General features: G+C 41.0%; 2 protein-coding genes, 1 non-coding gene and 1 pseudogene across 3 annotated transcripts; 1 reads left to right on the forward strand and 3 right to left on the reverse strand.

Annotated features, from left to right (window-relative positions):
- Positions 1-9,860: 9,860 nt before the first annotated feature.
- LOC131251942 (probable NOT transcription complex subunit VIP2) lies at positions 9,861-10,812 on the reverse strand (annotated as a pseudogene).
- LOC131252451 (small nucleolar RNA snoR35) lies at positions 10,686-10,763 on the forward strand. The gene has a single exon (XR_009174471.1). It is a non-coding gene; the product is annotated as a small nucleolar RNA snoR35 (small nucleolar RNA).
- Positions 10,813-27,415: 16,603 nt separating the features above from the next.
- Positions 27,416-33,755, reverse strand: LOC131250946 (cytochrome P450 CYP94D108-like). The gene is made up of 2 exons (XM_058251369.1): positions 33,336-33,755; positions 27,416-28,573 (listed from the first exon to the last, which is right to left on the reverse strand). Exons 1-2 carry the CDS (start codon positions 33,717-33,719, stop codon positions 27,431-27,433), a joined length of 1,527 nt encoding a protein of 508 aa, XP_058107352.1. The 5' UTR covers positions 33,720-33,755; the 3' UTR covers positions 27,416-27,430.
- A 13,280-nt stretch (positions 33,756-47,035) lies between these two features.
- Positions 47,036-51,757, reverse strand: LOC131250947 (cytochrome P450 CYP94D108-like). Its single transcript, XM_058251370.1, has 2 exons — positions 51,320-51,757; positions 47,036-48,217 (listed from the first exon to the last, which is right to left on the reverse strand). Exons 1-2 carry the CDS (start codon positions 51,701-51,703, stop codon positions 47,093-47,095), a joined length of 1,509 nt encoding a protein of 502 aa, XP_058107353.1. The 5' UTR covers positions 51,704-51,757; the 3' UTR covers positions 47,036-47,092.
- Positions 51,758-72,089: the final 20,332 nt, after the last annotated feature.

Consider the following 72,089-nt stretch of genomic DNA (forward strand, 5'->3'; position numbering starts at 1 on the left):
CATTCTTACAAATACAAAATTGACATAATATTACATGTGAAACAAGGTAAACTGCAACAATCTTGAACTGTAAAATCATGTAGCAACCCTTAGCAAATAGAATCATGCACCCTTGTCAACCATAGCCTGCTCCTCACCAATATACGGGGCCACCTGCACTACCTGTACGGTTGTATATTTGATGGATGAGTGGCCAGCTCAGTGTGAATTCCCCTCAAGATTACACACCGCCGCATTAGGTAAGCATAGTTATAAAACAACAAGGCAATCAAAACAATACATGATGCAATCTTTTTAAATGCATGGATGCATGAATGCACATCGGCCTGGGGATGCACATCCAGCCGGACTTGGGCTCGTCACCCATGCAAATCATCGACCTGGGAAAATCATCCAGTCGGACAAGGGTCGATAGTCGGTGGTCTGGGAGCTAGCGAAACGATATCCCGAAGATCCTAAGGGCACGTGCTACAGCATCCAAATTAGCCACCCATCATCGCCAACATGCTATGGATGCATGATTAGCCAAACCGTTATTAGTCCAGTTACAATCAGCCAATTTAGGTAAGCTCAAGGTCACTACGGGGAGCTCAGAGCCCAGCGTAGGCCGACAGCTCGGGCATAGTGTCCCATTACCACCATCCCCGGCTCATGAGGCTACCACCTTAGGATGTTTAATGAAAAACCGTCGACTAGTGGTCAATCATATTATAACATATGGGGCTTGCCATCGCATGGTTGCACAGTATAAAAACATCGAGCCCATATAGGGAAAATACCAGGACAAGGACACATACAGCGATATCAAAGCAAGACAAATATCAAAATAAGCTACATAGGGCGAGTATCAAAATTATGCGATAAAAGACCATCCTTGAAAACCATTGGACACAACAACCTTGGATGGTAGGCCCACATCACTGGTTAATTTAAACCACCATTCAATAACCACTAAGCCGAAGGTCCATTACTATCACAACCTGTCGAGTTACATCCCAAGTATGGGTGTACACATATAGGTGGGGGTTTTCCACTGGTGTACCAATTCAAGTTCCATAAGTAATCCACAAATAATCCATGAACAATCATACAAGATGAACATTAAGCAGGCAATATAGCAATTCAATTTCCACCAGCTAACACATGTGATTGTAAGAGAGAGATATCAAATATAAATTTAAATAAAAAACTATAACTTAAGCTAATGAGAAGATGGAAAGCTCAAGGGGAAGAATCATCACCTTACACTTTGAATCGCCTTCTAGTGTCGCTAAGTAATTGCACCCTTAGAATCGTATCCTATCAAAAATCATGAACTTGTACAATTAGATCCAAGTTCTACGTACTACTAGGTTAAGATCATGGCCTAGGGTTTTGAATTTACTTATCTTAGGGTTTTGACGTAAAATTAGGATTTTCATCCTAGAGTTTTAGTTCTAAGCTCATATTTCTGGGATTTGAACGCTAATTAATGTAAAATTTATTTACCATGCTAACCTAGTAACTATAAGCTAATTATTAATATTAATGACAGTATTAATATTAGCTAACATGCTACTAAAAATCATTGTGATGATAATTATCATTATAATCCACTATTTATAATAATATTTAAGAGTGACAAAACAAGACACTAGTATTTAGCAATGATATTATATTATTTTATTTTATTCTTGACTACCATAACTAATATTAGTATAGATCATTTACTAATGGCTAATCTTTACTAATATTAACAATTCTAACAGTAATAATGGCAATAATACAAAAATAATAGCCTAGTGTGGGTCTGAAGGGCTCATTAATATGGGAAATTGGGCCACTAGTTTGGCCTTGCCTAAGGCCCGAACTGGACTTAATCTTGGGCCTGATTTTAGGCCTGGACTGGGGCTGATTTCAACCCAAATCCAGGACTGTTCTCAGCCCAAAATGTGGCTCATGATAGGGGCTGCCCATGGCCCACATTACAGCCCAACTAAGGTTGATCTCAGTCCACAGATTTGGACCAGAGTTCGGCCCACTGCATTGTATAGTGAGGCCCATTGGAATTTGAAGTCAGCTGCGGCCCAACTTGAGATGGAGCAAGGCTGAAGTCAGGCCCAGATTGCAGCCCAAACTTTACTGACCACGGCCCAGTCCCTTTTGACTGGAATTAGGTCAAATCTCAGCCCAGTTTTGAGGCTAGTCTAGGCCCAGAACGTGGGCTAGTTTCAGCCCACCTCACGCACCAGCTGAAGGCTGGTATCATGGCCCAGCTGAGGCCTGTTTTCAGCTCAGTTTTGGGCTAGCATTCAGCCCAGATAATAGCCCAACTGGAGAGCCATTTTCAGTCTGTTGTAGGGGCCAGAAAGGCCTGATTTTGGCTCCTCTCAAAGCCTGTTTTCAGCTTGATACAAGGGTCAATTTCAGCTTGATACAAGACCTGATGAAGTCCTTGTTTAGCTTAGTTTGGAGTCTCAAGAGGAGATGGAGAGAAGGTTTACCTGACTCGGTTTGGCCTGGAGTTGGAACATGCACACTCACACTCCCTTCTTTCTCTTTCTTTTCTTCTTCTATTTCTCTTTGCTCCCTGGTTCTTCTTTTTTTTTTTTTTTTTTCTTTCTCTTTTGCTGGAAACCCAGCGAGACACAAAGTGGCCCAACTCGGACCGCGGCTCGGTGTAGTTTGAACGAGGAAGATGATCGGGCTAAAATGGTGGATTCAGATATGGAGCTTCTTCCTCCAATCCGCTCCTTCTAGACGATTCGTGTGGGTCTTAGGAAGCTTCCAGACAAGCCCTTTTGAAGCTTGAGGAAGGTTTAGGTGATGGGTTCAAGGGTGGAAGGTGACGGTCGTTTTCTCTCGAACGGCTGCAAGAATAGAGAATGAGCTTCTGTTGCTCAATCCTCCCATGTTTATAACATAGCCTAGCCTTCTCCTGGTCCGTCGGATTGACAACAAACGCTCCAGATTGGATTTGGTGGAAACCATTTTTGCACATGGCTGGTATTGCAAATACCGGTCGTGGTTTTGCTTCTCTGTGGGCGGGAATTCTCTCCCACGTGGAGAGCCATTGGATGGCTGAGATGGCTTCCTTTAGGACGACTAGGTTGGGCGGAGAGGAGATCATGCGGATCGTGCCAGCTGGAGTTGACAGTTCCATTTTCGGTATTTTTGTGTTTTTGGGCTGTTTTGCGCTGGTTCTCGTGTGCCCACACATGCCTAAAATTCAGTTCTGTTAGTTGGGTTTTGGTCAGCTCTACCTCCTTGATCAAATGGACGGTTTGGATCATTGATATGGCCCCTCACGGTGGGCCATTTCTTGATCAAACGGGGGAGGGAAAAACACAACGAGCCGTGTTTTAAATGGCAGCGCAGCGGGAGGATTCCCATTTTCGGGAAATGGCGGGTCAGAGTCTGGTCTGACCACGCATGCCATTCGGTGTGCTGCTGGTGCACACGTGCTGTGTGCACACTCTAAATCTAGAGGTAGGGTCCACCAACTCCTTGCCAAATCTACTTCATCCATTGAGTTCTAGAAGCTCCACTAACGGACCTTGGCCGTTGATCAGACTGATCTAAGGTCTAGGTGGGCCATACAGGTCGATTCCTAGCTTTAACGGTGGATTCTCGTTGATCTAATGGTCAGATTGTTCTGAAATTGAACGTCAATGGCTAAAATAGTCCCTGGAATTTACCAGATGATTGGGTTCATATGTTGTAGGGACATGGGGTGAAAATCATTGTCATTTCAGTTTCATCATACACTGTTACCGCGTGCAGACAAGTTCTTTTCTATCTTGTTGTTCAAAATAGATGGGGTTCACTTGTGATGATCTTCTAGAAGATCCACTCCATTCACCGTCTTTGGCACGCCGTGTTAATCCATGGTCTAAAATTTGAAGTAGATCCAAACTTTAGGTGGGCCGCACGATCTGATAATGCATTAAATGACATTTACCGTGAAATCCCATGCACGTAGAAATTTGAGTGAATTGAGATATTTTTCGAGAAGTCCACTTTACTACTTGTAGTTGTACGATCCACTCTGTTCATTATGTTTAACATGCCATGTTAGGAGTAAGGTCCAAAAATGGGGCAGATTTGTTGATCGGGTGGGCCGCACGGTATATTTTAGCTTCAACGGTAGTATGTAATGACATTCATGAATATTTACGATATTGCCATTCATTTCTCAACCAGCTTCCGACGTCCATTACGTCGAAGTGTGCCGCCCGAATTTCTTGAATTTTGGCGGGCATTCTTTATTTTTCGTGCTCTTTTTCTTGGTCCAGTTTAGGCCCCGATCTCCCTAGGATGTCTACGATGCTTCTTTAGTGGCCTACACATTCCGTAATTCAAAATAACATTTATATACCTCCGATTGACAAGTTACCAGGTAGCTGGGACTTAAACCCGAAGATCTCCACAATGACCGATTCATCCTGATATTCGGATGGTCCATTTAGCGGATCCAAACCTGATGGACGGTCAGGTGACTTGTTAAAAATAAGGAAGCTTTATGGTTAGCACTCTAACCATGCATATGGGTGGATGTATGGTTAGTTTTGTGAATAGGTAAACATAAAGTGGGTTTCCGGAGTGATTAGGGGTAAGACTTATATAACGTTAGATTCGAGTGACTTTCTTATACATGAAAGTTTCTCAGATTCTGATTCTAATGGTGGGTTAAGCATTTTCATATGGTATGAATAAGATGGACGGATCAGAATCTTGATCTGATAAGTGTACGAACGGATGTAGAGGTCAAGTAGTTGATTTACTGTGATCTAAGGCCTGAAATTCGACGTGTACGGTTAATTTTTGGTAATTTGGCATGGTATAAAATTTTGCATTAAACGGATAGTGAAAACCACGTGATCTAGAATCAAGTGGCCTAGGCAATGGCGTTTTCGTAATTATTACTGATATGAGAGTTTTGTGAAATCTAATGGCTCCACATGGTTTTAGGCGTGCTTCTAAGCAATTCTTAGAAAAGAATGTATATCTAAATTGTTATGGATAGGGCGTTATTTGTCAATTCCTTTAAGGGAAGACACATACGTTAGATCTCATGATAGAGAGTCTAACCTTGAAGTCTACGGTCAGACGGCTTGACCTATGAAAGAAGATCATTCCCAATGGTTCAACTTTTTGTTGGGGAATGGATGTAGGGTTAGGATAGCTAAGTTGGTGTCGTACACATGTACGTATCAAGTTAAACTTCATGGTAACACTCGAGGACTTTCAATACTCGGGTATTGAAAAGATCGGGTTGTTACATACACACAGACAAGTGGGCAAGCTGAGATTTCTAATAAGGAAATTAAACACATTTTGGAGAAAACGGTTAACCCTGATCGTAAGGATTGGTCAATCCGATTGACCGATGCCTTATGAGCATACCGTACTGCCTTTAAAACCCCTATTGGAATGTCTCCCTTTAGACTTGTTTATGGAAAAGCTTGTCACTTGCCTGTGGAGCTGGAACATAAAGCGTACTGGGCGATCAAAAATCTTAATTTCAATCTGGACAATGCTAGCTCGCTACACAAACTTCAATTGAATGAACTTGAGGAAATCCGGAATGATGCGTACGATAATTTGAGAATTTACAAGGACAAGATGAAAGCATTTCATGACCAACACATTTTGCGAAAATTATTCACGCCTGGTCAGAAGGTCCTTTTGTACAATTCTCGATTATATCTCTTTCCGGGTAAGCTTCGATCTCGTTGGACCGGCCCTTACATTGTTGTTACTGTTTTTCCTCATGGGGCCGTTGAGATAAGAGATCCCGACAATGACAATGAGTTTAAAGTCAATGGACATCAATTGAAACTATTTGTCGAGAAATTTAATTCAGAGGACATGTCCATGCCCCTGAATGCTCCTGTTTACCAGGATTGATCTCCTAGTCTGATGGAGGTATAGGTAGGTTTATCGCTTTCATAGGACTAGGGTAGTTGCTTTATTTGTCTGGCTGAAGACGGTAAACTTAGCGCTCTTGGGAGGCAACCCAGCTCTTCATTTCATTTTGTTTTTATCATTAGTTAGTTCAATATTTGTGGGTAACATTACTGCAAACCCTCACGAGACTACAACTCGTCCACTAGGGGCAACCTAGGGGTTTAAAGGCTTGTTGCATATGCTAAATGCAATCGAGAGCACCTACAAAAGTGGTATAGGTAAGATTTTATTTTTGTAAAGATTTTATTTTTGTTATTTTTGTGTTGCCTTCTCTCTCGTGCTGACCGACGCCCATGCTGCGATCTCTTGGAAAGTGTCTCTCGATTCATCATCCAGATACTATCTTCCCATCACTTCATATTTACTTTTCGTTGTCCCAAGTGCATTGCATGCTCATATCTTTTACATTGAGGACAATGTAGATTTTAGGTTGGGGGTGGGAGATTAGGTGACCTAATCAGCATTTTTTTTGGTCTTGAGCAAAAATTGTGGAAAATTAATTTTTTTTATAGGATTTCTGATGAATTCAAAGTGATTTTGACGGCCATCTAGGGCACTTAGAATTTCAAGATGCGTGATGTTGGTACTTTATGACTCTTGGATTCAGTTATCTATTAGATTTCACAGTTAAATTTAAATTGTTAGTCCATGGTTAGAGATTTTAAATATTGATTGAGTCATGATTTCACATGTCACATTTCGCTTACACATTAAGATTTCAGTTTGATACTGAAGGGTTAATTTGGTGATCAGTAAGCATGGAAGGAACCATCTTGAAAAATTGCCCTTCATGATCAATTGAAAGGAAAAGATACCGTTGAAAGAGGTTAGGCAAGGACTCTTCACTATAGGTTTGCTCCCTATACGTGTGGATTTCATTCCCTACGGATAATATGTAAAAGGGTTTGAGTACGCAGTCTTCACCATAGGTTTGCTCTCTATAGGTGAGGATTTGTTTTGGTATTACTTTTAATGAAAAAAAATAAAATCAAAAGCTGAAGGAATGAAAAGATGATCTTCGAGGCAAGTTTTGGTTATCATGGACTCTCTTGCTGGTTACCAATGATATCTTGAAACAGAGAGTTGCGTATTAATGTTGAAAGCCGAGATTACACTATATACCTGTGGAACTCAGTGTTTAGGATTGTTCTAATTGAGGGACTAATACTTTGAAATTGATTATGAAATTTACTGTGTGTTTGAGTCTAGGAGAGAGTAAGGCCCAACATTCATACAACGTAACAGTCTCGTATCTGAATTATTTTGCAAAAGTCACTTGGGTTTATAGGAATTGTCCTTTATTTCTGAAATTATTTTTCGCATACCTTGCTCGAGACTAGCAGGATGCTGGTTGGGGGTTATGTTGTGGGTCAAATATTGCATATTAGACCCCAGTTATTGCTTGGATTTACGAACATGATACCGTTTAATGGCCCGCTTTAATCATGTTTGTGATGCAGAGTGTATTTACAAGTGTTGACTGAAAAGGAAGCTTAAAGCATGGATTTAACACTCTGATGACACTAAAGGCAAGGGACGGACTCCAGAGGACCAAGATCGACGGAATTACACGCCAGGGATCCGCGAAAATCGAGAAACTAAAGCTCAAGCGGCCTGAAAGTTAGCTAGAATGCAAGATCACTGGGTTTCCATCATCTGTTTGCCTCGAAACTTTATACATGGATCGAGTACCAAAAACTAACCGTACACATCAAATTTCAGCCATTGAATCCCTTTGGAAGTGGCCCAACGGACAGATCTGCCCATAAATCAGTGATTTGGGGCCCACCTGCTATCTGGATAGGCTTCAAAATTGGTATCAATGCGTTAAATGAGATGAGAATACAGATGGTCGGAGCGGATTTCTTACAAACATCTTCTAGGGACCTCATGTACATCATGTGTGCACAGTAGACAAGTGCACTAGCCGTGCACCAAAATTCCCAAAGTCGGTCAGCACACGCTGACCGACTCCATCTTCCTCAAACAAAAAAAAAGGTATACAGCGTCCTGCCTTGTCCGTCGATTTTCACCAGTGGACCCCACTCATCATTCGTTTACAAGATCTGGACCGTCCATCGCATCCAGAGGGGAGGCTGGACCCCCGCCTAGGTGTCCTTCTATTCCCATGCGTGCACACACGTGTAAATAGCGATCAAGCGTAGGATAGATGGTGGAAGTATTTGATACGGTGGGCCGCACTAAAATTAAGAAAAAGTATACATTTCTTATTGATTTTTCGCCATGAGTCGAATGAACGGAGTGGATTTACTTTTTGACATTGTTTATGGGCCCCACCGACTCTCATTCAAAAACGAAAACTTTCATTTTCTCTGGCGTGAAACAGGGGCGCTGTTTGATTTGCGGTGGGCCACCATCATGGCTCACGGGGGCGATCCGAACCATCCATATTTTCGAGGAACTCGAGAAGGTCAAAACCACGGGGATCTCGTACACCCAGGCACACACACGTACCTGCTATAGTGGTCAGAAGAAGTTCATTTTGCAACGTCCAAAGCAATTACAGCCTGATTACTTCAGTGGGCCGCATCAAAGCATAGCTAAAACCAACCATCCCGCACCGAATTCTCGCCATGAGTGTAATAGAGGGAGTGGATCTCTCTGTTGAAGCTGATCATGGGCCCACCGAATGTCTCAGCGCAGGTGAGTGCGAACCTATACACGGACGCCGCCCGGCCCGCTGTGGGCGATTATGTGAGCAAGATCACAGTCGAATCTATGATCTAGACCGTCCAAATTGAGGAGAAGACAATTTTAACCGTGCCTATGACGTCCGATCTCAGGGAATGGAAGAAATACGTCATGGATTCAATTCAAACGCAACAGGTTGGATGTGTTTTTGCTGCGTAAAACAGAGTTATACAACTCCGGGTTTCAGTGCTGCGTAAAGAGGAGTGCGTAACTCCCTCTCACGGCGCAGGCCATCTGCCGGACCTTCCTACCTCTATAAAAGAAAGAAAAGAGAAGGGAGAATGAGAAAAGAAGGGGGAGCTCGGCTTGGGTGCTTGAATTGGTGGACGTCCGATAGAGAGTTTGTTTTTTTTCTTTTCCTACTATCTTTATTTTGTTTATTTTTTAAGAGATCTAGCCATCCATGTCTGGCTGAACCTCTTAGCTAGGGCTAAGAGGTGAAGCTTGTAGTCTGATGGGAGAGACTTTGCTTGTGCCTCTTATTTAGATTGACTGATGTTGATTTTAGTTCAAATTAAAAGGAATACTTTCAGTTTTTTTAATGGTTTGTTGTGACTGAAATTACAATAGATCTGCGATGGCTTTGAGTATTTCTTCCTCCTTTTGATGTTTATGACGTCGGGAAGCCCTTTTGTTCACCATCTTCTCATGGCCATGGTCGGATGACGGTACCCTTCCTAACCTTCATGCATTGTTGATTGGTTGGTAATTAGTTTAATTCTGTTGTTTGCTTTGTCTCTTGGGCATGGTTTTGTAATGGAATCCATTCTAATTCATATACCTCTCATCTCGTGAAAACTAGATCAAAGTAAGTTCAGTTTAATTTCCATGATTCTTGATGCAGGCATAAGATTTCTCTGATCTCTACAAGTGGATCCTCTGAATCCCTAGTTTCTTATTTCTGATTCTCTTAAGTTTTATATTAATATTTCGTCATTACTCCTCAAATTATAATCAATTTAAAATCCGTTGTAGTCTAGTTCTAATTCTACCTAGTTTCAGACAACGTACAGGTTTCAGTCCCTTGGGATTCGACCTCGGTCTCACCGAGTTTATTACTACATCACAACCCTATACTTGGGGAGTGAACACTAACATCTCTCTTTCAGAAGATATCCATATTGCAAAGACCAAAGAGAGCCACTAAGAAATGCAATTTGACAAAAATAACTGCAATTGTATTTTTATTTTGTAAACACCTAATGAGATGATTCTCTCATGAAATTGAAGCCACTACCTTGTTGAAGCACACCACTCATCAGTCTGCTGGGTCCTTGTACATCGAGACCTCCCGATCCACTGTTAGCAGTTAAATTTACATGTGATGCAAGACCAGGCACAGTTAATCCTCCAACAGAGCCTATGCTCCTTCCAATGTTGCCCCCACAACCATGTTCCCCATGGAGCTTGTAATTCGAGGACCTGCATTTCCCAAAATTGGAGATACTCCCAATCCAGGAACAACACTCCTGTTACCAACAGCTGTTGAGGTTGGGGGAATCCCAGGAATAGAACCACCAATTCCGTTCATGCTACTACTATATGCAGGGCTTCCTACAACACTTATATCACCTTTGTTTGGGACCCCTGAATGTTCGTGAGAACTTCCATGAGACATATGCATGTCAAAAGGAAGATGTGCATGAATCAAACATTCGCAGATTATAAAACCCAACAGAGAAAAGAAGCTGAAAAATGACAAATTGAGTTGCCACTATAGATGAATTTATTGTATGCTGTATATAACACGCAAAATTATAGAGGCACCTGAGAGAGAGCCACAGGCAGATTGTTTGACGCAAATCGTCCACTAAAAAGGCTTCCTGTGGGTTGTTGTACCCTACTTGAAGGGACACCACCTATTGCTGAGTTTCGTGATGTGAGCGAGCCAGGCATGTTTGAGACATTGAAGCTTCCATGAATGTTATGAAGCGGTTCCTAACAACAATCATTACATTCACCCATGATACTCCCATACACCAATGGGTAAAATAAAGTGGAAAATTCCAGCACAATCTATCCACTTGAATGATGAAAAACGGGTGCTGTTGCAGATTGAGCAGAAAACAACGTTGCATAAGGTTGGCCTGTGGAGTCTGGAAGATTTGAAGTTGATCTATTGAGGGTTGACTGTAACCAGAAGTTCGATAAATTTTACAAGAACGAAAAACAATTGCAGCATAAAGATGTGTTTAGACATCGTAATCATCAGTGTTTGTAATAAATGACACTATGATATGTTTTTGAGGTGGGGCATCCTCCCTCATTGTTCCCTGTGTTGTAGCTCACTTGAGTTTGTGTTTGGCCTGATTTTTTATTTTTATTTTTTGAAAGTCAGTTTCTTTGTATTGAAATCCATAAGTGAAACACAAGAAAGTGAATGGGCCATGACCAAATATATTTGGGTTTAGAAGATCCTAACCTCCAATCAAAGTCTAATTCTAATAAGAAGATTTGAAGACATGGTATATTGTTTGTAGGGCTGAAAAGATGGACCACTGATAGTTACATTATACCATATTGACATTTTATAAAATGCTTTTTTTTTTTGGAAACATTGACATCCAAATAACATTAGGAGGTCATTTGGATTGGGGACATACAAATAATTTAGGCATTTCAATAACCATGCATTGCAAGTTGTTGAGAATTATCCTTACAATGTTTGGTTGGTCCCAACCCTCAATATGGGCAATCCATCAAATGGGTCCATCCTTGATTGCCCCTCTCTCTCAAGCATAGAAGAAGAGAGCACCTGGATATATAACCAGCTAACTGTCTCTGATAGTTCCCCATTTTTTGGCAACATGCTTCTTGTGGATGAAATTAACAAGGAAGACATTGGAAATGTATTAGGGATGCTACATGTCTAGAAGTTTGATGTAAGGCTTCATTGTTTTACATTTTGGAAGATTCTTGACATTAACATATGGTTTGAGAGTGATATTGGCAATTTCGAATCCAATATTGTAGATTCCTTTTATTGCTACTTATCGGAAGGAGCTTTGCCTTCGCCTACTGAAAGACCCTGAGCAAGATTTGGCAGATGGTGAAGATAGAGCTGAGAGAATGCCTAAGTTGAAGTGGCACAAGGTAATTCTCTTGCTCATGCATAGAGTGTGACTATTGCATTATGAGCTCATGGAGTGCTGAAGAGATAACTGCTACTTCTTTCCTTTTCCAGAAACTTTGGGCTGTCCAGAACCTTGATAAAAAGTGGTTGCTGCTTCAAAAGCGGAAGAATGCTCTTCAGTTGTACTACAATAAGCGCTTTCAGGAAGAAGCTCGAAGGATTGACGATGAGATGAGGCTTGCATTGAATCAGCAACTTTTCGACTCTAATTCTTGAGTCTCTTAAGGTTGTTGAATCCGAAAGAGAGGTTGATGATGTTGATGCCAAATTTAATTTGCATTTCCCTCCAGGTGAAGTGGAAGTGGAAGACGGGCAGTTTAAGAGGCCAAAACGAAAATCTCTGTATATTATTTGTAGTAAGGCTGGTCTATGGGAGGTAGCAAACAAGTTTGGGTTTAGTTCAGAACAATTTGGGTTGCTCCTAAACCTGGAAAAGATGGTACGTATATTCTTATCACAACCTTGCATTGGCTTTGAACATAAAGTGTAACCATGCCCCACTTCACTTGATTCCAGCGGGTGGATGAATTGGAAAATGCCAAGGAAACTCCTGATGAAATAGCTGCGAACTTTACTTGCACGATGTTTGAGACTCCTCAAGATGTGCTCAAAGGTGCCAGGCACATGGTATGAATTCTACTTTATTGTTGCCCTAAATTTTAAGTTTCAATATCCATGTGGAATTTACAGCATATTGTGCTTGACATTTTTAGCATTTTCATCTCTTTTTTTTTGCATGCTCTAGGCGGCAGTAGAGATCAGCTGTGAGCCATCTGCCAGGAAACATGTTCGCAGTATATTCATGGAGCAAGCTGTGGTCTCAACTAGTCCTACACCTGATGGGAAAACTGCAATAGATTATTTTCATCAGTTTCCAACTGTCAAGTGGTTGGATGAGAAGCCATTCTATCGATTAAAAGATGCACAGTGGCTTCTTATCCAAAAAGCGGAAGAAGAGAAACTCCTTCAGGTTACCATAAAATTGCCAGAAAATATTCAAACTAAGTTAATAAGTGATTCAAATAATTATTACATTAGTGATGGAGTTAGTAAGTCTGCTCAGCTTTGGAACGAGCAGCGGAAGTTGATATTGAAGGATGATTTCTTTAGTTTTCTTCTTCCTTCAATGGAAAAGGAAGCCCGATCCCTCTTGACTGCAAGAGCCAAGAACTTGCTGCTTATGGAATATGGGAAACAGTTGTGGAATAGAGTATCTATTGTGCCATATCAGCGGAAAGACACTGATGTTGGCTCTGAGGATGATCCTGCACCAAGGGTCATGGCCTGTTTTTGGGGCCCTAGAAAGCCAGCAACTACTTTGTGATGTTGGATTCATCTGGAGAAATGCAGGATGTGTTGTATACAGGGTCCCTCAGTCTTTACTCTCCAAGTGCTAATGAGCAGCAGTGCAAGAAAAATGACCAACAACGTCTATTGAAGTTTATGATAGACCACCAGCCTCATGCTGTCATTTTGGGAGCAGTGAATTTGAATTGTAAACGTCTGAAGGATGACATCTATGAGGTATGTAGTCCAAAATGTAAGCCCCGTGTCCTACATCGTACCGTTCCATGAACTTCCGCGGTCTTTTCGGTCAAATTCCGGCAACCTTCGACCCTTAACCGGTATTTGCGCGCGACCCTTAGTCACACGCCGTCAACTTGAATTGACTCAACCTGAGACTTGTACCCTTGCGACCGCGCCGTCGCCGCGACTCCCGCGCCGATCCGATACCCTGGTCAGGAGATGTGGGTCCGCGTTCGGTGTGAGGAAAACGCCGTGCATTTGCAATCCCAAGAGAATCTTTATAACATGTCCCATCAATCAAGTACACATCAATCACTTCATATGTCAAGTACATATCCCATCACTCCCTTACCAAAGCAACTCTAAAGTCAAAGTAACCCATACCCTTCTTACACAAATTACCTCAAAAGTCAATAAAGCTCTTACACACCCATCACTTACCTCACCCATCACTCCATCATCCATCCCTCCCTCTCTCCTTACAACTTTCTTTCTCTCATTTCTCAAACTCATTCCCAAGCAAAACAAGCTCCAACATATGAGCTTCTCAAGCTCTCATGGAGAAGCTTTAAGGTGGCCCACTTCCTACCTCTCATCTCCCATCTCAACCATCCAATAGTAATCTCCACCGTTGAAATGCATCCCTCGGAATTCTAGGATACGTTGATGGAAGAAGAGGTCCAAGAAGATTAAAGGTGGGTGTTCACAAGTACTTGATTTTGTGATTTGAGGGCCCACATATGGTGGGACCCATCTTAATGTACGATTTGTATCAAAGAGGGACCCATAGTGGCGGGGTCGCTCCGCTACTTCGATCTCTCTCTCTCTCTCTTTGATTGTTTGATGGCCCACCTAATGCGTGCATTCATTGCCATCTGTTGGGGTCCACCTTGATGGGTGTATTATACCCACTCCACCCACCTGTAATGGTGCATGATCCAGAGCTTTGGCGGGCTGCACCAAAGCAACAGCTAGACGTGGTTGCTGAGCAATGTCACCATGCTCTGTGGGAGCCCCCCATTAATGCATGTGGTGTATCCACTCTGTCCTCCTGCGTGGCCACCCCACATGTGTGGGTGGGACTCCACTTGATGCTTGGAGCCATGCCGTCCATCCATCTTACTGCAGCGGACGGCTGCTGCTCTGGCGTCACCAAATTCAGTGGACCCTGCATGAGGTATATGTTTTACCTATACCGCCCACTTACCACGTGGGCCCCCTCCGTGATGTGTGTTCGCCATCTGCACCGTCCATTTGGACGACGGTGCTGTGCAGGCCCTTATGTCATGTATGTATGCGCACCATCCATTTGGACGGTGGATGTGGGTGCTGATCCTGAAGTATGTGTTGTATCCACTGTCCAGCAACGCTGGACGGTGGTGCACACCATTGATGCATGTGGTAGATATCCACGCCACCATCTGCTTTGAGGTGTGGGCCCACCCCACACGTGTGGGCAGGTGGGACCCACCTTGATTAATGTGTTTTATATTCACGCCGTCTAATCATATGGACGGTGCGACCCACCTTGATGGGGTGTTGACCACACCGTCCGTAGAAGGCTAGGACAGTGGGCCCTTGCAGCGAACGCTGCTTTCTGGATTGATAAATCCACTTCGTTCGTCCATCTTGATGGACTGGTGGGCCACACGTGTGGACCCACCAGATGTAGGTGTTTTGCATCACTCCGTCCAATCGTCCAGCTCAGGACGTGGACCCCACCGCTGTATTCATCAGATCCTCACATCAGATCCTCACCATCCAGTCCTTGGACGGTGGGAGCAGCCCTGATGTATGTGTTAAATCCCAACCGTTCATCTGCTGCTGCCAGCAGCTGGAGCTGCTCTGACGTCAGCTGGTGTGGGTCCTGATCACGAGGTACGGGTTTTATCTAAACCGTCCATCCTTTTTGCTGGGGGTGGGCAGGAGCTTGGAGTAGCCACCTTGATGTATGGTATAAATCCTCACCGTACATTTTAGGCATTCCAAGCCTCTGGACGTTGTTTTATATATATATATATATATATATATATATATATATATATATGCATTTGGTGGGCCCCACGTGGGACCCACCTGCTGGACAATGGATTAGCTGGTGTATCTCACACCAGCTATACAGCTGATGTGATTTGGGACGTCAGCAAATGCTGTGGGCCCCACCATTTCCTATGTTATATCTGGGCCGTCCATTTACTGGATAGCCAGTAGCCTCACCATGATGGGCGTGTTTCATCCAAACCGTCCATTCATTTGGTGAGCTCGTTTCAAGGCTTGAGACAAAAAAATTGAGGCAGATCCTGGTATCAGGTGGACCACACTATAGTAAGCAGTGGGGGTTGAACGGCTACCCTTGAAACTCTCTTGGGCGCATAGAAGCTTTGGGACAATATGATATTTCTTTCCACTTAATTTAGGTATTTGTGACCTTATGATCAGTGAAAAATAATGTTATGGTAGGCCCTACCTTTGATAATGTATTGTATTCACACCATCCACCTGGGTAGGTGTGGGACGCCACCATGATATTTGTGTTTCATTCATGCTGTCCAGCTATGGGCCCATGTGATGTACTTGTGGGACCCACGAGATGTATGTATCCCCACCATCCAGTCCTTGGACGATGGGACTTACCTTGATGTACATATGGGAAACGGATTGGTTGTTCCACCGCACACCAACTATATAGCTGCCATGTGCAGCGTGTGGGATTGATCCACACCGCCTATTTGTGCGGTCCACCTTAATGATGTATGTATTATACCTACACCGTCCAGCTGGGACGGTGTTGACTCACCTGATGTATGACTTCCATCCACGTCATTCCGTCCAGGGGACCCACCTTGGTCATGAGGTATGCGTTATATCTAAACCGTCCTTCCACTAAATGAGGCAGATCTATCAGGTGGACCACACTGAAGAAAATAGTGGAGAGTTGAACGCCTACCATTGAAACCCCTTAGGGATTTCAGAAGTTCTGGATCAATATGATATTTGTTATTCCTCTTGATCCAGGTCTTTGTGATCGTATGATCAGATTAGATGGAAAATAAACGTCATGGTAGGCCTGTGAACTGTTTAAACGGCGAAATCATTATCTCCACTATTATTTGTGGTGGGGTCTAGATGATATTTCGATGGGTCCATCTTGATGTATATGAGGCCCGTTGTCCCGACCCCTCTTGATGTGTATTAGGCCCATTTGAGTGGCCCATAGTGATGTGTAGTAAGCCCATTTGAGCAGCCCATAGTGATGTATATTAGGCTCGTGCGAAGTGGCTCATAGTGATGTGTGTTAGGCCTTTGTGTGAGGTCATGGGCCCACTATATGTTTAACCCTATGTGGGCCACTCCTTGGGAGCAATGTTGGTTGAATGTCCACATTGATGGGTAATGGTGGTTGGATGTCCACATTGTGACCTTCCCTTAGACCTTATTAGGCCCATTCCGATTTCGATTGTTGTGACCGATTTGCCAATTTTGATTATCGATCGATCCGATTGTCATGACCGATTTGCCAACTTTGATTATCGATCGATCCCGATTGTCGAGATCGATTATCGACTCCGATTGTCGTGACCGATTTGCCGATTCTGATTATCGATCGATCCGATTATCGTGACCGATTTGCCGACTCTGATTATCGATCGATCTCGATTATCGAGACCGATTACTGACTCCGATTGCTGTGACCGATTTGCCGATTCTGATTATCGATTGATCCGATTGTCGTGACCGATTTTCCGACTCTGATTGTCGATCGACCTTGATTATTGTGGCCGATTGCCGATTCCGATTGATGTGACCGATTTGTCGACTTTAATTATCGATCGATTTCGATTGACCGATTGCCGATCTCGATTGACAAGACCGATTTACCGATTCTGATTATCGATCAATTCCGATTGTCGTGACCGATTACCGATTCCGATTGACGAGACCGATTTGTCGATTCTAACTATCGATCGATTCTGATTATCGTGGCCGATTACTGATTCCGATTGACTTGGCCGATTTGCTGATTCTGATTTGTCGAGGCTGATTCCGATTATCGAGGCCGAGTATCGAGGCCGATTCTGAGTGTCAATTCTGATTGTTGAGGCCGACCTCGATTATCGAGGCCGATTTTGATTGCCGGTTATTGATACCGATTATGAGTATGTAATAGCATAGTATTATAATACATGCCCATACACATCATCTGCATGTTTGTTATGAGATGTGATTGACCATTGCATATGCCATAGGGCAGGTTGTTTATGGGGCTTCTTGATAGGCGGAGTTGCCCCACATGAGAGCATGACATGTGCAGGATTGATGCATGATTGGACTGTGTGACTCATGTATCTCGCATTTGTGTGACATGACCACCGTACGCCCTAGCGACATCAGGGCCGTAGCCTCCATAGGCATATCGTGGATGGCCAGATGGGACACCAGAAATCTGTTCTACATGGGGTGCTATAGATATCCCTGGGTGAAAGTCCCTAAACCCTCTTGGTTCTAGAGGTTACTCCAACGTCTAGACCGAGTGGATGCATGAGTGCATGAGGGCCATATATCGTTAGGCCGCGTCTCCCACTGTGTCCTGGTCGGTTGGAAGGGGGTACGGCCTTACCCGCCCGAGAGGAGGGGGCAATGCTAGGTTGAGTCTGACCAGCTCGTGGAATGGGTCCGCTATCGACGAGCCGAGCCCGATATTGACAAGCGGATAGTGAGGTCTCTTCCACTCATCTTATTGCGCGCGATGGGGTGACAATCTGGTTTGGAGTGTAATAGACCCCGGTGATTTTTCAGAGAGGAACCGTACTGATATGTGGACTTATTGGGTAAGAGTTGCATACTCATGCATTTGTTTCATTCACTATCCACTCAGGCTGGTGGTGCGTAACTAATTGTTGTGTACCTTCGCATGGCCAGGATTCGGTTGGGCGCGCGACTAACCTGAGATCAGGAGTTTACCACATTGAGTCTGACTATTCAAATTTAGGTATGTGACTGGTTTGGATAGAAGTCACTTGTGATAGACCTCATAGCCTGCGATACTACGTACTATCATCCCGACTTTACTCCAGCTTGGTCATTTCATTCGCACCACATATTATATTGCATCTGCAGTACTTAGCATTTTGGGTTGCTATGTTTCTGCATTGATATGGCCATTAGTACTCATGCCTTGCATCGTATAGCCTTGGTACGGCTAATGACACTCATAGACTTGTCAGTATATTTTCGCTTATTGCGATATTGTATGATTTGTGGCATTGTATCCTCGGCATCTAATATTTGGCTAGCTTTGACTCCTCATTTGCATAACTGACTTGCATTGTGTACCCTGATATTGTATGACTCATAGACTTATCAGTACTTCCGCTTACTCTGATCACTTTGATATTGCGTACTTGGCATTTACCTTGTGCACACACTTTCACCACCCACTAAGCTTTTTATAAGCTTATGCACGATAGATGCGTATAGGTGGCGTTAGGTTGTAGTAGCATTGAGCTTAGAGCGTGCAGCGGGCTTGTAGATCTTTGATTTTTGACATATGTATTTCCCTTTCAACACTGTATTCAACTGTTTATATTAGTGGCTATGTGATGATAATGTTGCCTTTGTGATTTGGGTAAACTTGTGGTTATGCTTATTACGAGTTAAATGTACATTTGAAAATCTTCCTTGTAGGATCTCAGGATCGAAATCTGGTGTATGGATGCTGGGAGCCGAGAATGGGGTACTACGGAGGCTGTCGGCACCAGATTCGGCGATCGGGAATTTTGTGAGCTCTGTTTCCGAGTTTGGGGCATGACAGAAAATCTTGATTTTTGCTGAATTTATCTAAAGTGATGATGATGACTGACTTGGCTTTATTACTAATGTGCGCGCACGCACTCGATCTGTCTCTGTGCATCCGCACACGTCTAAAATTATTAAAGACAAGTTCTAACATATATTATATGAAAGGCTTTTATCTTTATTTGGAACCATGGTTTTTGTTAATCCACCTAGTTGTGTGCAAGGTCCATCGTGGTTTTTGTATGACATCTAACCTGCCTAGCAAGCTAGTCCCACCCATGAAAATGGGAAGTTCCAAAATCTGGTCGATCTGACAACCAGGTAGGTCATCATACTATGAAAAATAATAAAGAACCACCTAAAAACTTCCATATATATTCATATTGGGTCGTATCAACTTTGATTTTTGAGGCAAGTCATTTTCATTGTAGGATTGAGATGGCATACAAACATCATAATTGAGTCACAACAATTTTCAATTATGTTTATTATATATTGAAAAACCATGCTTTTACTGACCTAAATCTGGTTGTAGACTCAAACATGAGCCTGCAACCTGATATTCTAGACCCCTCCAAAACCCATTCCAATTCCTATTGGTGTATGAAACCAGCAGCAAAGGACCCAAGGGCATGTAATCAAATAATATTTAGATGGGTACTTCATATTGGGTCCTAATCATGGTTGGAAATGATTTTTAGCACATAGTATCAGAATCAAGAACCACACCGGTTAGAGACATGGGTTGGTACGAGTAGAGGAGTATAAAAGTGCCAGGGGTAAGCCCAAAAGGCCGTGGATGGATATAATCTTCCACTTTGCCATATAGTCTGTCTTGCCATTTATAAGTTGGTATGTTTGCACACGGCTACAATGCTATTGGATGAGGTTGAAGCTTCTAACATTTGTCGTGTTTTTGTCCAGTTTCCATGTTCTAGGAACATAAGGTTTTTTTTTTTTTTTTTTTTAATGACTGTTTGATAATGGTGATTTCGGTATATGACAATGCAACAACAAAACAAAACAATCCTTTGTTAAGGATTTAGTAAGCAACAAAATATGCATTTTATTTATTTATTTATTTATTATTATTTTTTTTAACGTTGTGTTCTTGGATCGATTTTTCACATCAGTGAAGACCAATACACCATACATTTCTTATAGGCTGATATTTTAAACCCTGAAACCAAACTGCATGTTTTTCAATTGGAACCGCAATCAATCCTAATTTCAATTTTGGGGGATTGTTTTGGACCTTAACCAAACTCATTTCCATTCATGTATTGGTTACTGCACATCAAGTTAATATCAGTTGGAAAGAGCAAACTCCTGGGCTTGCAAAATAATGATGGAGATTATACATTCATGATTTTGTTTACGATGCATCATCTGCAGGAGTTGTACTTTTTTTTTTAGGTTTCATGATTTTTTAATTATTATAGGTTTTTAGGTTTCTTGATCACCATCTATGACCAATATCTTTCTTTCACAGATTGTTGATGTCGGAGAAACTCTTGCGCTGTTTATGGAACTTCAAGTCCTAGGGGACAGAGCTTTAAGGAAGCTGGCCTTTTCACATGTTGTGCACAGTATTCGGCGTATGAACCAGAGACATAGAAATGAAGCTAAAGAATTGCGCACTTCAGAATATCTTATTTGCAATGCTGCAGGTTGGCTTGTTAGATTCGCTTCTCCTTTTATGTCTTAACTTGACATGTTGCCATACATATATGTATCTTTTTGTGCTCATCTTTTCAGTCTTACTGTTGCTTGTCCTTCAAATAAAATTATTTGGTCATGCTACTTTATCATTTATCCCTGCAATGCATGCTGCTTTAGGAAGAGGATGAATTGAGAGCGAAAAGGCTTTTATATATTATAGCGGGCTCACCCACATAATTGGGCATTTATGGCTAGAGCCGGGCGGGGTAGTGGCAATCCTCGTCCCTTCTGTTTCTCGTAAATAGAAATAATACCTTCTGCATTAGTAATATTTTTGCACACAGCTACAATGTTTTTTGCCCGTTGATATTTTATGACTATCTTTCAGGTGCACATGAGTGGAAACTAAAGAATAATTTATTTTTGTGAGAAATAATTGGCGATTTCCTCACAAATTTTTCAATCTGTTTTGTAGATGGACTTGATTTGGGAGGAACTTGGTCAAAAAATAAAGGAACTTCTAGAGATTGGATAGTCAGGAGTTGTTGCTTCTGTCTTAGTTGCCTGTGAATGGCTTCATTCACATGGACACGAGGTTTTCACCCCATCTCTGTATTTGTGCGCGCACTCGTGCATGTGTTGATAATTTAATGCTTCATAGATTGTAACTCTGTACATATATGATGAAAGCTATGTTTTTGAGGTTGCAGGAGTAAGTAATGGCAGATGATCAATTTTAAACTACTTTGATTGCTATTTTTCTATAATTTTTCCAAAGAATGTGAATTTGGGATGCATTGTATGATTTGATTGCTATTTGTAATAAATGCATTGTTTTTTTTTTTTTTTCTGATTGCATTTTATGTACTATTCATAACAGCATTAAGGAGGTTCTTGCAATGGAAACTGGCGCCATTATCATATTTTTGTTTTTAATTTTTTTTTTTTTTTACATTAGCTACGGATTTCACCCGTAGCAAATGCTAAAATAGTATATTGCTACAGATTTCAACCCACTTTTAGCTACTGATATTATCTGTAGCCATAGGTACATTTCGCTACAGAAATTCTAGCTACTGCTTCTTTCCGTAGCTGATGATATCTATTGCTACGGATGTTATCTATAGCCGTAGGTATATATCGCTACAGAAATTATCGCTACGGCCTTTATTCGTATCTATTGATATCTATTGCTACGGATTTAATCTATAGGCATAGGTACATTTGGTTACAGAAATTATAGCTATGACTTTTGTGCGTAGCTACTGATCTATATTGCTATGGATATAATCTGTAGCTATTGATTTTTTGACCTTTAGCTACCCCACCAATAGCTACGGACTATATCCGTAGCAAAAGCCCTTTAGCTACGGTTTTTAGCCGTAGCCTTTGCCCCTTTTTTGGTAGTGAGAAGGTTTTGATCCAAGCGGTGTGTGCTATGTGATCGGTTGTAACATTCTACTTCATAGTGGATTGTTGATCTGGACTAGATCTCGTGGTTTTTACCTCTTTGAGGGTTTTCCATGTAAAAATATCTTGTGTTGTGTGGTTTATGCTTTGATTTATTTCATTACTTTATTATCCCATAATTCTAGTATTTTTAGGAGGCTATTTCCTAATTAAGGTTTTGTGTAACGACATCCATCAAAGTGATATCAGAGAGTTCAGGTTGGTTGAATGGAGTGAGATCGGTTTTAAATTATGGAAAGTGGCTCACAAAGGATTATCAGTCTCAATGGTTCTAACTGGACCATATGGAAGGATAAGATGAAAGACTTGCTTTATTGCAAGGACTTACATGCTCCAATCTTAGGCATATCAGCAAAGATAAAGGATATGATAAATAATGATTAGAAGAAGTTGGATCGGAAGGCGGTGGGGTTTATTAGACAATGGCTGGACGATTCTGTATTCCACCATGTGTTTATGGAGACCTCAGCCGCTAGCCTATGACTGAAATTGCAAGGACTGTATAAGAAAAAGACAGTCGGCAATAAGATTTTTCTGATAAGATGATTTGTGAATCTCAAGTTCACAGATGGTGGTTCTGTGGCTGAGCACATGAATGAAGTTAGTAATATATTGAACCAGCTCTCCGTTATGAAGATGGTCCTGGACGATGAATTATAGGCTTTGCTATTGCTTAGCTCATTGCCTGATAGTTGGGAGACATTGGTGGTGTCTCTGAGTAACTTTGCGCTAGACGAAAAGGTGTCCATGAAACAGGTAACTAGTTGTCTCTTTAATGAGGAGACAAGGAGGAAGTCTCAGGGGTTTACTCAACAAGAGGCCCTTGTGATACAAGATCGAGGGAGAGGAAAGAATAGAAAGAGTGGGAAGGCCCGAGATAAATCAAGACGCAACTAGGAAGGATGTTGAACACTGAAATTGTGGCAAGAAGGGCCACTAGAAGCATGAATGTCGCAAGAAGAACGACAAGAAAGGAAAAGAAAATGTGAAGGAAGATTAATCAGATTCCAGTGGTTGCTTTAGATGGCGACATTGTAGTTATTCTTTCATCAAATGACCATGTTTGTCTTACGGCTACGAGTCAGGACACCGACTGGGTGATAAACTTGGGAGCTTCATTTCATGCGACTACACGTAGGGACTTATTCACAAGCTACAAGTCAAGCGACTTTGGGACTGTGAAGATGGAAAATTCTGGCGTATCGAAAATCGTAGGGGTCGATGATATTTATGTGAAGATCGATGTGGGCTGCACATTGGTTCTCAGGGATATGAGGCATATCCCAGACCTTCGCTTCAACTTGATGTCGATGGGAAGACTGGATGATGATGGTTATGAAAGCCGATTTGTTGGTGGGCATTGAAAGCTCATCAAGGGTTCGTTGATCGCAGATAGAGGAAAGAAGTGTTGCACTTTTTACAAGGTAGTGTCAGTATGTGTAAGGGTGAGTTGAACGTAACGGAAGATTTAACTATTGACATGTGACACATGCATCTAGGCCACATGAGTGAAAAAGAGCTTTACCTACTAGCAGGAAGCGACTTCTTCCAAACATGACAGATATACCTCTCAAAACCTGTATTGATTGTTTATCAGGGAAACAATATAGAGTTTCATTTGTTAAATCCGCTTCTCATGTTAATAAATTGCATGCATTAGATTTGGTTTATTCTGATGTTTGTGGTCCTATGAGGACAAAAACCTTGGGTGGGGCATTGCATTTTGTCACTTTTATAGATGACGCATCTAGGAGGGTTTGAGTTTATGCTTTGAAATCCAAGGATGAGGTCTTTGGGTGTTTAAATTGTTTCATGCTATGGTCGAGAGAGAGACAGGTAAATCATTAAAGTGCATCCGCATGATAATAGTGGTGAATACATTGGTGACTTCTATGAGTATTGTAAGTCCTTGAGTATACGGCATGAACAGACAGTTCCCAAGACCCCCCAGCATAATGGTGTGGTTGAGCAAATGAATCGCACCATTATAGAGAGAATCGGATTCATGTTATCTCATGCGAAGTTGCCCAAGACGTTCTGGGGAGAAGCAATGCACATGACAATGTATTTGATAAATAAGTCTCCATCAGCCCCATTAAATGGAGAAGTACCCGAGAAGGTGTGGACTAGACAAGATCCATCGTACAGTTATCTCAGGGTGTTTAGATGCAGGGCATCGATTCACGTACCAGAGGAAGAGAGTTCCAAGCTCAATATGAAGATCAGGTAGTGTGTGTTCTTGGGGTACGGAGATGAAAAGTTCAGTTACAGATTATGGGATCCAACCAAGAAGAAGCTCGTTAGGAGCCGAGATGTAGTATTCTTTGAAGATCAATGTATAAAAGACATTTGTAAGCCAGAGAAGAACCAGCCTAGTTCAGGTGAGCTAGAGGATATGGATTCGGTTATTCCTCCCGTGGTGCTTAATGATGGGGGAGTACAACAAGGTGCAGAGGATGAGGGAGTTCCTACAGAAGATGGACCGGGGAAACAACCCCCACCTGATCCACTTCTCGAGCCATAGGTGAGGAGGTCATCTAGGGACAGACAACCGTCTAAGAGGTACTCACCACATGAGTACATTATGCTCACTGATGGGGGAGAGTCAGAAGATTATTCTAAGGCCCTGTCGACGAGTACAAGGAGGAGTGGTTGAAAGCTATGCAAGAGGAGATGAGATCCCTGCATAAGAACCACACCTATGATATGGTGAAATGGATATTGTGGTATCTAAGAGGCTCATTCAGGTTGAGCCTATGCTATGGTGATGAAAAACCTGTATTAGAGGGCTACATAGATGCAGGTATGATAGGTGATCACATAGATTCTAGGAAGTCTACACCGGGGTTCAAGTTCATGTTTACAGGGAGAGAAGAGGCCGAGTACATTGAAGTCAAGGGCAAAGAGCATATGGTGTGTAGGTTGAGGAAGAGCTTGTATAGGTTGAAACAAGCTTCAAGGCAATGGTATAAGAAGTTTGACTCGTTTATATTAAAGCATGGGTATGACAGAACGGAGTTGGACCACTATGTGTTTAGGTGCAAGTTCTCAGATGGCGGATTTCTCCTGAGTCGGAAAGGGAGAGATTTGATGGGATTTTCTCCTCATGGCTTGACTGGTTGAGTGCCCTGCTTGATCGACTCGAACTCCAGCGAGTTTGGTTTGAAATTTTTCGTGGTGCTTGACCAGTCGAGGGAGGTGCTCGACCGGTCGAGGACCTTGCTCGACTAGTCGAGGTTATGCAGATTCGAGTCCGGATTTTGTGTGGACTGCGAAAATTTGAGGCGGTTTTCAAAGAGGTGTGGAAGCAAGTTGCCTAAACTATAAATAGGGGTACCTAGGGCTGTTCTAGGGAATGTAAGGGAGTTTCTTAAAGCTTTGGAAGGGTTTGCTAAAGGGTTTAGGGCTATCAAAGGTGTGTGTGTGTGTGTGAGAGAGAGAGAGAGAGAGAGAGAGAGAGAGAGAGAGAGAGAGAAAGAGAGAGAGGAAGCTTCTAGAAGTGAGGTTCTACTCATAGAGGTGATCTACTGTGCACTCATAGTGGATTGCACAGTAGAGAAAGAGAGAGAGGAAGCTTGTGGAAGAAGGTTTTGATCCAAGCAGTGTGTGCTTGTGATCGGTTGTAATGTTCTACTTCATAGTGGATTGTTGCTCTGGATTAGGTTCCATGGTTTTTACCTCTTTGAGGGTTTTCCACGTAAAAATCTCTTGTGTTGTATGGTTTGTGCTTTGATTTATTTCATTGCTTTATTATCCCATAATTCTAGTGTTTTTGGGAGACTAGATCCTAAGGTTTTGTGTAACGGCACCCAACAGAGATATCTCATACATATCATGTTGACACTTATGTCGGCCTGGCTTAGATAGAATAACAGTTTGGTGGTGGCAATGGACCGGGTTCAGGCTGGGTTGAGGTCAACCTGAGTGCTACTAAATGAGCAAATAGGGCTAGTTGTCCTTAGGCCAACCAACTCACCAAATTTATTTTGGGTTGGGCGTGGCCTGCCATGTTAGGTCCATGCCAAGTTAGGCGTAGGCCTAGAGAGAGAGATTCTAATAATGTGCATCCCATCTGATGTACAGTGGGCTGCTGATAGTTTCATGGCCAAGATGGATCAGAAAAGGCCCAGTCTACTGAAGTGATTCGGACTGTCAGACCTTAAATTGAGTGTATCTCGCAATCAGGAACGAGTTATCGGAAGTAAAATATATGATTTTGGGGTAGGACGAGCTACTTTAGCCACCCAACTAGCTACGCTGGGTTGCGCAAGCCGGATTTGTGAAATAACATTAGATTGATGGTCGTTTCCCTATTTTAATTCCGTTTTTACTATAAATAGTAAGTTTTAGTTTGATTATAACTCTTCATCTGTTGGGCTTTAGGAGTTGCGCCCAACGTACTTTGCACACTAGTAGACATCATGACTGTCTATAAATAGTAAGTTGCGAATTCTAAGAGTTTTAGTTGTAGTTTGATTCTGAAATTTCTCCCATTGCTTAATATCCCTATTTAAAGGGTTGTGACCTCGTTTATTTCATTCATCAATAAAATTATGAATTTTATAAAATTTATTTCTATTTTGCATTTATTATTATTATTATTTTTTTTGTGGATTCGGGAAGTCTCTATGAGGAGTCCAAAGAAACTCCGTGGATCCGGAGTAGTTATCCTTGAGGAAGATAGTGATCGACCTCGTCATGTTCATCCTTGCCTCATCATCCTTACTTTTGCTTCTATCATGTTATATTTGAGTTTTACATCTTTCTTCTTTTTTTAAAGCTGATATCTTAACACAAACTAATGCAATTTATAAAAGGTGTGAAAAATATTATATAGACATAAGGTGTGCTTCACAATCTTTTGTTGGATAGGCTTAAAAGGACTTGCTTTGCAGGGCTACGCTAAAAAAATGAAAGAAAAGTGTCGGTTATTCACATAAAAAAACAAACACAAATGGCAGTGTGCAGACACATCCATCCAAAGTTTTTACCTCTTTTAATGGCTAAATTACAAATGTAATATCATCCATAGCTATTGGCCCTAAAGAGTATAGAAGTGCATATATAGTTGTTTTTTACTCTTATTTTTTAATCCACAACCATATCAAACCCAAACTTTCCATTCCTGATATTTTGAGCTTTTTCTCATTACTTTAATGATTATTTTTACCTTCTTTTTACCTAAATATGCCCTACATAATCACATTTCTTTTTTATGCGTGTTGGCAACCCTTCTTTCATCCTCAACGTCAAAGAAAGCATATGCTCGGGACACTTGTTCTTCTCAAGTACGTCGATTTCGAACCTCTCGATCAGACATGCAGCAATCAACTTCATCTGTATATATGCCATCTCCTTCCCAAGGCACATCCTGGGTCCCGCATGGAAAACCGGATACTTAAATGGGCTCTCGGGCCGAAAAGACCCGTTCTCCAACCACCGTTCCGGCAAGAAGCTCCGACTATCTTTCCCCCATATGCTTTCCATTCTCCCCATTGCATAAGCTTGGTATGCCACAAACCAACCTTTCCTAATGAAGGTTCCATCCGGTAACACGTCGTCTTTCAAGCATTCCTTCGAATCGATCGCCACCGGTGGATAGAGCCTCAACGCTTCCGATATCGATGCATGGAGATAATGCATTTCTCGTAGTTCTTCTAAACTGAAAACTTCACCAGAATTAGGGTTTCGAGAACGTACTGATTTCAGCTCATCCAAGATCTTCTGCTCGACGTCTGGTCTTGATGAGAGTAGCCAAAAGAACCATGCAAGTGCTGTCGATGTGGTGTCGCGCCCAGCGAGTATGAAGCTCACGACGATGTCTCGGAGGAAGTCGTCCGAGTTATCGCCACTCGCGATGAATCGGGATAGGAGATCGTCATTGTGATTGGAACCATCTTTCTTCTTAGACCGTATGATCTTCGTCGCAAAGTCATGGACAATCATGATTGATTCTCTCAGCCGCCTTTCTGAGCCGATGTTGAATAGCTTCTTGATTTTCCACAGGAATGGCATCACGTACAAGAACCGTTCAGCGCTGAGATTAGTCGCGTCACTGAAAGCGCGGGAAAAGTTGGGGGAGAGCTCGCTGCTGGAATCTCCATCACCACCGAGGCATGCGGGGTCTGCATTAAAGGCTACCTTGCAGACATTATCGAATGAAAAACGTTCAAGAATATCTTGCAGGTCGACAGTTTCTCCATTTTCACTGGATTTCTGTAACAGCGGCAATAATCGATGTTGTATCTCGAAGTGCACGGTCTCCACAGCAAAATTACGAAGCGATTTCGTGTTGAATTCGAAGCTCGCTGTCTTTCTTTGCACCTGTTAAGAGGCCACCATCGCAGTATTTCATAATTTCAGTGATAATTTGGACAATCTGTAAATTGACGGTCCTGGACTGTCGGATTTTCAGACCTGGCGGCCTCAACATCACCATGAACGGGAGCATCAGGTCAGCCTAGCCCGAGTGCAGATTGGATTGGTTCATTTGGATTTAGAAGGGTAATTTTGTAATATATATATATATATATATACACACACACACACACAAAATACATGAAAATCCTTGTTTACCACCGGGAATGGAATAGGTAAGAAACCGGCCTCGCTAACGATGGGTCCACCTTGATTTATGTATTATGTATATATCCATGCCGTCCTTCCATTTTTCCATATCATTGACATTATTCAAAAAATAAAACAGATCCAATCATCAGCTGGACTATACTATAGGAAACAGTGTTGATTGACCGTTAATGAGCTACAAAGGTTTTGGATTAAGCTGGTATTTGTTGTTTTTTTTTTCCTTCAACCCGACTTATGTGACCTCATCAACAGATTGGATGATAAATAAACACTATAGAAACATTAGGATTGGCTATAAGAAGTTTTTAATAGTAGGACGGTCAATCACTTGACCATTACTTCTTATAGTGTGGTCCACCTGATAATTGGATTTGCTTCATTTTTGGGAAAATGCCCTAAAATGATTGAAAAAACATATAAATGGCATGGATACATAATACATACATTAAGGTGGCCCCACGGTAACCATGGTAGGCCCAGAATTAAGCAAGCTTGACTATTTTGACTCTTACATGCTCAAGATGGGCTCAGTGGAGCCTATGTTCATGTTGAATAATGCCGGCCAAGGCTGACAGAACTTTTCCAAAGCCGATTGGCCGGTGCGTTGACGTCACCAAGTCACGTGGGTCCCATCATGAGATGTGTGTGTTATATCCAAACCATCCGATTCATTTGGTGAGCTAGTCGTAAGGCTTTAGGAGAAAAATAAGATAGATCCAAAGAGATCAAGCGGACCACGCTGAAGAAAAGCAGCGAAGGATTGAACATCTATCATTTAAATCCTTTAGTTCATAGAAGTTTTGGATCAATATGATATTTGTTTTTCCTCTTCATCAGGTTTGTGTGACCTTATGAACAGATTGGATGGAAAAACAACGTTATAGTGGGCCCTACGAAAGTTCTAATGGTGGGATAATAAATCATTATCCACCAAATTTGTTGTGTGACCCACTTAAGCTTTTGATCTGACTCTTTTTTAAACTGAGTCTCTAAAATAATCTCACCAAATGGATGAACGGTGTGGATATAATAAGTATATAATTGTAGGTCAATGTAATTTTGATCTCCTTTCAACTGTTTGTATAGGGAGTGTCAATGCTATTGACACGTACTCACAACAGCTAGGTGGATGGTGTGTGTAGGGGTGTACACGAACCGAGCTAGCTTGGTTAGCTCGCTCGACTCGATTCGAAAAAGCTCGATTTGACTCGGTTTGAAGTTGAGTTTGAGCCGAGTCGAGCTGATTTTTTTAGCTCGAAAATGAGTTCAAGCAGACCCTAGCTCAACTCAACTAGGATCGAATCCAGCTCGAATTTGGCTTGAATCGAACTCGGATTGAACCAGTTCGGTGACTCGGTTCCTTTGCCATTGATGTTGCTCACCAAGTGTTTGATAAAATGACTCAACGAGGTGTGGCGGGTGGCAAGGAAGGTATACACATGAAACAAATACTATTTTTTTTCTTGATTTTTATGTTGCTTAGAAGGTGTTTGATAAAATACTTATAAAACCATTTGTTCTATTTCACATACAGAGGGATTTTGAAGGTGCAGTCCATGTGTTTGTGGAAATGCCTCAATGACGAACTCGGCCCGAGCTACTGACCAAATCAAGCCGAGCTAGCCAGTCAGGCTCAAGGACTGAGCCGAGCCGAGCTGGCTAGTCAGACTCGAGGACGGAACCGAGCCAAGCTGAGTTCAAGCTGAGGTCAGCTAGTGGTTGAGCCGAGTCGAGTTGAGGCCAGCTCGACTCGGTTCGACTTGATGTACACCCCTAGGTGTGTGTGGTACTAATGATGACTCTCAACATCATACCAAAATGGGTACTTGAAAAATCACATTTTGCAATGCTTGCTAGATTCCCGCTAGCACAAGGAATCATCCAATCATTGAGATTCTCCACCAAAAGGGAATGGGCAGGGATTGGGTACCACCCCCGCTTGTTTCGAGCTCAGGAAAGGCAGAGGCTTGAGGGCCACTGAGGGGCCATCGTGATTTATGAGTTTTATCCACACCGTCCATCCATATTCCATATCATTTTAGATTGCTTAACCAAAAATAAGGCAGATCTAAGGCTGAAGTGGACCACACCATAGGAAGCAGCGGTACTAAGGATGCCCACCATTGAAACCTTCTCAGGGTCGACTGTCTCGATTGTTTTCCATCCAACCTGTTGATATGGTCATGTACAGTTGGATGAAGCGAAAAAACAAATATAGTCTTGATCCAAAACTTCTTTGATCCTTAAGAAATTTTCAACGGTAGGAATTTAATTCCCACTGTGTGGTCCATTTAGGAACTGGACATTCGTTATTTTTAGTTTCATATTTTAAAATGATATATAAAAATAGATGAACGGTGTGGATAAAACTCATAAATCAGGGTGGCCTCTCAGTGGCCCTCGGAGCCTCTGCCTGTCCCGAGCTCGGAACAGGCGGGGATAGTACCTAATCCGCGCCCAAAGGGAATGAAATGGATCTTACACCAAATGACAAAAATTCCCTCATCTTGAGACTTGGTTTTTGCCACGTCTTCACTTCCTGTATTGAATGTGGACCATTGAATAGACCACCCTCAAAGGGTATGATCAGATGGCTCGGATAATCCAATCTATATGCACTGCGAACCATCTCCAACATCAAGGACCACCAGATGATGGACGTACGGACGTGGCTTCGGTGGATCCCTTGACTGTGGGGCCCACATTGATGTATTTGTCTTATATCCGTGCCGTCCATCTGTTTCGCTGGATTATTTAAGGTCTGACCCTAAAAATACAGTAGTTCTAAAGCTCAAGTGGACCGCACCACAGGAAGCAATGGTAATTAACCTTTAAAAGCTTCTTGGGGCCACAAAAGTTTTCGATCAATCTGATACTTATGTGGGACATTCATCCATGTCTGTGAGACCTTAGCAACAGGTTGGATGGAAAGTAAACATTCCGACGGTCCCCGAGAAGTTTTTAATGGTAGCCGTTTAATCACCACTATTTCATGTGGTGTGGTCCATCTAAGATTTGGAACTGCTTCATTTTTGGGCTCAGACTCTAAATTAATCTGGCGGAACAGATGGACGGCATGAATATAAGACACATACATCAAGGTGGGTCCTGAATCCACCGAAGCTGCGTCCTAGATGGACTGCCCCGAAAGACGGGCGCGGATTTCCGGGGAAAGCAATTTTCAATGAAGTTCTTGCGCTGGGATGCTGGGTGGTGCCCATATAATGCTTCTAATAAATCCACTCCGTCCATCCATTTTATGAGCTCATTTTAATACATCCATTCAAAAATGAGGTGGATCCTAAACTCAAGTGGGCCACACGAGAGGGAAAATTGAGGAAAAAAAATTCCTACCGTTGAAACCTTCCTGGCTCCACCTTGATGTTTATATGCCATCCAAACCATTTATAGGTCATTAACACTGGGATGAAGTGAAAATACACCCTCTCCTGTGGCCCACTTGAGTTTTAAATCCACCTCATTTTTGGTTGGATGTCAAAAAATGAGCCCTAAAAACGGATGGATGGGGTGGATTTCTCATATACATAACGGTGGCCTCCACCCAGCATCCCAACGCAGGAAATCTGCGTCCAAGACCATTCATGCTGCCACTTTGTAGCTCTACTGTACTCAGGGTCTGGGCTGGTATCACCCAGCCCGATCTAGGGCTGAAAGTCCGGCTGGTTCAACCCGTCTGACCTGTGACCCACTCAACATTGGGTTGGGCTCGAGTTGAGGTCCCGGGTTGCCGGAGACAGATGACTATATATAAATTACTTATAAATTATAATTGAGTATGGAGTGTAGTGTTGAAGGCACCTGAAATTTCAGTGCCATCGGGTCTCATTCACCATTTGTGATGACTCAAGCTACCAAGATATGCCAGATTTCTCTCTCCCAAATAGATTGGGTGCTACACACAACATCACTTTTAAAGGAGTAGTTTTCCTATATTTTAACTTATTTATTTATAAAAAAAATAAATGTTTTTATGATAAATAAATATATATAATTAATAAAATCATTAGTAAGGAAAATATGACATGTATTAAAATATAATAAACCAATGTAATAATGAAAATATTAGCATGTATTCACCGGACCAACCTGATCAACCCAGCCGAGCCCTCTTGGGTTGGGCTTGGGTTGAGAATTTCCTACTCGAGGTTGGGTTGGGTTAGGGTGGAGGTATAGGAACCTTGGGTTGGGCTAGGATTAAGCCCCAATCCAACCCAACCTGACTTTCAGCCCTATCCTGACCCGACTGATTATTAATCAGGTGGAGGGGGTGGATTTTCTCATAAACATCACAGTGGGCCTCACCCATCATCCCAGCGCAGGAAATCCACCTCCAAGACCATTCCTGCAACCAGGTGTAGCTCTACCGTACTCAGGCTCTGGGCTGGTTTCACGCAGCCCGACCCAAGTCAGATTCAGGCCCAGCCCATTCAATAGTGGTCATTTATCGGGCCTACCACGCTAGAAATGGTAACACCACCTTCCATAGCTCGCCGTCGGAGTTAAAGATGCCGCCGCCGAGGAAGTCTTCCAACAACGAGATGAAGAGATCTCCTTTCGGGTAGTTGTCGAAGTTGGTCTTGAGCATGTACTCTACATTCATTGGATTCGCCGTAATTACTTCCCGGACTTTCCCGGGCCGTTGGAATGTTACCGTATTGGTCGGTTGATCGGCAAGGACTTCCGTAAACCAGTCGTGGGGCCGGTGCCGGTTCTTCAGGAATTCCGGCAAGTTCCCGACTATTGGGTATGCTTTGATGCCTTTGGAATTTGGTTTCTTTGATTGGTTTTGTCCATGCAAGAAAATGAAGAGAGAGATGGAGAGAAGAAAGAAGAGAAGAGATTGCAGAGAAAAGATTTCCATGTTCTTCCTTTTCCTTGGTTTAGTTGAAAAATGGTGTTTGTATATGTCTTATTTATAATCTGAGATCGACAACTTCACATATACATACTTGCGTTTGGTTTCATTCGCATGCAAATCATCGACCGTCCATTAATAGTCCACGTAAGCCTTTAAAAGGGTCATTTTCATATAACCGTCTGTATTTAATATGGAAGCGGATTGTAAACTCTGTGGGGCCTACCGTCATTTATGCATTTTATCCACTCCGTAAATACATTTTACCATATAATTTTAAGGCTTTCGCTAAAAAATGAAGGCTATAAGAAGCTTAGTGGACTATAGACCATATGAATCAGTGTGAATTGAACGTCTACCTTTGAAAAGTTCTTGAGGACCACCGAAGTTTTATATCAAGATTATATTTCTGTTTTCCCTTCATCCATATCTATGTGATCTTATAAACAGTTTAGATGAGAAATAAATATCACTATGGGCAGCTTAGAAAGGTTTCAACCCTGAAAATCAATACTTCCACTGTTTCCTGTGGTAGGGCCCACTTAAGCTTTGTATATGCTCCAATTTCAGGAACACTTAAAATAATCTGTAAAAATAGATGGATGGTGTGAATAAATGACATGCATTCATGGTGGGCCGAACAGAGTTTACTCGGTGCTATAAGAGCATACCGAGTAACTCAGTATGCAAACCGGTTTCCTTTAATATGCCCGCTTCCCAAAATATTCAAAATAACTGGTACTACCCCATCAGGAGCCCATCCTCATATACATGTTTTATTCATGCTCTTCATCTGCTTTAATAATCATTTTAGGGAATGAGCTCAAACAAGAGAGAGATTGAATGCTTAATTGGAGCATACCACATGAAGCAGTGAGGATTGAATTCTTACCATTGAAAACTTCCTAGACCCACCGTGATGTTTATTTACCATCCAAACTGTTCATAAGGTCACGTAGGCCGGTATGAAAGGAAAATATAAATATCAGCTTGATCCAAAACTTTTGTTGCTTATAAGTTTTCAAAGGTGGGCTTCAAATCCCTACTGCTTCACATAGTGCGGTCCGCTTGAGCCTTCAATCTGTATCTTTTTTGGGCTCATGCTGTAAACAGAATTTTCAAAATATATGAAAATATATAAATCACAGTGGCCTCACAGAGGCACAAACACGACTGTCCGTCTCTAGCCGGGTCTTGGTGGGGGTAGTACCGCAGGTGTTTTTTTTTTTCACGTGGACGCTTGCCTTTTGGGCTATGGAACTAAAACCTCCCGCTTTTAAACTATTTCATAAAACCCGGTTATAATTTGCAAATGAGTATTTGTATTTTTGTATTGACGAAACTATCCTTTCTTTACCGAACGCGTCATTTAGCTATCTCCGTTGAATAGGCGCTGAATTCATTTGCGTGCCAAACTAACCCGACGTACCATACATGGAGCCCATCTTGATGTTTGTGAAAAATCCATCCCATCCATCTGTTTCCTTATCTCATTTTATGGCATGAGCCCAAAAATGAGACAGATCCAAATATCAAAGTACCCAGGCTGTTTTAAAGGTGGGATTTTTTTACACGCACTCAGTCACCCACGCATTCACACCAGAGTGGGATTTCACTGCAGTCGCATAACCTCCCGGTGAAACTCTTGTGAGCCTATCACCTATCACTAGAGTCACAAGTAAGGATCCATTAATGGTGGGAGTTTAATCCTACTGTTTCCTATTGTGCGGCCCATGCACTAGGTCTTGGTATCAACCTCTTTTTTGGGCTCATGGCATAAAATGAGCTGAAAACATAGATGAACAGGGTGGATTTATGATAAACATACTATAGCCCCATTAATGCTTCAACGGTGGATGTTCAATCATTGTCTCGCGTCGTTTAGCCCAGGGGGCGGCTCAACAATTTTGGGGGCCTTAGGCAAATCATAAAAGTAAGACTTTTTAGTTAAAAAAAAAAATAATAAATTCAAAATTAAACCATAAATTTGCTTCTTGCCTTTTTAGATGCAAAATTACTAATTAAACTTTTGTATTCCAGTTTACCCAATAAATCGGTTTCGATAGATAAAATTGCTAAATCGTTTAATCTATCTTGAGAGATAATTGTGTGGCCCACTTGACCTTCATATTTGCTTATTTTTGTCCCATGCCTTAAAATGAGACGAAAAAACAGATGAATGGGGTACATCATGGTGGCCCACCAACTATCAGGCAACGGTTTTTAATGTCCTATATATATATATATTGAGAGAGAGAGAGAGAGAGAGTGGTGGTCTCCTGCGCACTGTCCCGCAGGAGACTTTTGTATGCACCAAGGTAAGCTTTCTTAGACAGGTGGACTGGGGTGGGCCTATTGTGATGTATTCGTGAAATCCACCCCGACCATTAGGTTTGTGAGACTCCAACATCAAGTTGATACTTGATTCATGTGGGCTACATGAATTTTATATATATATATATATATATATATATAAAATTCATTAGTATAGCTTGTTACTTGATAACTTACTTTTATATAATTGCACCAAATTGTAAAATTTTTAAAGAGGTATGGTCCAAAAAACTATTAATTATTCATTTCTGCTTTTGGTTATGATATCTATGTGTGGATTCTCAAAGCACACAAGACTAAGCTGGATGCGAGATCTAGAAGGTGTATTTTATTAGAGCCGGTGCTTTGGAAAACTAATATGAGTCCTAATCCATTAGGCATGTAGATGTGACTATTGTGATATCAGTTGTAGATTTGATTACCGCGAGTCTTAGGTAAACATCTTATGGATTTCAACAATCTGTTAACTATGACCGTCACAGGTGTGTGAGACACACTTGTAGACATCAGTTCATAATATGTATAATCATCCTGTGTGAGGAGACTGGCTTGGGTTAGATGGATAGTCTTCACCACCAAGAACTGACTTGGTACGGTTTATGACTTGTCCTTACCTTGCATAAGATTGTGAGCGTGCCATAAACAACGGATCCAAGTTCTAACATTTGATTACTCACATTGGTGAATTAAGATTAAGTCAATAGTCTAAGGGCTCATTAGTCTGAATTGAGATAATGAGATCAAAATTTGATGATACATGAGAGATGATTAATCCTTAAACCTGAAGACATGTAAGGGTCACGATATTGACTAGTCTACTTTGGTTCTTCTTACGACGTCATGCATGCGTCGATAAGTTAAAAAATGAAACCGATTGAAGCTAAAGGTGGGCTGCATAATAGAGATTTGTGGATAAAGTTTACTGTCGTTAAACTTCGAGGACGATCTAATTTTAATGGACCGTGTAGACTAGGCAGTGGGTCCCACCATGATGGATGGTCGAGGATGGGTTTAACCCCTCGTTGCTGGAAAGGGATAATGAGGGAAAGAAGTGATGGGTTTAGTTGTGGGTGACACGATTAGCAACACTGACAGTAACATTCTTTTTCTTCATCAAGTCCATGGGCCCCATTAGTGATGAATTTGTGAAATATGTTTCGTCTATTCTTTTTGTCTTGCCATGTAAGATATGGGTCTAAAAAATAAGATAAATTCGAAGCTTAAGAAAGCCGCACAAGATGAGAGGTGTGTAGGGAAAAAAAACTACCATTGGACTCTTCCTAGGGCTTATCAAAATGTCTATGTTGTTTGATCGACGTATATCTATGATGTGGATGAATTAGGTTGGTTTATAGCCGATATTATGGCAAAGGGTTCATTGTGTAATCTAATGGTTGGGTTACTTAATTGGCTCATTGGAAATATCTTTATCAGTTTGGATTGTTGTTCCTTTGTGCATTGCTGTGTGTAAAACTGTGTGCATGTGTACACTTATGTATGTATTCAAGTGTAAAAATTTTGGGTTGTTACATGTGTTCAAGAATGAGGGAAAATGACATCAAGGATGGACTACACTAGAGAAAATGGTTGGGAATGAACGACCACCGTTATTGATATTTGTGGGCCATAGAGGGCTTGGACTATAATGAAATTAATGCTTTCTGTGAGTCTAGGACTGGCTGAATCAAGCGAGTGGGATTGGATCTCCTGTGGAATGGGCCTAATCATGGTTTCATAGGACCCACTACACACATCTGGAAAGGGTCGTTTTAACTCCCGTAGCACTCAACTATCATACGCACTCCATCCCCAATGCATGGACATTTTATTTCCTGAAAGTTTTCAAAATTTGTCAAAGGGCTTAAAAAAAAGGAATTAGGAAGTAGGTCTAAACACTACATTGACCAACATCAGGGCCATTTTTGATAAAGATTCCTTTAAGTAGGAGAAAAGATTTTGTACATGACAAAGTATGATTCTTTGTACTCATGCACCCAGAAACTATACTGTTTGTTTACAAGTAATTAAATCAACCGCTCAAACCATGATTCCCACTTTAAATGAGCCTTGGTTTAAATCATAAATTGATCTAATGTCTCACTTGACAGATCATGGATATTTACAATGGTTAAAATAAAAGCTAAGTTAATAGTCTTCAATAAACATAAATGATACTCATTAATCGCATTAAGAATCGTGCAATCAATTAGACCTTGGGCTTACTATGTATTTATAGGGTGTCTTATGATTTGAACATTTTTGTTTGAGTTGCATGTGAAAAACCAACAAGGTTAAATTTTAGGTGGGCCCCAAAAGCTGAAGACGGTTTAACCATGGTTTAGGTGGCCTGGAGAGAAAGAAGGTGAGGTGGCTACATTTATCGTGGCTTGAATACAACAGTATGGTTGTAAGTGTGGGATTGCTTTCATGTGGCCCAGAGAGTGAGAGAGAGGGTTAGGTGGTTGCATTTGACATGGCGTAAATGCAATAGTACAGTGGTAGGTGTGGGATTAATGAGTTGTCATTTTGAAAATGATACACCTATGTTTACCAATTTTTCTTGCTACATATCAAGTTCCTCTACATGGCCTTGTATTGTAGGGTTAATTTGCGAGAGTTATGTATAGGCCCACCATAGTGTGTGTATGTCATCCAACCTATCTAGGTTTTTCACCCACCATGAAAGTTAGACTGCACAAAATAGGCTGATCCAGCCATTATGGGGCCATCATGTTAATTTTAAGGTTTTTGGGTAGTTGTCATTGTTATTTATGGGGCTTACCTACTAATAAGATAGCTTATTTTCTAAGGCATCCCATCGTCATGGTGGGGCTCAATTACTGCATATACATATAGTACATTAAGCCCCAAACATGCATTAGTATATAAGCACTTGACTATTTATAAGTACCTACATAAGTTTTAGTGGGAAGAACCTTTTACATGTATATATGCAAATAAATTGCAGTAATGCTTATACTATATGGAGTTGTTTGGATGCCTGTAAAATTTTCAAATTGTAATTCAACTACGTGTATTCGGATTATAAGTGTGAAATATTTATATTCTGTCATGTTTGACTTTAAAGCATAATTTCTTTATAAGTAAATAATTGTTTGTATTTAGATAACTTGTAAATTGTTTATAATTTATAATTGGGTATTCACACAGGATAAAGCTCAGAGTAATAAATTCTTTAAAAATCATTGAATGACATATAAAGTCTTTATTTAAGATGAATAATTAGGATAAGCTCTACTCAATAAAGTTTATAGTTGATTATTATATGATGTAGAGTGGGTTGGAAATAATTTCATGGCCAAGATGGACTAGAAAAGGCTTAATCGAAGACGGAGATGAACTGGACCATTAGAACTTAAAACGGACATATCTCACAAACCAGAATGAGTTATCAGACATAAAATATATGAGTTTAGGGACGAGCTACTTTAGTCACCCAACCTCGTTATGTTGAGTTATACAAGCTAGATTTGCGAAATATCATTAAATCGATGGTTGTTTCCCTGTTTTAATTCCGTTTTTACTATAAATAGTAAGTTTTAGTTTGATTATATCTCTTCATCCATTGGGCTTTAGGAGTTGCGCTGAACATGGAAAGTGTTTAGAATAATTAGGAGAACAACGTGGTGAAGCCAAATAGGATACTTACTATTTTTGGGTGAAAACCTTGCTCACTAGTAGATATTATGACAGACTATAAATAGTAAGTTGTGAATTCTAAGAGTTTTAGTTGTAGTTTGATTTTGAAATTTCTTCCATTGCTTAGTATTCCTAGTTAAAGGATTGTGAACTCGTTTATTCCATTCATCAACCAATATTAAATTTTATAGAATTTATTTTCTATTTTTTTATTCTTTTCCTCGTGGATTTAAGAAGTCTTTGTGAGGAGTCCAGAGAAATCCCATGGATTCGAAACAGTTATCCCCTTGAAGAAGATGACACTTAACCTCACATCTTTCCCTATGTCATTATGCTAAACCAACCTTTTTGTGGATCATAAAAATAGGCCAATTGATTCAAAATTTCTTTTATAATGAGAAACTATTGACTTTAAATAGTGAATTATTACTTTGCATGTACATGCAGTGTGCTAGCAAGTAGCGATGTGCATAACATTCTCCACATGTATAATGGCCCCAACGTATGCTGATCACATGTACATGGCCATATGTGTATGGTTAGACATACATGCACTCTCAACTCATATGTATATGGGCATACATGGTATAAAAAAAGGTGAATGATATAAAGAAAGGTATAAAGATGGATTAGAAAGCGGGCCATACATAATTATATGTACGACGCTGACATAAATGGATGACCCCATATGTGGGCCAATCATGACCATTAATTTCTTGAACATAAATACAGTGGGCACCGAGTCATAAATGCACGATGATTTATATCAATGAACTATAAAATCGGTGGGAATGTCGGGTAGGAATGCCGAAGCCGTGCAACAATTCTCCTTGCATTTGAAAGATTTAAAAATTATATCTGTTACTTCTTATCCTATTTACTTATAATTTAAAATCATGCCATTTTGCCATATTTCATGTTACAGCTTCTATAGTATGTAATCATATTACAGTCATACTCATCCAAATGACCCATTTAATCCAATTACCTCTAATTGAATTATTATTTAAAGACTTTTTAAGCATCCAAATGACCCTAAGGGTTAGATGGGGGTAAATATTATCAACTCCTAATGAGTTTAGTCTAGTTTACTCAGTTTCTTTTAATTTTAACGGTGGGAATTGAAGGGTAAACTTCTTGGGCTATGGAGGTTTTGTATCAACCTCATAATTATGTTTTCCAGTCATCCGTATCTGCATGGCCTTATGAATGGGTTGGATGACAATAAATATTAATGAGGGCGTCAGGAAAGTTTGATCCGTGACATCATTATCCTTACTTTTCCTATTATGTGGTCCACTTAGGCTTTGGATATGCTTCAATTTTTAGAATATGCACTAAAATGTACTGTTAAAATATATGGACGGCGTGGATTAAATATAATCTGCCCCCACATCATCCACAACACCTGTCGTACGCGCGTAAAACGTCCAAGCGCTTTAGGGCCCACCATGTGTATATGTGAAATTCGCTCCCTTGATCAGGTGCGTTCTTATATTCCAGACTCTCTGGATGAAAATTATCAAGATCTACAACTCAGGTGGATCACACGACAGGGAATAATGGGGATGGGACGCCAACCGTAGGTTTTTGTGTGGGGCCAAAATGGTGCGTATATTTATTGAAACCCGTTCATTTTCTATGACTTACTATCATGAAAAGAATATACAAACATCAGACTCATTAAAAACTTAGGTGGGTCACAACACGTGAACACTGAGGTTTTAGGCGCAAATTTACATCATTCCCATTGGTGTGGCCAATCTGAGCCTTTTATTGGGCTGATATTTTGAAGGTACGGTGAAAATGAGTTTTATTACCTGATGAACGAATTGGATTTATCATTCACAAGATGGTGGGCCACAGAGAACCTGGGTGAAAACAGGTGTTGTACCGGAATTCTGGTCCATACATACAGCTGAAAGTTGAAACTTGCTAATGCTGGATCGATTCGCACGAGGACACTCTAAAGACACCAATTGCAGCATACGTGCCAAGATGGAAAAATCCTTCCGTTATCTGAGCCGTTTACGGGAAATACTCAAACTCATCTACGACTACAATAAGATGCGCTAGAAGTTTATGTTAAAAATATTGAAGATAAAAGAAGGTGACGATCAACGGTCAATATTTAATATGACCTTCTAGCCTTCCTGATGCATGGTCTCCTTTCAAAAAAATAAATTCCCAAGGCATCTTCATGTTGGCCCCCACCTTATTAACGGTAATCGTTAATCCTGCATTGATGGGCTACTTCTGCATGTGTCCTGTGATTCAACTCTTCAATCGCTCGCATCTCTCATGCAAGCCTCTTAAGTAATGGTACTGTAAAACCAGTAGAACCGAAATTCGGTAGAGCCGGGCCCACAGTGATTTAATGGTTTTATCCACTCCGTTCATCCCTTTACTGATATCGTTATACACATTGATCCAAAAAATGAGGCTGATATACTTATCCAGTGGGCCACACCAAAGGAATCAGCGGTTATAATGACACCCAACGTTGAAACCTTTCTAGGGGCTACAGTGATGGTTTTTTACCATCTAACCTATTCATAAGGTCATGTATATATGGATGAAGTGAAAAAACAAATATCAGCTTGATCCGAAACTTCTGCGGCTTCGAAGAAGTTTTTAACGGTGGGAGTTCAATCCCCACTTTGTGGTCCACTTAAGCCTTGGTTCTGCCTATTTTTGGCTTCAAACTGTAAAATTATCTCTAAATATGGACGGACGGCGTGGATAAAATCCGTACATCACGGAAGGCCCCACAGAGCACTGAGTAGGACGCAATCCGCTTCCATAGCCATCTCTCCATAGCACACATGGAAGAATAGCACTTAAGACCGTCCATCTTATTTGTCCTCACGTCGATGGAAAATAGTTCAGCAATTACGTGGACTGGATAATTCTAGCCGTCCAGTTTCTGTCCTTCAATTTAACGGTGGAAAACGAAGATGGTTAGCACACTATTGCACGGGTTCTCGGTCTGTACAAGTGGCACTCATGCTCCATCAATCCAAACCGCTGATATGATGGCCCTTATTCTGGAAGGTCCACTCACAGAAAATCCCTAAAGATTGAAAGATCCTAGGTGTAGATCATTTGGCCTTTTTGCCCAGTTTATTGGACACCTTCGTATTTTCTGGGGCACGTATTGAACGGTTAGAAACTTTCCATCGGCAAGATTTTTGGCTCACTGACCAAAGCAGCAGGGACCATAATATCAACGGTTAGGATCACCGTCCTCTGGGTCCCACTTGTATTAAACTAAAAACTGAAGGCGTGGACGGTAACGAACAAACACATTCGGCCTTAGCATTGATTTTTTTACTTCCATCCTTCTCCTCTGCTTGGATTTCGTAGTAGTTTTTTTTTTTATTTTATTTTATTTTATTTGGTGCAACCAAACGCATCCTTAATGTTTTTATTTTGTACAACACGCGAGCTCTGTGGCCCAACCATGTTGTATGTAAGAAATCTACTCTGTCCATCAGGTGGATCCCTTTATTTTTACAGTACAGATAAAAAATGAGGCGTATCTGAAGGTAAGTGGGCCACATCACGGGGAATAATGTATTAGCATGCCCAAACATTGAAGTTCACTCTTTGAGGAACCGATGATTTTCGGGTCAAGCTAATTTTTAGATTGTCCATTCATCCTATTGAGGTGCACCTGATGAACGGTTTGGATGGAGTACAAACATAATGATGTACAATACAAACAATACTATGGTTGGCAACCCATGCTATTGTTTCCCATGGTGTGGTCCACCTAATTTGTGTATTGGGTTAGTTTTTTGGCACAAGACATTTAATCAGGAGGCACACTTGATGGACGAAGCAGATTTTAGATAAACAACATGGTAGGTTGTACAGAACTGAGAATTTTATTCTTAGATGAGAAGGGAATGTTGGGGAATTATAACTCAATGGATGATGCGTGGAGCATTCTTTCGCGATAAGAACCCATTACACTAGGCACGCAGTGCATAGTAGAGTGCATGATGGAGTCACAAGGTAGCTTTTTACGGTTATCTATCTTCATTTTTTAATGTCCCGGCCCCTTTATCGTCTTCATATTAAACTGCTTCACGTCTAGGTGGGTTCATTTTTTTAAAATGAAATACATATTTAGTTGATTGTTTTTGATGTCTTAAATTCATGGTGGTTGCTGGAACGTTTCTGGTATTGTCATTCGATGTTATCTAAGATGTTCGATGCCCATTGATAGATCGTCAATACCATCGAAGTTTCATCAAGTGTGCGAAGAGTTGTATAAGCTGTGCAGGATTTATTTTCTATTCTGATTATGATACTATATGAAACTATATATGTTAGATGTAATTGGGATTTGAAAATGAATAGAAGAGTTCTAGGTCTTTTTAATTTGTTCATAAGGATTTCAAGGGTATATGCAGGGCTCGTGAAGTTGATTCGAAGCTTGTTCAAATATGTAATATATCTCTTGTAATTTCTGCTTTCATATGGTGCATTACTCATCGCTTTGTGCTTTTTTTTTTTTCCCTAAAAGAATTTTTTCCATATAAAATTTTAATTGTTTGTATTTGGACTTGGTTGAAAACCAACCCATCATTAAATAGTTGCAAAAGAGAGTAGTTTTAAACTCATAACGATTCCTTTCTTTCAAGACTATGCATTGTAAGTTCATCAAAGTTACTATCTATGTATCATAGTTTTAAAAGTACCCACCAATATGTCCATCAGAATATCCAACCCTCAAGAATATCTAAACCATTGATCAATTTGGCCCACCTTCTAGAATTCTTATAGGTGGTGTTAGAGAGAACTCAAAGTGAGTTATATTTGGATGAGCGTGTAGTCCTCGTATCCATGGCAAGGATTTGTTACATTATTCCATGCATGAAATGGGTGATGGTAATGGTAAAGCGTAAGAGATTTGAGTCCCACCATTGTCTAGGCAAGTAGTAGATTAGTGGTTAGATAGATAAATAAAAATTATGTATTACTGTAATTTTTTAATCTTGCCTATGTATGCCTATGTTTCAGTCTCGTTTGCTTGTATGTGCGAGGCTTCTTTTTTATGTTTAGCCACCAATTAGGTGATCCGGCCGTTAATTGAGCAGTGCTATCTTTGGGATCAGATAGGATTGATGGCGTGGCCCACCATCCAAAATAAGGTGGTGATCGACCTATCAAATAAGCTGGCCCATCAGTACCGAAACTCACACCCTAAGTATCACTGCATGTGGAAATTAGGAACCTACCAAGGATTTGGATGATTAACATAGATGATGAGAAATCTCATATATATAAATATATGTGTGTGTGTGTGTGTGTGTGTGTTAACGCCTATGTGGGGATGTCAATGGGCTTGGCCTAGATTGAGTCAGGGTTAGGGGGTGGCAATGGGTTGGGTTCCGGCGTGGTCGAGGTCAGCCTGAGTGCAGCTGGGTCCGGTCAGGTCACCTAGCCCAGCCCATTAATAACTATAAGGCCTGGTCTTTCTTCAACTTCGATCTTGACCCATTTACTTAAACAGGCCACATTTTCTAACCCAAACCTGACCCACTAACCATTTAGCTTGGTTCAAACCCGCCTTTGAAGGCGGCCAGGATAGTCGTCCACAAGCCATCTCTACCAAACCAATTTTTTTTTTTGGGCAGGGCTTGGGCCTGCTATGCTTGGCCCATGCCAAGCTCGGGGCTTGGGTCTTAAACGTCCGATAAGGCCTGACCAGAAGGTGAGGGCTGGAATGTGTGTCCCATCCTCACTTTATCATGCGTCCTAGATCTGCTTCTTTTTTAAAAAATTAGATCCCAGTGAGTGGATTAAATGTGGCCCTGGCCTCACCCTAGATGGTGCTGCCCTTACCATGGGGCCCATCTTGATGTATGTATTTTAATCCACACTATCCATCCAATTTTCTAGATCATTTTAGGGCATGAGCCCAAAAATGAAGCAGATCAAAATCTAAGGTGGACAAGATGATAGGAAACGGTGGTGATCGTTTAATGCTTATTTGCCATTGAACCTGTTTATAAGGTCACAAAAACTGGGATGAGGGGAGAAAAAGAACAAATATCAGCTTGATCGAAAACTTTTGTGGCTTACAAGAAGTTCTCAACGATCAATCATCACCGTTTCCCTATCGAATGGTTCACCTGGCATTAATTTGGATCTGATTCATTTTTTAGCTCATGTCCTAAAATGATTTAGCCAAACGGATGAATGGTGTGAATATAGAATACATACATCAAGGTGGGCCCCACAGTAAGGGCCACACCATATCCATTCCCTAGATCCTAACATGAGCTAACCTAGTTTTTGGTAGGTGCAAAGAATGTTACAAGGACATTAAGGCGTGCCTCAAAAGTTTTTTTTATTAGACTTAGGACTTACTTCCAATGTAGGCTACACTCAAAAAATGAGACAATAATGATCCAATATTTAACTTTCTTTAAAAATCCAAAATTTTTAAATCTTTCAAGGAGTTTTCAATCATAAGTTACTTCAGAAAAGGTACTTATACCTTAAGTAGCTTATCTTAATTTCTACTTGTTATGGGTGAAAACGGACCGACCAAGCTAACTCAGGATGGGAGCACAACTTCCATTAAAAGGCTTGCTAAACCATGTCTTACTCAGCTCAAAGTCAAAACAACTCTGACCTCGACCTCGGTCCGTCCAACCTTGACCTCGGTCCGTTCGACCTTGAGCTCGACCTCAACTTCGCACTGTCTAAGTTCAAGGTCAAGCTCAACCTTATGCCCCGATTTAGTTGATAGTCCACCACCTAGGAGTCTCCTGAAAGATCCCCTAGATTTTCTCCAAGAACCTTGGAGGAACAACTGCACATCCTTAAAGTTAATTCCCTATTATAATATGATATCCAGCGGTAGATTCGTTGCCATACTTGACACCGCCTCTCAACACCTATAAAAAGTAAAACCTTCGTTTGTCAAAGGTATGCATAATCTCTCACCTAAAACCCATTGATATCACTAGACTCAGATTTCTCATGTGACTTTGGTATCGAAGGGTCTCCTGCTCTAGCCATGGTATCCTTTGTTTTCTTCTTGTGTAGATACTCCAAGGTCTAGGTGGACCATATTTTTACATCAACACTACTCATTAAACTAAAGTAATTAAATAACTTTACATAAAAAAAATTACTTATAATAAATCGTAAACCAAACTTTGTTATCTCAAATAAGTTACTTATCTACTCCTGTAAGTAAAAAAAAAAAGTAATTTATTTGGTAGCATCCAAACGAACCATTAATGACTAATTGCATGGGTGATATGTCCATGCCTATTCGTGTTATATATATATATATATATAGTAGAGGTGCATATAAACCCAATCTTTCAGTTCTCACTTATATATTGTGTCTTACATAGTCATGTTCTCTCCCTAACGCGTACAGGCAATCCTTCTTTCATTCTCAGCGTCAAAGAGAGCATATGCTCAGGACACTTATCCTTCTCAAGCACATCGATCTCGAACCTCTCCATCACACATGCAGCAATCAACTTCATCTGTATATACGCCATCTCCTTCCCAAGGCACATTCTAGGACCCGCATGGAAAACCGGATACTTAAATGGGTTCTCGGGTCGAAAAGACCCGTTCTCTAACCACCGTTCCGGCAAGAAACTCCGACAGTCCTTTCCCCAAATACTCTCCATTCTTCCCATTCCATACGCATGGTACGTCGCAAACCAACCTTTCCCAACAAAAGTTCCATCCGGTAAGATATCATCTTTCAAGCACGCCTTCGAGTCAATCGCCACCGGTGGATAAAGCCTCAAAGCTTCCGAGATCGATGCATGAAGATAATGCATTTCTCGTAATTCTTCAAAACCAAAAAACTCACCAGAATTAGGGTTTCGGGAACGTACCGATTTCAACTCATCCAAGATCAGAAGCTCGACGTCGGGTCTCGATGAGAGTAGCCAAAAGAACCATGCGAGTGAAGTCGATGTAGTGTCGCGACCTGCGAGTATGAAACTCACGACGATATCTCGAAGATAATCCTCCGAGTTATCGCCACTCGCGATGAATCGGGATAAAAGATCGTCGTTGTGATTGGAACCTTCTTTCTTTCTTGACTGTATGATCTTCATCGCAAAGTCATTTACAATCATGATCGATTCTCGAAGCCGTCTCTCCGAACCAAAATCAAACAGTTTCTTGATTTTCCATAGGAAGGGCATTACGTACATGAACCGTCCGGCGCTGAGGTTCGTCGCGTCAGTGAAAGCGCGGGCGAAGTCGTGGGAAAGCTCGCCGCGAGCCTCTCCATCACCACCGAGGCACGCGGGGTCTGCATTGAAGGCGACCTTGCAGATATTATCAAATGCAAAACGTTCAAGAATATCTTGGAGGTCGACGGTTTCGCCATTTTCGCTGGATTTCTTTAACAGTGGTAGTAGTCGGTGTTGTATTTCGAAGTGGACGGTGTCGACGGAGAAATTACGGAGGGATTTTGTGTTGAATTCGAAGCTTGCTGTCTTTCTTTGTACCTGTTAAAGGGTGGTGAACGCATTATTTAAGTGATAATTTGGATAATCATAGTTAATTACTGTACACTAATGAAGGGCTATCAATGGGGAAAAAGGATTGGCTACTCACACTGACAGTAGCCAATGGCTAGTGGTAGGTGCTCTGTGGGCTCCGTCATGATGCATGTGTTTCATCCATTCCGTTCATCCATTTTTACATATCAGTTTAGTGATTGGTACCAAAAATGGGAAACGGATTGGCTACTCCCCCTGCCACCAGCCAATGGCAGGTGGTTGGTTCTCTGTGGGCCCCATCATTATGTATGTGTTTCATCCATTCCGTCCATCTGTTTTTCTAGATCAATTTATGGTAGTACACAAAAAATGAGATATATCCAAATCTCAATTGGACCACATTACAAGAAACAGTGTTGAATGAACTTCGACCACTGAAAACTTTTTGGGGGCCATAAAAGTATTGGATCAAGTTGATCTTTATTTTTTCCCTTCATCTGGGTCTTTATGACCTAATAAACAGATTGGATGTCAAATAAACAGTACAGTGGGCCTTAGGAGGATTTAAATGATGGATATCCAATCAATATTGTTTTCCTGTGATGTGGTCCACCTGAGATTTATATCCATCTCATAATTGGGATAAAAACCTAAAATGATATTTAAAAATGGATGAACGGAATGGATGAAACACATACATCATGGTGGGGCCCACAGAGCACCGACCACCAGCTCCGGGGATGGTGTCAAGGGAAGTAGGCAATCCGTTTCCCCAAAAATGAGAGGAATATAAATATCAGGTGGGCTACACCACAGGAAAACAATTGTAATTGGATATCCACCATTAAAATCCTTCTAAGGCCCAATGTACTGTTTATTTGACGTCCAATCTCTTTATTAAGTAATACAGATCCAGATGAAGGGAAAAACCAAAGATCAGCTTGATCCAAAACTTTTATGCCCCCACAAAGTTTTTAATGGTCATAGTTCATTCAACACTCTTTCTTGTAATGTGGTCCACTTGAGATTGGGATATACCTAATTTTTGGTCTCATACCATCAAATGATCTAGAAAAATAGATGGACGGAATGGATGAAACACATACATCATGGTGGGCCCTACAGAGCAACGACCATCAGCCATTGGCTGGTGGCAGGGGAGTAGCCAATCCGTTTCAGACCTGGCCTGCCTCGTGTTAGGTTTGGGTTGAAGAATCAGGTCTGGCTGCCGGGCTTAAAATTTAGGCCTGTTTCTCAATCGGGCTCGGTTCGGATCTACTTCATTTTTAAGTTCATGTACTAAGATGAGCTAGCAAAACGGATGGACCATATTGATATAAAATATATAAATCACGGTGGACCCCACAGCGCCCGACATCACACAGCTGGGTGGTGCTGGGTCACTACCCAATCCGCTTCCGTGGATAGGAATCAACCGTAAATTCACACCACCCAAAAATAACAGTGATAGGATAATCACGGCGATACAAATAAGGGTGAAATGGACGGTTAGGGTAAAATTGTACTTACCATCTATTTTGCACATCCTCATTTGAATGGTTGCGATGATCCCGATCATGGTGATATTATAGTCGTGTACAATCCACGGTGGACCGTTCCTATCCAATACCTGCCTTGATCCTAGGTGGGCTAACCTGGGCCGCACATATTTCTCACCTTTTAAAACTAATGCTACAAGGGTGATGGCGTGGTGGGCCGGAGTAACCCGACAATAGTAAGGCCATCTCGCTACAGTTCACATGGCAGACTAAAATCTCAATCGGGACCGTCCATCAGGTGGCCTCCTTCATGGGGTGACAATATTTCAAAAACCACACCCACTAAACCGTCCTATCGGTCACATTTCTTCAGTTCCCTGTACTGATTGTGGACCATTGACATGACAAGCTCTCGAAGGTCATTGATCAGATCATTAGGATAATCCAATCTCTATGTACTTCAAACCATTTCCATCCCCATCAAGGACAAGGAGATGGACGACCCTCAAAAACCATTCACGCTGCCAGTAGTCGCTCTCTACTCGTACCAGCCAGACCCCACTGATTATTAATCGGGCCTAAATTCAGATCCAGGCCCAGCTCATTTAAGACCGATTATTAATCAGCTGACTTGGTTCACGAGCTGTACACGAATCGAGTTAGCCCGGTCAGCTCGCTCGGCTCGACTCAGAAGAGCTTGACTTGCCTCAGCTTGAAATTGGATTTGGACTGAGTTGAGCTGGCTTTTCGAGCTGGAAAAAATTTTGAGCCGAGTTCGAGCTCAACTAGGCTCGAATCTCAACTCGAATCGACTCAAATTCAATTGGCTCGGTGACTCGGTTATTTTTATCTTAATGCTAATCGCCAAGTATTCGATGAAATGACTTAATGAAGTGTTGTTTCAGGTGCCTATATTCTCCACAAAATCTATGGGTGGTGAGGAAGAAATAGATAAGAAACAAATCATTGTAAAAAAATACTTTACATTATAGGACTACCTTCATATTTTGTTTTTTATACTGCTCATTGATAGAGTGTTTGATAAAACACCTGAAAAGTGTTTTTACTGTTTTGCATTCCGGAAGAAATTGAAGGTGTATTTTATGTGTTTAAGAAAATGTTGCATAGGCTCCAACTCAGCTCGAACTGGCCTGACCTGCTGACCAAATCGGGCCGAGCTGGCCAGTCATGATTGAGGGCCAAGCTGAGCCGAGTTGGAGCTGGGGTTAGCCGCTGGCCGAGCCGAGCCATGCCATGCTTGACTCGGTTCGACTCGTGTACAATTCTTATATTCATGGGCATGGTACTCGATTCGACTCGTGTACAGCTCTTATATTCATGGGCATGGTTTTAAGACTTGGAGGAGTCTGATGCAACTCAGACCCGATTGGGTCGATGCCACAAGTCACCACCGACTCAAGCGAGTCCCGACTTGACTCGTTGGATCCTGAGTCACCGAGTCTTTTAACCATGCAGCTCATGGACCTTTATTACAGCCCACCTGATCTGAATCCTGTAGTGAGCTTTGACTCGAAATCCGACGGGTAGTGGACCCGAGACTCCCCATGACAGAGCATAACATCTCGCAAACTAGAAACAGTTACAACACCTTCCATAGATCGCCGTCTGAGTTAAAGATCCCGCGGCCGAGGAAATCTTCCAACAACGAGATGAAGAGATCGCCTTTCGGATAGTTGTCGAAGTTGGTCTTGAGCACGTGCTCTACGTTCTTCGGGTCAGCCGTAATGACTTCCCCGACTTTCCCTAGCCGTCGGTACGTGACCGTATTAGTCGGCTGATCGGCGAGGACTTCCGTCAACCAGTCGTGGAGCCGGTGCCGATTCTTCACGAATTCCAGCAAGCTCCCGAGGAATGGGTATGTTCTGATGCCTTTGGAATTTGGTTTCTTTGATTGGTTTTGGCCATAAAAGAAAATAAAGAGAGAGATGGAAAGAATAAAGAAGAGAAGAGTCTGTAAAGAAAAGATTTCCATGTTTTTTCTTTTACTTTTTTAGTTGAAGGAATGGTGGAATCTTGCAGTTTGTTTATGTAGTGTCTTATTTATAATTTGAGAGGTACAACCTTCCCATGCATATAGTTGCATTTTGGACTTGTAAATCAGCTATCTGGACCGTCCATTAGGTCTAGGTCATTCTTCTTTAAGTTGCCTTTAAAAAATCACCCCAATTGGACGGTCCAGATTGTCTAGTTAGTGGCATGCAAAAATGGACCAATAAGATGTTTCATGGAAGATAGGTCCAATCGTGGATGTTTTAGGACCATCGGATCACTGTTGCTGTTGTCCGTAGAAAAGGTAGAGTGAATTGGAGCTAATGGACGGTCGAAATAAGTGATGCGGAAGCCAACGAGACAAACTAGGGTTACGTGCTTGGTAAGGTTCCCCTACATTTTCCTCGTTGCGTTGTCACCACACAATGACTTATCAAGAAGTCATTCTTTACACATGCTTGATTGAATGGGAATAGGGTTATTGCACAGGTTATTCACATGCTTTAGGCCCCATTGCCTTAGTGGGCCACCGTCCTGGTGTGTGATCATCTAGATCGTTCATTAAGGGGCTGTTTGATTTTTAATTTTCTTAGTCAATGCCTGTAAATAAGTAATTAATTATGACTAACTTCAGCTATTTGAAATCAGTCAGGAATTACAAATTGAAAATTGTCCACGAAAACTATGTTATTATTGATTTAAACTCGTGGGCTCCATTATAATGTAGGTGACTTGTCCACACCATCTAATTATTAGTAGGCCATGTCATAGAAAACACTACAAACACCCAAAAACCTCCAAATTGATGTGGTGGGCCGTATGATGGCAGGATGGATGGTATCTACCATGGTGGGCCACACTTCTGGATAGGTTGGATGGTATGGTAGACCCCATGCACAAATAATAACCATATCTTACAGCATAGGATAGACCTTTTTGGTTGGATTTTTATCTAAAAAAGTAGGTGCAAATATTCAAGGAATATCTGTGAGAAGCTAGTGAGAAAACTGTGGAGGATAGGTTGAATGATCAATCCAGTCCATCCATTCACTGGGCCATAAGATGGGTTATTTATGTTTCAAAAATCACTTCCCATTCTCTTAACATGTATTTCTATTTTCTAATATTGTTTTAGTGGTCATTGATCTATGGACAGGAAAGTCTAGGTGCAAGTATACATACCCAGATATTTATATAAGATACATTGCATTCTAGCCACAGTATCTTGGTCGTTCTCATTGATCCAACCGTATGTATTGTTGTGGCGGTGAGAGACTCTAGCAATAGGATCTTAGTCTTTCTCAATGATCCAAATTAACAGTCCGTGTTGTTGTGGCGGGAGGAGTCTCTCACCATAACACGTCTCTGGATAATAGAGACGTCACTCTCTTTCTCTGTCTGCTTCTCTCATCATTTTGTAAGTGTGTATTTGCTAGACTATGTGCAATAAAGCTTAATTTCATTAAGGTTTTATAGCTTCTCTTTTCAGAATCTACTACGAAGGTTGTTGCTTTGAAGTTTTGTATATTTCCCCTATTGAATTAGCTTTTGGGCTTTGATTTGGGTTTAATTAGGTAAATTGATTTGGTTGTTGAATTGGGTGAGTTAACTCACCGAGTTGACCCAAGGCTTTAGGGTTTTAGAGTTAGGGTTGAATGGGTTGTCCGGGTTGAATGGACTAACTGGGTTAAGTTTAGGGTTTGGAATTGGGATTCTTAAGGTTTAGACTTCTATGGATTAGGGTTTAGGATTGAGATTTGGTTGATTATTCATTAGCTCAAAATCAATCAGCTTATCAACATAGGATCTCCTGTCTACAATGGGCAAACCTAAATTTTGGCATTCCATCCAATGGCTGGAGTATATTTCATATAATCATTATGGAGGCCCCTGTAAAAATCAAGGGTGAGTGTCTCTCTTCCAACTGTTTTCTTCACTGTGGTCCACCTGAATCACATGTCAACCTAATTTTTTTGGTTTTAGGCATAACATGAGATTATCCATCTAATGGTGGGAGTGGATTTCATACACACATCATGATGGGGCTCAATTAATGCGTGCATATTAGATGGCATACACATAATACAACGATCCCAAGACAAGCATCAATACACAAGCCGTTGAATCTTCATGTGAATAAATAGTTAGATAACCTTTTACATGCATGTTAATAAATTGGAGCATATGCTTATTCTGTAAGGGTTGGCTGGGATAAATATCACTAACTCCTGGTGATTCCCACTTTAGCTTACTGAGTTAAAAATAGGAAAAAAAAAGTCTGGTTAATTTGCTAACTTTCATCATATATATATATATATATATATATATATATATATATATATATATATATATATATATATATATATTCAAGTCTCTACAAAGGATACGAAGAAGGAGAGATTTTTATTTTATTTTATTTATTTTTTAAGTTCTAATGAAATCCCGCGGAGTTGAGTCGACTGGGTCTTGTTAGTCAGTTTTTTTCTTTTTCTTATTATATTGTTTCAACTACGGATAAGTCCATTTATGTCAAGAATTTTTACTATAACCTTAAGGGCCTGTTTGGCCAGACGGATCCATGAGGGATGGGATGGATTTTAAGGTAATGATGGTGGTGTCAGTGGATGGAGAATGTTTCCATGGTTTTGCTATATACCGGATTGGTTCTCTGGCATGCTTGGGAAGTTTGTTAATTCCCGGGATTAGGCCCCTCTTCGTGTTTGGATGTGCCATGGGATTTAAAGCCGTCAACTGGGTTTTGTAACTCTGCCCGTTTGGATACTCAACGGATTGGAAGCTCAAATAAAGTGTGGGATCGCTGGTTCGCTGGACGTCTTGGCTACGTGGTTATGTCATTTGCTCATTACACGTGTGGCCTGTTGGAAACGCAAATCCAACCGTCCAAATTGTAGGGACGTCCACGAGGGCATTTGACCCATCAGTTGTAAATGGCATGTGTGCATGAAGACTACCTACCTACCATTTGAAGTTGTTTACACTAGCAGACGGTGCCCATTACTCTATCTGCCTGTACATTCAAAATGTGCTGGATCACACTTTTAGTTTAACCCAGGATTAGTCAATACATGCAGTTTTCAGTGTCTTAAGGTGTAAAATTAGCCTGAAAATGCAACCACGGTCTCCCAATCTTGGATTGACCAAATAGGGATCCAAACAGATTCTCCATGCCTGCAGCCTCCTTCTTCCTTACCATTATTATTATTTTTTTTTGACAAATTTCCCATAGATTAGCATGGGTAAGTTGATGTAGAGCGGGTCACGGACAGTTTTCATGGACTGGCGACATTCTATTGTTGGTTCGTAAAAAATTTCAGTACCATTGTGTCACCAATCACAGATTGTATGAATAAAAGGCAGTTTTTGTGGACTGACGAAGCTGACAGGAGCTTTGCCGAAATCAAGCGCAGATTATTCACGACCCTGGTTCTTATACTTCCCAACTTCGACAAATTGTTTGAAGTCGAATGTGATGCATCATATGTCGGAATTGGAGGAGTTTTGTCTCAAGAAGGTAGGCCGGTAGCCTTATACAACGAGAAACTTAGTGATGCACGCAAGAAGTGGTCTACGTATGAGATCGAGTTATATACGGTGGTCCAGGCACTACGGCACTGGCGATATTATTTGATTCAAAAGGAATTCATACTTTACACGGACCATCAAGTTCTCAAATTCATTAATAGTCAAGCTAACATTAACCGTGTGCATGCTAGATGGATCTCGTTTTTGCGGGAATTCACGTTCGTACTAAAACATAAGTCAGGGCTACAGAACAAAGTAACTGATGCACTAAGTCGCCGTGTAACTTTGTTAGTCACTATGAGTAATGGGGTTGTCGGGTTCGAGTGCCTCAAAGACATATATGCCAATGACGACGACTTCAAGAACGCATGAGTTTGATGCCAAGAAGGTTACCCCGGCGACTTACATATGCAAGACGGGTTCCTTTTCAAGAAAAATCGACTGTGCATCCCAAACAGTTCGCTAAGGGAACAGATAATCCAAGAGCTACATGAAGGTGGCCTCAGTGGACACATTGGGTAAGACAAGATGCGAGCTCTTGTCGAAGAACGGTATTACTGGTCGCAATTGGTACGTGATATGGGAAAGACAGTCCAACGTTGTTATATTTGTCTGACTTCTAAGGGACAATCTCATAATACGGGCTTCTACACTCCATTACCCGTGCCTGACGATCCTTAGGAGGATTTATCTATGGACTTCGTACTTGGTCTCCCACGAACACAACGTGGCATGGATTCAGTGTTCGTGGTAGTAGATCGTTTCTCCAAGATAGTGCACTTTATTCCATGCAAGAAGACTCTCGATGCAACACACGTAGCGAATCTATTCTTTAGAGAAATTGTGCAGCTACACGGGGTTCCCAAGACTATTACTTCTGACCGTGACACGAAGTTCATAAGCCACTTTTGACGGACTTTGTGGACTCGATTCGATACACGACTTCAGTTCAACAACGCCTACCACCCATAGACTGACGGTCAAACTAAGGTTGTGAATTGCACGTTGGGAAACCTCATTCGATGTATTTCAGGAGAAAAACTGAAGCAGTGGGATTTGGCCTTGTCTCAAGCGGAGTTTGCATTCAACAACATGGTGAACCGCTCGACAGGAAAATCATCGTTCCAGGTTATTTATGGACGAGTACCTCGCCACACACTAGACTTGATCTCTCTGCCCAAGCTCTCAGGCATGAGCATTGCAGCGGAACATATGGCTGATAAGATCATGGGCATTCATGCGGAGGTACAAACCAAGCTACATGCCTCGAACAAAAAGTATAAGGAGCAAGCGAACAAGCATCAACGATAAAAAGTGTTCGAGGTGGGCGACCAAGTAATGATCAATTTGCACAAAGAACGATTTCCGACCGGAACGTACAAAAAGTTGAAGAATAAAAAGATTGGACCGTTACCAATTATCCGAAAGATGAATGACAACGCTTACGTTGTTAATCTTCCAGATGACATGGCAATCTCACGGACTTTCAACGTCGTGAGCCTGACCGAGTATCATGAACCAGCGCAGGATGAGAACTCGAGGACGAGTTCTTTTCAAGTGGAGGGGACTGATGTAGAGCGGGTAGCGGACAGTTTCATGGCCAAGATGGATCAGAAAAGACCCGGTTGACGACAGAAGTGATCCGGACCATCGGACCTTAGATCGGGCGTATCTCGCAATCCGGAATGAGTTATCTAATGTAAAATATATGATTTTGGGGTAGTACGAGCTACTTTAGCCAACCAACCCAGCTATGCCGGGTTACGCAGCCCGAAAATGCGAAAAACCCCTTGATCGATGGTCATTTCCTTGTTTTAATTTCGTTTTTACTATAAATAGTAAGTTTTAGTTTGATTATAACTCTTCATCCGTCGGGCTTTAGGAGTTGCGCCCAACGTGAAAAGAGCTTAGAATAATTAGGAGAACGGTTTGGTAAAGCCAAATAGGACACTTACTATTTTTGGCTGAAAACCTTGCACACTAGTAGACATCACGACCGTCTATAAATAGTAAGTTTACTATTTATAGTAAGTCACGGATTCTAGGAGTTTGAGTTGTAGTTTGATTTTGATTTCTTTCCCATTGCTTGGTACCCCTATTTAAAGGGTTGTGAACTCGTTTTTACTCATTAATCAATTTTGAATTTATTTCTATTTTCTGCTTTCTTTCCTCGTGGATTCGAGAAGTCTCTGTGAGGAGTCCAGAGAAGTTCCGTAGATTCGGAATAGTTATCTTCATGAGGAAGACGGTGCTCGACCTCACGTCCTCCCCTGTGTCATAAGTGCTACAGACTGCCTGCATAACATTATTCCCATGGATACAATGTATATCACTACTACCGTTGGATTAAGTCCATGATCACATCCCAACATACAAACTGAACGGTTCAGATAGATATAAGTCCACGATTAAAAGAAATTTATAGCACAGCAAGCGACTGTGCTAATCATTAATAGCGGACCACACCAACTTACTTATCAACCATTGCGAGTGGATCAGTGGACCAGTGGACCACACCAACTGACTGACCTGGTGGGATTAAATTCATCAAAGTGAAGTAGATGTAATGATTTAGTACCTATATATTTGATGATACCCATGTCGTGAAATTAAAAACCATAACGAAGCAGTCCATTATAAGTACTCTCCCGTACACAAGTAGTAATATCTACAATTTTATTGTAATATATAAAGCAAAAAAAAAAAAAAAACAACCTGAATTCCAACCATCAGTGCCAAGAATCTCTCCCCTAAAGACGGGACCAGATCATCACTGGATGTGGCACGAGAAACGATGTCCTGAGTCGTCTGCTGGATAGATGAAGTTGATGAATGATGGATATCAACCTCGTCCATTGATGTGGATACATACCCCGAATGAGATCCGGTTCCACGTCCCGTCGGTGCACTGGTATGATCGAAAAAACTATCCCAACATGCTGTAGCCTCCTTCCAATTTTTGAATGCTCGATGTCGGCCTCCACTGTACCCCTCGACTTCCGATCGCGTGTCGTCCTAGGTAAGATAAATGCCTGGCCGACGCTCCACCAATACAACATAGTATTTTTCTTTGGCCATCTGCAAAGACATGTCCATTATCGGAATGTATACAAACATATTTGGTGTAAAATGCGTTTAACAATTATGAGGCATATCTAATCAACAAAAAATAGATATTATCTTTGATCAAACATAAAGAAAAAGTAGTGAGTGCGTACCCTTTCTCCATTCAAAGTGTGTGGTCCTATCTGTCAAAACGTGCATTAAAAAAAAAAAAGCATGTAGATCGACATGAAGATGCGAGATATTGCATAACCTAAAATCCTCCTAGGAGCAATATAGATGTAGTGGATAACACAGTATATCAAATATGAGTAATCCAAAAAGATGAAACCAGAAAGAGATAAAAAAAGTTATTACAACTCCACACATAAATTCATTAAAAAAAAAGCATAGCAAATCTGTCCCCACCGCTAAATATCATCCATATTGTAAGGTATATTATAAAGTATCAGAAAGCAAAGTGAATCCGCTTCCATCAACTAGAAGCACCACCATTAATACCCTTCAAACTAGACAGAGTATTTTTCAGCCATTCAACACGACGTTCCAGTCGTAGAGCAACAAAAAAGGATGCAAGCTTGTCATCCTAAGTTAAGATCTGACCAACCTTAATAAACTCAGGGTTGGTTAGCTCCTGAACCTATTCAAGTATGTCAAAGACTCTACTTGTTCGGTTGACCTCTTTCCCAAGTCCAAAGTTACATATTGCCTCTGTTACAGTCGTGAGAGACATGCCTAGTACATCGCAGGGACGACTAGGTCACATGCTTTTTGTTGTCGCACTCCCACCAAGAGTAATATCGGATCCGGTTCTACGACTGGGAGTGTTCTGAATCGGCCTATTGTCCCTTGATTGACTGTCGGTTAAATGGCCATAATTTCTCAGTGATTCATGACGATTTTCTTCAGAGAGGTCCACGGTAGCATCAGGATCATCGTCCAGCTCAGTCCACGCATCGTTCAAATCTCTATGAACACGAGATGAGGACGTGGCCATGTTCTTACTTTCCTGCTCATATCGTCTCTTAGCCTGGTCAGAACCTGCAATCACCGTTAAATCATCAATCCATTCAATTCGCTTGCAACGCAACCTCTCAGCTTTAGGATATGAATACAAATAATGAAGAATAGTGGAACAGTTAGATTGGACACAACGGTTTTAAATCATAAACAAACGGTAGATGTGTTACTTGACAATCAAGTTTCTTAAAGATTCGACAGGAGGATCGTTACCTTTAGATACTCTTCCCATACTTCGTCTGGCACCGTCATGACCATGCGCTCACTGTCCCAACTAGAGTCGCTCATAGCCAATATGTCCCTTACATCGTTATACTCTCTCTTGTGATACCTCAATTTGTTCTAGATATTTTACCAGTTAATAAAGATTTGAGTACGTTTATGCACCTCGTCGGCGGCTGCTTGATAGGCTTCTTTTTTGAATCCATTATCGGCCTTTCAACCTAATGCAATCTGTTAAATTAAGGTGTCAAATAATACTTGATCCATACTGTACTATTTATTTGACATCCAATCTGATGATTAAGTCATATAGTCCATAAGAAGGGAAAAAACAAAGATCAGCTTGATCCAAAACTTTTATGGCACCGAAAGGTTTTTAATGGTTAACGTTCATTCAACATTGTTTTCTACAACGTGGTCTACTTGAGATTGGGTATACTTCAATTTTATTTTATTTTTTATCTCACGCTATAAAATGATCTGAAAAAATAAATGAACAGCATGGATGAAACACATGTCGTCGTACGTGGATCCCAAGAGAGCACTGACTACCGGCGATTGCTAGGTGGCGGGGAGTAGACAATCCGTTTCCGATAATATTACTGTAGAGGAAGTGCAACCAGACACGTCTGCACCGTTGAAAATGTGCCTGCGACATTCGAGGAAAAATGTGCGTGTACGCCGTGTGCCAATAGTGTCGAAGGTTAAAATCATTATGTTTGTTGGACGCGGATTGCGTCCTACTCCCGCCCAGACGGTAATCCGTCCGGGCAGGGCCCTGTGGGGGCCCACTGTGATGTACGTGTTATATCCACGCCGTTCATCGTTTTTCACAGATTATTTTAAAATGTAAACTAAAAAATGAACCAGGTAAAGATCTTAAGTGGACCACAAAGTGGGGATTGAATGTCCACCATTAAAAACTTCTTGAAAGCTGGAGAAGTTTTGGATCAAGCTGATATCTTTGTTTTCACTTCATCCACGTTTACATGACCTTATTAATAGGTTGGATGGTAAAAAAACATCACGGTGGTCCACAGAAAGGTTTCAACGGTGGATGTCATATCACTGCCGCTTCCTTCGATGTGGTTTACTGGAGTTGCAGACCTTCTTCATTTTTAGCAATACATTTTAAAATGATCTGCGAAAAACGAAGAACGTCGTGGATAAAACACGTACAGCACAGTGGGCCTCACGGAGCCCTGCCCGGACGGATTACTATCCGGGCGGGGGTAGGACGCAATCCGCCTTCATGCTTGTTATGTCAGAGGAATAATCATCATTATCCTCGACATGCATTTAATGTAGCAGTGATAACAACGACAGTGATGAAGTAGACCGATTACGATGCAGGCCAATAGAATGTTTCTGCCTTTGTCAAGAAGATGATACTCACTCCATTTCACGGGCAGAGGGAGCTTGGTTGGTGTACCACACCATCAAATTAATAGGTGTGGGCACGTGTCCTGTGACAAGCGATGCCAATTTTCTCCAGGGTCGTGAATTAGGTACAAGCCCTGTCTGTTACGTGCTCGGGGCATGCAGAGGCTCTGAGAGCCACTGAGGGGCTACCGTGATTTATTCATTTTATCCACACCGTCCATCCATATTTCCATATCATTTTAGATGGTTAAATAAAAAATAAAGCAGATATAAGGATCAAAGGACCACACCAGAGGAAGCAGCGGTACTAGGGATGCTTATCATTGAAACCTTCTTATGGTCCACTGTGTCAATTATTTTCCATCCAACCTGTTGATATGTCAAATATAATTGGATGAAGTGAAAAAACAAATATTGTCTTGATCCAAAACTTCCGTGGTCCCTAAGGAATTTTTAACGGTAGGAATTTAATTCCCACTGTGTGGTCCATTTGGGAATTGGACATTCATTATTTTTGGGTTCTTAATTTAAAATGATATGTAAAAATGGATGGACGGTGTAGATAAATTTCATACATCACAGTAGCCCCTCAGTTCGACGGTCTGAGCTTGGAAATGGCAAGGGTAGTACCTAATCCGCTTCCATCTAAAAGCTTTTGCATGAAGTTCCTTGGCTGGAAACTTAAGTGGGCCATTATGACATTCGTGAGAAATTCATCATGTTCATCCATTTTTTGAGCCCATTTTTAGAGAACTCAATGAAGTTCCTTGGCTGGAAACTTAAGTGGGGCCATTATGACATTCATGAGAAATTCATCATGTTCATCCATTTTTTGAGCCCATTTTTAGAGAGCCCAACCAAAAGTGAAGGGTATACAAGACTCAAGTGGGCTGTACCAATGGAAAACGTGGTCAAGGGAACTCGTTCATTTGAAACCTCTAGGGGTAGATAGTGATATTTATGTGCCATGCATATCATTATAACATCATTATTACCCAGGTGAACTGAAAACAAACTTATTAGCATGATTCAAAACTTCAATGGCCCCACCGATATTTCAACTATGGAAGTTCAATTCTCACGTTTTCAAGTTTATTTGTGATTAAGGTGGACCATATAATTAGAAGCAGTGTATGAGATAAAGCTCACCCTCCAAAGTATTTTCCTTAGCGTGGCCCACATGAATCATTAATGGGTCAAAAGTTTTTGACCTTAGGACTAAGTTTTTCTTTGGCATCTGTTATGGGTAAAAATGGTCTGGTTAAAGAGAAGAAGTCAGCTTGGACATCTCTGCAGGACACGAGGTCAACCATCGTTGGTCATGACTAATGAGCTCGTCACATACTACCCCCAGGTCAGGTTAGCCAAGATCACTTTAGCCTCGGCTTCATACTATACATTTCTGTTGACTTCGAATAATCAGATTTTATTTAAAATAGATCCGCTCGATATCTTCTCCAAAAATCTCAGAAGACATTTGTGACATGCTTGGGATCATGAGATCTTTGTAAAGAATCATGAGAGATTCCCCTCACACTACGCCAAAATTGTGAAAAAAGGACAGTTCAAAACCGTCTCAAATGACCAAAAAGGACAGTCATGGACCGTCGCAAGGGCCATGCATTCGGAATCTAAATCCTTTTATATTATGTCCATACTAAATAGGGAGATCTCCTCTACGTCACCGCATCTCCTCGATTATAAATAGGATCATCCTCAATGGTAAAAGGTACGTAAAATTTCTAACCTAAAATCCCTTGATACTACCAGACCTGGATTCTTAACCTGACTTTGGCATCAGAGGGTACTATGATCTAGCGAGGGTCTCCTTTGTATTCTTCGTATGTAGGTATTCAAAGGTCTAAAAAGAATAGACTAGATTTTTATATCCCTTAAAATCAAGGGTAGATCTTTCTCTTAAAATTAAGATAGATGTCCCTCTTCTAACTATTTTTATTATTGTGGCCGCTACACATCTAATAGTTAGAAAGAACATCACATGCCCATCATGGTGGGCACCTTAAAAAAATCAATGGCAGGTGCCTGTCTTATTCCCAACTAATAGCATTTATGGCATAGGACCACCTTCAAAAGTCAAGGGTAGGTGTCTGTCCAATTCTCAACTAATAGCATGTATGGCATATGGCACTGCCAGTAGCCCAATGAACCCATCATGGTGCATGTGTTTTACCACCCCACACGTCCAGATATTTTGTCAACGCCTTTTGAGGATGAGCCCAAAAAGTCAGACTGTGGGCCACACCTCGGGAAAACGTTGTGATTGATTGTCCGCCATTAAAAGCTTTTTGAGGGCCACAGGAGTTTTTGATCAAGCGTGTTTTCTTATGGTATGGTCCACCTAAAATTTGGATTTACCTTATTTTTGGTCTCACATCCTAAAATAATGATGCAAAATGGATGGACGACATGGATAAAAACATACAATTTCACGGGACCCATGGAGCACCATCCAGAAAAGCTATTCAATCCATGCATTTGTGAATAAAGGGGTGGTTTGAATGAGTGGGCCACACTGTTATGTGTTTCCGAAATCCACTGCAACCACTGGGTGTGTGAGGCTCATTGGTGATTCAGGTGGATCACACGATTGAAAAATATAAAATAAAATAAAATAAAATAAATGTACAGGGCGACTCCCACCCTTCGAGCTGTTTCCCTTTGTTTCACGTAAATGAATTACTAGTGGGCTTGACTTTTCGTGCCTAAATTTTGTTGTGTCATTTAATGGTTTGAGTGGATTTTTATATAATCATCATGGTAGGTCTTGTAAAAGATGAATGGTGTACAATTCTCTCCCAATTTTTTTCTTTAATATGGACACCTAAATTATAAATTAGCTTGACTTCTTTTTTTTGGCCTTGAGCCTAACGTGGGATGACACATGTAATGAGAATAGTCAATTTCATGTAAACATCATGATGAGCCCTGATAAGATCAAAGTTGGGTACTCCCCCTCCTTAACATGGCCCACTTAAATCACAAATGAGGCTTGTTTTCGAGCCCTACATATAAAATTTCATCATGTGCCTATTGGTTGGAGCAAATTTAGGAAGCACATCGTAGTGGGGTCCGCCCCATCTAGCCTACCCTCTATCCCAGAGTACCTACATGGGAATAAATCTTATTTATTGAGATTTTTCCCAGTGTAAATTTTACATTTTACCCACCAGCTTTTCTGAATGCTCTCAAACTTTATTTTCCAAAACTAAACTATTGTTTTTTTCTGGATGAAAATATCCTTGTAATACAAACCCATTTTTCTTTAATCTTCTCTCATCTCTTATTTTGCAGAAACCCATTTTTTAGAATCTTTTCTCCTCGTCATACAACAATACTCCTTTACATAAAATTCATTTTCTGAAATCTTATATCATCTTTATACAGTAATACCCATCTACCTAAAACTCATTTTCTGAAATTCTCTCTTTTTCAAATAAGAATATGGGTTTGTCAAAAAAAGAACAACAATGGTGCCTTTATCGAAGAAAGCACATATTATAAGTATATTTGAACAAATTACAATAAACTCTAAATCGAAAAAATTGATCGAGCTTCACATGAAATTGACTGAGCCTCACATGAAAATGACCGAGTACTTCATAAAAATGACCGATCACTACATGAAATTAACATTATGATGAAATTAACCCTTCGCATAGAATTTCAAGAAGTACCCATTCACATAAAATTGATTGCGCCTCACATGAAATTGACATTATGATTAATTTCCAATACCCTTCGCATAGAATTTCAAGAAGTACTCGTTCAATTTCATGTGAGGCTCGGTCAATTTCATATTAGGCTCGGTCAATTTCATGTGAGGCTCAAAGTCAATTTCATGTTAGGCTCGATCAATTTTATGTGAGATTTGGTTAAATTCATACTAGGCTCAGTCAATTTCATGTTAGGCTTGGTCAATTTCACGTGAGGCTTGGTGAATTTCATGTTAGGCTTGGTGAATTTCATGTGAAGCTCGGTTAATTTCATGTAAGGCTTGGTGAATTTCATGTTAGGCTTGGCCAATTTCATATGAGGCTCGGTCAATTTCATATTAGGCTCATCCAATTTCATATGAGGCTCGGTCAATTTTCGAGTTGTACGAGCGATTCAAAGTAGATCACAGTTATATGGGCCTTAAAATAATGGATTTATTATATCTATACTGTTCATCCATTTTTAGAGATCATTTTAGAGCAGGAGGAAAAAAATGAATCATATCCAAAGCTCAAATGGACCACACCAGAAATAGCAATGGGGATAATATTTTCACCGTTAAAACATTCATAGGTCCCACCATAATGTCTATTTTCCATCTAATTAGTTCATAAGGTCAAAAAGACATGGATGAAGAGTCCCACGGTGGAACTGTGGATATCAAGGTGCTATTGTGTTAGTTTGTATAATTTTTTTTAAAAAAAAAGAAAAAAGAATATGATGGTGCCACCATGATATCCAAGGTGCCACCGTGATAGTTTGTATAATTTTTTAAAAGAATCTAACTGTACCACCATGGACAAGATAGGTGCCACTATGAAAGCAAGGGTTTTTTTCCGTCTACACCAAGTCAATGTATACAACTGTGGTTTATTTAGGGTAAGTAAAGTTTGGGAGCATTCAAAAAAGTTAGTGGGTAAAAGGTGACATATACGGTGGAAAAATCTCATTATTTATTGAAACAGTTGGGAGGCATTAACCTATAAAGTGGCCTATTATGGTGTGTATGTGAGATCATTTCCAACCATTAGATGTGTAATCCCATGATATGCCTAAATCCAAAATATCATGCTCTTCCATAATTCAAGTGGGCCACACCCTTCATTTTTACAAAGCCTACCATGATTATTATATTGAATCCACTCCAACCATAAAATGCCTCACTAAAACTTAGTATTGAGGCCTGAAAAGCAGGCCCACACTAAAATTGATTGATTCATGCAGGCCACTCAAAGGAAACTGTTTGGAAGGTGAGCTTTGCCCGATAAACTGCTTCTAACTGTGCGGCCCACCTTAATCATGGATGCATGAGATTGATTTTTGGGCCCTAGGGTGGCGCACATGGTGGTTGGAGTGGCTTTCAAATAAACATCACATTGGGTCTACCTGTGCGGGCCACCCTTTCTCCTTCCACTGTTCATATTTATTAACAATAATTAAACAGTGGTTTGACATCTACTCGGTTGGACTTCAGAGTTTCTCTTTGATAAAAATGTAAGAGACTTAAATAATCATTTGAGTCAAGAAAAGACTCATTTGAGACTCAACCCTTTCGAGTTTTTTAAACTATGGTTTTTCTTTCGCAGGCGTATACTTTTTCCAACTTATGAGTCGTTCCACCTGGAGATATTATATGGTACAAGAAAACTGTCATGATCAATGGTCAGGGCTGGGATAGTACGAAGTCAAAATTTTATATGGACTGTACTAGTGTACCTTGTGTAGGTGTACAGATGGAGCCACCACCTGAGGGTAGGCATTGGGCTGGGCGACCATGCAAAGTAAACAATTTTCAATAGGCTCAACTGGAACAGTTCAAAATTCAGGCCAAAGCCAACCTCAGGCCGGTCCATTGACAGCCATACATGAGGGAATGACTTAACAAAGAGGGCTAGATTAATGTGTTCTTTTTGTACCACCAAAAAGTGGGGTGACCCATCTTCTCACATATGGCACTGAGGTATAGCCAAGATGGATCAGAAAAGGCCCGGTCGACGACAGAAGTGATCCGGACCATCGGACCTTAGATCGGGCGTATCTCGCAATCCGGAATGAGTTAGCTGACGTAAAATATATGATTTTGGGGTAGAACGAGCTACTTTAGCCAACCAACCCCGCTACGCCGGGTTGCACAGCCCGGAATTGCGAAAAACCCCTTGATTGACGGTCGTTTCCCTGTTTTAATTTCGTTTTTACTATAAATAGTAAGTTTTAGTTTGATTATAACTCTTCATCCGTTGGGCTTTAGGAGTTGCGCCCAACGTGAAAAGAGCTTAGAATAATTAGGGGAACGGTTTGGTGAAGCCAAATAGGACACTTACTATTTTTGGCCGAAAACCTTGCGCACTAGTAGACATCACGACCGTCTATAAATAGTAAGTTTACTATTTATAGTAAGTCGCGGATTCTAGGAGTTTGAGTTGTAGTTTGATTATGATTTCTTTCCCATTGCTTGATACCCTTATTTAAAGGGTTGTAAACTCGTTTTTAACAAATCAATTAATCAATTTTGAATTTATTATAATTTACTTGTATTTTGTGCTTTCTTTCGTCGTGGATTAGAGTAGTCTCTGTGATGAGTCCAGAGAAGTTCAGTGGATTCGGAATAGTTATCCTCTTGAGGAATACGGTGCTCGACCTCACGTCCTCCCTGCGTCACCCATCTTCTCACATATGGCACTGAGGTATAGCTATCTAGACCATTAGTACATAAACACATGAGTGATTGGCCTGCATGCGAAAAGCTAATCACCTACTAATAGCGTTGGGAACGGGATGACTCGACTTGGCAAACTCGACTGGTCCAACTCATTCGGATCGGACTCGATCCGAATCGAGTGGGTGAGTCAATTTGAATCGAGTTGACTTTGTCCAATCCGAACTCAAACTGAGTCGAGTTCGAGTCACCCAGTAACTCAACTCAACTTGACCCAAAATCCAACTTGGTACTGACTCAATGGACTTGATCCAAAACTTGACTCGTACATATATATTTAAAAAACTCAGATCTGACGTTTCATATCTAAGATGCTGTGTAGCTAATGGAGAGGCTGCAATTATGGCAAGTAAATCTAAGTTTTGAGTGGTGATTTCAGCTTGCGAATACCTGTTGCACCCGGCCTGACTCGGTCCAGATCAGTCTAGGCCAGACCCGGACTTCGATTCGGTCAGGCATGCTGGACTTAGTACTGAGTCGGGTTGAGTTTGGGTCATGCCAATTTCAAAACTGGATCGAGTCGGACCAGCCCTAACTCGGTCTGACTCAACTCAATGCCCAACTCTACTTACTAATACTAAAGGCTGTCAACGGCTTGGGCCTGGGGTTGGCTTCGTCCTAGATTTTGAACGGTTATGGCTGGACCTATTTAAAATTTTGATTTTGTCAGGCTTGAGCCCGGTTGATTGACAACCCTACTTATACTCTTGGAAGGCCCACATGGATGTATTCCATCCAACAAATGTATTAAGTGAACCCCACAATAGTAATGTGATTCTCCAAAATCAGGTGTGTTTGGTCAATAGGTCCACCATGCCATAGAAAACAATTGGTCACCACCCAAAAAGCTCTAGATTCACTTAGTGGTCCACATGATGATTGCATGAAAATGATTTTTAGGGAGCTCACTTTTCATACTGGGGCGATATCCTTTTGGATGATCACATGCACGTGCGCAACACTGGTATTCATTTCCTTTCCTTTACTTTTTTTTTTTTTCCTTTTTATTTCAAATTTTATAACTATAATTCGTAAAGTAGATATCAAGGTTGAACCTTTGTCATATCTTCCCAAGCAGTTGTTTGTGTTAGACTTTGTGTGACACATCAAATCATTATTAAAAAGTGTACATATTTATTCATTGGATTATATTAGGGCTACACGCGGGTCGGTTCGGTCTGGTTCTAGGGTGAAACCGGAACCGAACTATTCTTAACGGTTCTAGGATTTTCAAAACCGAAACCGGACCGTTAGTACCTTAGAACTGAACCAGAACCGAACCATGAAAGCCGGTTTGGTTTTAAATTGGTTCCACGATTCTAGAGAGAGAGAGAGAGAGAGAGAGAGAGAGAGAGAGAGAGAGAGAGAGAGAGAGAGAGAGAGAGAGAGGGCAGCCGCAAGCAACATGGTTAGGTCTGGTTTGGGATTTCGGGGGTTTTTTTTTTTATAAAAAAAAATTAAAAAATTAAGGTTCGAATCCGTGGTTCGATTCGGTTCTACATACTCCAAAACTGAGAACTAAACTAAACAAAACGATTCTTTGATTTTTGGACCTGGAATCGGAACCGGTGCACTCTAGAATCGGACCAAACTGGACGGTTTGGTCAGTTTTGGTTTGGTTCGGTTCTACAGTTCTAATGGTTTGATGTGCACCCTTATATTATATTGAGATTTTTTAATATTTGAGTTTATATATATGGATGTGATCGTTCGTGATAATGCATGCATAAATATTCAGATTGTCAATTATAATGAAATGTGACCTAGATTCATCAATTAAAAGGCATGGTCTGCTTCACACACATCATATACCATTGTGTAGGTATGCATGACATGAATGATGTATATTGAGATGCATGTATATATGAAATATATCCTTGCCTTGATTTCTAAGATGATTAAGATTAGATCTTACACAAATCATTACGATCGACTCTATACCCAATGAAGTTGTGTAAGCTCATGGGAAAAGGTTCTACGCGGTCAAGCTCATGGGAACCTCCCACGAGGTCGAGTTGTGTGGGCCCCACCATGATGTATGTCAAACATCAACACCGTGCATTTGATGGGTCCCCTTTAAATTATGGGATATCCTAAAATTCAGTCGTATACAGAACTCAGGTGGGCCATACCATCTAAAATCATGTGAAGACATTTCTAAAACATATAAAAGCACTTGGTGGGTCCCACCTAAAATTTGGATGCGTCTAAAACTTAGTCTGACCCCTCATCCAAGTGGGATACACATAATGGATGGGCTGGATTTGTGAACCACATCTCGGTGGGCCCAACAAATGATTATGAATATTTTAATGGAGGGTAACCCCTCTCAACTTTTGTATGTGGTGTGGCTCGCACAAGTCATGGATTGACTTGATTTTTAAGCTCTAAGCCCACCATGGAATGGTGCATCTGGCTGATGGGGTAGATGTTCGACACGCTTCATGGTGGGGCCCATACAACTCAACCTCATGGGAAGTTGCCATGAGCTCGAACCTTTTTTACACACACACATGCACACGCACACACACACACACACGCGTGCGCGCGCGCGCACACACACATATATAACAACAAAAATAGACTATTAGTTGATCAAATGAATCTCATGTGATGATCACATAGATAATGGTGCTTGATTGTTCTTAATATATGATATGAGCCACACATGGTGTGAGACCAATTATATGCCAAGTGATAGATTGATTCTCATCTACTAGTGTGAGACCAATTATATGCCAAGTGATAGATTGATTCTCATCTACTAGTGTGAGACCAATTATATGCCAATTATATTTAACCTTTTCATTGTAGAATATAATAGTCTCATAGGTGATCTTGTGTTCTTATTACATATTGCTACATAATAAGGTTGCGATAAGGTAATGGTACTTTAGTGTGCATTCTAAAGCCATATACACATTCGATAAAGGTCAAGAGGAATTTTTTTGTAATAGTCCGATCATCGATCAATCGTCCATTGATCCAAGTTGTTAGTTTGAATAGCCCCACTACAGGTAGATAGCCATCAAAAACACTTCTACAATAGAGGATTTTAGAAATTCAATCATTTGCTTTTCTATGAATAGTTGATTTGCTTCTCTTAGATGTATATTTATAGGACACTGATAAAATGGATAGGACCTTTTTATTTAGGAGATGTATGAGACGCACTCCAATCCATTGCGGGGGACATGATATGTACGGTACAGATAGTTGTTGATGTCTTAAATTTATAAGCAACAAAGTCTGTCAATGCCATCGAACTAAAAATTCATGTTTTGTTTGTTTGAATATTTTGGTGTTTTTACTTGATGTCATCGAAAGTGTTCAATACCATCGACAGATTGTCGATGCCATCGAAGTCACATCAAAGGTCCCATCGAGCATGCGTACAAAATTGCATAATTTCGGGATTTATTTCCTATTTCAATTATGATACTGCATGATACTATATATATCGGGTGTAATCAGGATTTGGGGAGAACTAATTTGTTCCTAAGGGTTTCAAGGGCATAGCTAGGGCTTATAAGGAAGATTTGAAGCTTGTTTGAATCAGTAACACTCTATCTTTTGTATTTATACTTTCATAGTGTATTACTTGTCATTTTGTGCCATAGTTTTTTTCTTGAAAGAATTTTTCCACATAAAATTCAGATCATTTATGTTTAGATTTGGTTGTGCGATTAATAGTACTTTGCTTGATTTGTATATATATGCTTCCGAGGTTCCCCATCACAAATCACTACTGTACTTGCACCAATGCATAGGCAAGAGTAGCCATTCATGATGAACAAATGATAGTGTATCACAACCACTTATAAATCACAACAACATGGGAAAGAAAAGGAGAAGTTTCATGCAACAAAATCCTCCTTCGGCGTTTATGGATAGTATGGCCTCCGGCCCTTAATCCATGCTAGTAGGTAGGGATGCAAATCCAGCGACTTGGGTCACAAGGTTAAAAGAGAACCCCTTTTTTTTTTTCACACACACCCCACACACTCATGCTAGTGGAATTTCACCACCTATGGGTACTCGAACCCTTGACTGGGAGTTGAAACTCCTGAGAGTCTACCACCCGAGCAAGACTAAGGACCCAGGTTAAAAAAAGAACTTGAGCGACTGGGACTGATTTGTTATGTCTCGAGTTAATTCTCAAGGGTAAGTTAGCTTGACTCATTCAAGTTGGGAGTGAATGATCTAGATTACTTCTGGTGTTAATACATATAACTAATAAAGCTAATCATTAAATAACATCATTAAAAGTGTGCACTCTAAGGTTGCTGGTACCACTGTAAGTTATGATGGTATTGAATAGAAGCGGGGCCCACGTGATGCATTCAATTGTCTCATTCCTATATTAGATTTTTCGGCTGGTGTTACCTTTAGAGCCCAAAATTGAGCTCAAACTAAAGCTTAGGTGCACCAAATTGAGATGAATGCCCACCCTTGATTTACATGTGGGGCCTACCATGTTCTATACACCTTCCAAATCCTTTATCTGTGATGGATTAATGGTCCTAGTGAAACTGTTATGCAAATCATATATATCACAAAAATCAAGCTGTTATGCAACGCAGATGGGCCCTAGGGAAAATCAAGGGTGGATGTCCCCTCCAACCTTATTTTCTTTGTTGTGGCCCACCTAGAGTTTTCCTAAGAAGACACATTTAATTGAAAAACT

This window comes from Magnolia sinica, chromosome 7, assembly GCF_029962835.1.
Source record: "Magnolia sinica isolate HGM2019 chromosome 7, MsV1, whole genome shotgun sequence".
NCBI lineage: Eukaryota > Viridiplantae > Streptophyta > Magnoliopsida > Magnoliales > Magnoliaceae > Magnolia > Magnolia sinica.

What these genes read in the sequence shown, in the direction of transcription:
- LOC131250946 (XM_058251369.1), bottom strand. Translation starts at nt 33,719, where the DNA reads ATGGAAATCTTTTCTCTGCAATCTCTTCTCTTCTTTCTTCTCTCCATC. An exon ending in CCGACGGCGAGCTATGGAAG is followed by an intron (nt 28,574 to 33,335) that starts GTGGTGTTACCA and finishes GCCTCTTAACAG; the next exon opens with GTGCAAAGAAAGACAGCGAG.
- LOC131250947 (XM_058251370.1), bottom strand. Translation starts at nt 51,703, where the DNA reads ATGGAAATCTTTTCTTTACAGACTCTTCTCTTCTTTATTCTTTCCATC. An exon ending in CAGACGGCGATCTATGGAAG is followed by an intron (nt 48,218 to 51,319) that starts GTGTTGTAACTG and finishes ACCCTTTAACAG; the next exon opens with GTACAAAGAAAGACAGCAAG.